At 49.6% G+C, this 70,356-nt stretch overlaps 2 protein-coding genes and 1 non-coding gene across 10 annotated transcripts; 1 reads left to right on the forward strand and 2 right to left on the reverse strand.

The window, feature by feature from the left end:
* The first annotated feature begins 9,481 nt into the window (after positions 1 to 9,481).
* On the forward strand, positions 9,482 to 12,434 carry FAM217A (family with sequence similarity 217 member A). Its single transcript, XM_040983973.1, has 3 exons — positions 9,482 to 9,928; positions 10,017 to 10,084; positions 10,919 to 12,434. Exons 1-3 carry the CDS (start codon positions 9,884 to 9,886, stop codon positions 12,129 to 12,131), a joined length of 1,326 nt encoding a protein of 441 aa, XP_040839907.1. The 5' UTR covers positions 9,482 to 9,883; the 3' UTR covers positions 12,132 to 12,434.
* A 3,023-nt stretch (positions 12,435 to 15,457) lies between these two features.
* LOC121159105 lies at positions 15,458 to 15,561 on the reverse strand. The gene has a single exon (XR_005884309.1). It is a non-coding gene; the product is annotated as a U6 spliceosomal RNA (small nuclear RNA).
* A 1,677-nt stretch (positions 15,562 to 17,238) lies between these two features.
* On the reverse strand, positions 17,239 to 52,483 carry PRPF4B (pre-mRNA processing factor 4B). 8 transcript variants are annotated; one of them, XR_005884303.1, is made up of 20 exons: positions 52,380 to 52,483; positions 43,685 to 44,884; positions 40,738 to 40,911; positions 38,296 to 38,451; positions 33,466 to 33,547; positions 32,257 to 32,467; positions 31,517 to 31,590; positions 30,037 to 30,127; positions 29,281 to 29,428; positions 27,612 to 27,749; positions 26,695 to 26,848; positions 24,117 to 24,231; positions 23,496 to 23,647; positions 22,852 to 22,938; positions 20,750 to 21,445; positions 20,198 to 20,243; positions 19,598 to 19,684; positions 19,255 to 19,327; positions 18,787 to 18,832; positions 17,239 to 17,398 (listed from the first exon to the last, which is right to left on the reverse strand). XR_005884303.1 is itself a non-coding variant. In XM_040984039.1 (15 exons), exons 1-15 carry the CDS (start codon positions 52,418 to 52,420, stop codon positions 21,242 to 21,244), a joined length of 3,027 nt encoding a protein of 1,008 aa, XP_040839973.1. In that variant the 5' UTR covers positions 52,421 to 52,483; the 3' UTR covers positions 19,994 to 21,241. The 8 variants fall into 8 exon arrangements, 1 of the variants encoding a protein (XP_040839973.1); XR_005884298.1 differs by lacking the exon at positions 19,255 to 19,327; XR_005884302.1 differs by lacking the exon at positions 19,255 to 19,327 and having other exon boundaries at positions 19,502 to 19,684.
* Positions 52,484 to 70,356: the final 17,873 nt, after the last annotated feature.

Below are 70,356 nucleotides of genomic sequence, written 5' to 3' on the forward strand. Positions count from 1 at the left end.
ACTGGTTGCCCTATGCAGTAAATGTTGGTATGTGTGCAGCTGTCTGAAGCTTGCTGATGGTTGGCATCAAAAGTGAGTCCCAAATATTCATTTTGCTCCTTAATTATCAAATGAATGCAGATGTATGCACGCATGCATCAAGCACATCTTTAGTCTCTCTCACTCCCCTGCACAAAAGTGTGATGGAAACAACACTGCTGGGGAGGGCAGCGAATGGTCCCTCGCAAAGGCTGCCAGCCGAGTGCTGGGCTGCTGCCTGCCTGTGCGAACCTGGGCGCATCCAGCTGGCACTGAGCCTCTGTCACCCACGGTGCCTTCTCCTTACGCATCGCTTTGCACCCCTCTCATTTCTAGCTCTACTCTTTAGTGACCAACATAGGCTGTGTACTTCAAAATCTCCGTAAGAGCTCATTTTGGAGTTAAAAAAAAAAAAGTGCAGTCCATGCTTATGAAGAGATATCTTCAAAAATGTTCATAGAAAACATGGGTTGTGGCGCAGCAAGATTAAACTGCCAGCATCCCATAGGAGCACCAGCTGGAATCTGCACTTAGCCGCTTCGGATGCAGCATCCTGCCAGGGTGCCCGAGAAAGCAGCGGGACGTGATCCAAGTCTTAGGTCCTTGTCACACACGGGGACCCAGATGCAGTTCCTAACCTTGTCCTGGCCCAGCCCTGGGGCTGTTGTGGCTACGGGAGAGTGAGCCAGCAGACAGAAGATCCACACACCCCCCCCCCCCATCTCTCTGCAATCTTTTCTAATAAATAAATCTCTAAATATAAAAGACTATGCATAGATTTCCAAACCTTTGGACAACAAAAAACTAAAGTTGCTGTAAGTCGGTTTCCCATAAACGTTTTGGAGTAGCCTCCAGTTTACTTGTTAAGTGCTTGCTCCCGGCAGCTAGGCCAGCCCTGCCTCTCCATGGGTGATGCGAGTCAGTCGCTAAGGGAGGCCGGCAGGGCGCTGGCAAGCCTGCCGTTAACTAAATTGATCCCGCAGCGCCAGTCTCACCGGCCAGGCTGTTTGACTCACCGCGCCGTTAGGTAAACAGCCATCTCCTTCCCCGTTCCACAGAGGGCGGCCGCGTCTCCGAAGCTCGATCCTCACGCTCCCCGCCGCAGGAGATGCCACTGGACCGGCCGGCTCCGAGAAGGCAAAGTGGTCTGCAACATTCAGAGAGAGAGGATCCTTTCCAAGTTCCTGAAGGAAGCCGTGTTCCAGAGTGTGCCCCGCTGCCAGCACATGAGGTGGAAGGCTCTGGGCTGCCGCAAACTTCGCCGCGCCAGAAAGTGAGTGTGAAATGGGGACGTGGGCGCCCTGGCGGAAAGGGGAGACCGACCCCCGGCTAGCTCACCCAGCTCGGGAGAAGGAACGGCAAGGGCGGGAGGACCCGGGGCTGGACGCGGAGAGCGCCACACGCAGTGCTCGCTGCAAGTTTCCACCGTCTTTTTGGAAAGATGTTCATAGACATAACTATCGCGTTCCTTCTAGATATCACGTGGTGGGTTTTGTTTTGTTCTTTACCTTTTTTTGTGACAGAATGTTGGCCTCTCAGATATGATACTGCCAAAGGAGCAAAGCATCAAAGGTTCATTTTTTTAAAGCAAAACTTCAGAGTAGAAACTGTTTCGTGTGTTTCCTTAGAAGGGGACTATGTGACCACAAATGAATTCAAGACGCATGATTAGAGAAATGCAGTCTGAAATTGGGTTGAGTGTAATAGCAGCTTCTAGAAAGAAAAGAAGAAAAAATAATGGGATATTAGAGACATTGTCATTTGCTAATTACAAATTGCTGATAATGCTTCATATTGATAACAAGAAAGCATATTTCTATTAGTTATAAAATACTGTGCTGAGTTCTATTGGACTTAATGACAACCAGGCAGAATTCTGGCATACCAGGTAAACAGCCACGATCTTGGCAACACTCAAGTAAAAAGAAAGAGGAAGTGGAGCCCAGGACAGAGGTGATATTAAAACGCGGGCTGGGTTGGGAAGCCCGTGTCTTCCCATCCCATCTCTGATCCCAGTTGGCACTTCCCGCTCAAGTGCACCGTAGGTCCCCACCACCCAAGTGTAAGATCCAGGCTGAGTTCCCCGGCTCCCGACTGTGGCCTGGTCCAGGTCCAGCTCTTACGGACATCTGGTGGAGTGAACCAGAAGATCAGATCTCTCACTCTGCCTCCAAAATAATATTTTAAGAAATTAGAAACTAAAAAATTTTGCTACTGATATTTTGCTTGTATAATCCAGGTCAACGGGAAAGAAGGTGCTTTCTAAATATCTGTAGGTCAACGTTGTCACCTTTCTGTCATAGGGGGGGAAGACTGAGGTGGGCAGCAGGACATGCTCAATGGGACTGCTGAGTGGCCAGGCCAAGACGTGCCTCCCTGCCCTTGATGTCCTATCATTGCCATCCGTGGAAGGGTTTACTCCGTGTTGTGGAAGGGACAGCAACTGCTTCATCCTTGCCCATGTACGAGAGCATGCTTTCGCTCCAGACGAGGTAAAAGAACATGAGTTTAAAGTAAGGCAAGGTGGAGTTTATCTTGTGAGAGCTCTATGCTGGACAGAGCTCTGGGATGGCCCGAAAGGGGCGTACCTCCTCTGGGGCCAAGCACTGGCTGAGCCACCGCCCGCTTCCCAGGACTGCCCGAGAGCCAGGTCAGAGCCTGCTACTCCAAGTCAGCACAATGTTGGCTGTCCGTGTTAGGGGAGCAGCAGCCAGGACTTGGTCCCTCTGTCGAAGCGTCAAGAAGTCTCCCGAAAGTGGAAGGACAGTGGAGTGGGGCAAGCAGAGTGAAGGGAGGTCTCCGGGTTCTGTCGAGGAAACAGGATCCCAGAAGATGCATGTGGGGATGAATGGCGCAACTCAGAGGGACAGGTGTCAGTCACGGGTGCTGAGCTACAAACAGATGGGAGGTGTAAATGCCAGACAGGTGAGATCTGCACACTTGTACACACACACACACACACTTCTAGACAGAATGATACAATGAGTTGGAAATACAAGCACTCCCATGGTTACCTCGATTCACTATTTTTCGTGTAAACTCTTGGCTTCGGGGGGGTGGGGGGTTGGGTTATTCAGCTAATTACAAATTTCTAAGGATTTCTAAGAATCCGATTATTCATGTATAAAATAGGAGTAGTTACAAATAACCCTGCTTCCCCGGGTTGCTGGCAGTCTGAAATTGGCTAATGTGCAGTGAAATGGATTCAACGATAAGCCATCCCACACACAGCAGCACGTATTGGTTTTGCAAGATTTTAACTTAATCCAAACATGTATTGAGTGCCTACTCTATGCCAGGCACTTTGCTAGACAGAAAAAGGGTAGGCATTAAGCTTCGAGGTATTAAGAAGGTGCTGACGGAGGTATTGTACATGAGTAATTGCGTAATCAGGAAGTGTGAATAAATCGCTAATACGACCGTGGTGGTTAATGTGCCACGTGGTATGTCCCTATCTCATACAACAGAGGCTCCCACCTCAAGTCCCGGCTGTAATACCATGTTAGCTTCCTGGTCATTTCCATTCTGGGAGGCACGACTACGAGCATACGGGTACAAAAGAGAGAGGAGGCATGGCAGAAGGGTTGCAGTGATGGGTACGCCTAAAGCATCTGACAGGTGTGACACCTAACGGGCATGGAGGGCAGCTGGTGAGCAGTCGCTTCAAGGCTGGCCGCAGAATTCGCATTGTCTCCTTTGGGCATTAGCAGAGCTTCTGAGCAGGTTTTAACCGTTACAAGGGCGAATATGAGGACGATACGGGGAGCGGCTGGAGGAGGGCAGGGCCCAGAAGGGGCCCGCCAAGAGGACAGCAGATCTCATGTTCACCTGTGTCGCTTGTGTGCCTGTACTGTGCCAGGAGTCTTTAAACTCTTTTTTAAAATATCGTTATTTATTTGTATTTATACAAAGAGAAGAGATACTGTCCATTGGTTGGTTCATTCGCCAAATGCCTAAAATAACTAGGTTTGGGTCAGGCCAAAGCCAGGAGCCTCTTTTTTTTTAAGGTTTTTTCTTTCTTTCTTTTTTTTTTTTAATTGAAAAGTCAAATCCAAAGAATGAAGAAGAGACAGAGAAGGAGGTCTTCCATCTGCTGGTTCTTTTCCCCCAAGCAGCCACAATGGCCCGAGCTGTGCTGATCTGAAACCAGGAGCCAGGGGTCTCCTTCGGGTCTCCCACGTGGGAGAGTCCCAAGGCCTTGGGCCATCCTCAACTGCCTTCCCAGGCCACAAGCAGGAAGCTGGATGGGAAGCGGAGCAGCCAGGACAGGAACCAGCATCCATATGGGATTTTAGCACTTGCAGGTGGAGGATTAGCCTGTTGAGCCAGTGTGTCTACCCTCAGGCTCAGAGACTCTTGATATGGGATGCAGGTATCCCAAGTGGGGTTTTAACTGCCATGCCACCTGCACCTACACCGGCTAGCACAATTTCACAGTGATGATAAGTTTCAGTAATGAGCTGGCCAAGCAAAGGGCCTATCCTCATGGAGTTTTATGGGGGAGAGACACACAATTAAAAAGCAAACAAGCCAACGGGATAACACAGTTTAGGAAAGGACGAGCAGTTGGCCAGGCATTTAAACGTAAGCTTGGGAGGCTCACATATCCCATGTGACAATACCTGGGTTCTGGCCTGCCTCTTGATGGGGAGCCCCAAGCGATGCTTCCAGCAGCCAGGGTCTTAACACCCAAAGGGAATCCCCAGTTGAGTTCCAGGCTCTCGGTTTTGGTCTGACCCAACCCCAGCTATGATGGGCATTTGGGTACTCAATTAATAGGTCGAAAATCAGTCCTTCTAGGTCTCTTTCCAAAAAAAAAAAAATCTATCTTAAAGAAGATTATGCGGGGATGTAAAGAAGTAAATAAAAAAACAGGATGTGTTGGGGCCCGGCGCGGTGGCGCAAGTGGTTAAGTCCTCGCCTTGCACGCCCGGGATCCCATATGGGCGCCGGTTCTAATCCCGGCAGCCCCGCTTCCCTTCCAGCTCCCTGCCTGTGGCCTGGGAAAGCAGTCGAGGATGGCCCAAAGCTTTGGGACCCTGCACCCGCGTGGGAGACCCTGAAGAGGCTCCTGGCTTCGGATCGACCCGTTGCGGCTCACTTGGGGAGTGAATCATCGGATGGAAGATCTTCCTCTCTGTATCTCCTCTCTGTATATCTGCCTTTCCAATGAAAAAATAATAAAAATAAATCTTTAAAAAAAAAGCAGGATGTGACGAAACAGAGTAAGGCGGCTGCGGAGGGAGACAGGTAGATCCGGGATGGGGAGTGGGGTGGGGATGAAAGATCCGAGAAAGCCTAGCATGGTGTCTGGCCCCTCAGATCCTCGGCCACGTCGTGAGACACCTAAGAGTGTGGAGCCGCTCAAAGGGCTGCAAATACACCGTCCCTTCATGTGGCAACCATTTATCACAAAGACTGTGACCGGTGGTGTTAGTATCTATTTACTCGCATACATCGTCGGCTTCCATTTTTCTATCCAACTCTTGTGGGAGACGCTACAGAATTTTCTTCAGCCTTCCTCCCCTCCATTGTCACGGCGCTGTAACAGGAGGTACAGAACTGGGCGTACACAACTGGACCTGCACAATCTACATGTATTCTCACCAACGGCTGCCAATGGGAAACTGACCGCCTTTCCGTCCCAAATGATTAGTAACGTTGTCATGATGTCGACATGAGCGGACCTTTACCTTTTCGGCCACAAACAACGCCTCTTCAGCTTAGTCTGCTCAAACCGAGGGCCACGGACAGGCGCGCTGGAGGAGAGGCCTGCCGCCAGGCCCGGCACCTAGGCCCATCGCCCGGCCTCGCGGGACCAGCCCGACGCTCGGGGCCCCGGGGACCCCGGAAGGCCCGACGAGGTCGGGGGGCGGGACGCGTCCGAGGAGGCTCGGGGTCCCTCGGGGGGTGCCCCCTGCCCGCCCCCCGGGGGCCCGGCGGCCATGGCGCAGTGGGCCGAGCTGCCCCTCAGGGAGCCGAGGCCCGGCGCCTGCCCCTGGCGGCAACGCGCGTCCCGCGGGGGGCCCGGCGGCCCGGGGAGCCCGGAGAGGCTCCGTGGCTGGGCGGCCCCCGAATACCGGTGGAATGCGGGGCCGCCGCGGGCGCTCCCGCTGCACGGTCGTTGCCGGGAGACGTGCCCGGTGCCACAGGCCGCGGAGCCGCCGCTGCGCCCTCGGCTGGCTTCCGTGGGCCCGGCCTGGCTCCCGGGCCCGACCGCGGCGGCCGCGCCGGCCCGTGGGCCTCGCCGGCCGGCCACCGCGCAGGGCCCGCTGCCCTTCCTTCCCTCCCGCTCCAGGAAGGCCGAGGCGCAGGCGGCGCCCGGCAGGCCGTTCGTCCAGCACGCGGAGGCGCCGGGGCCTCGGGGCGGCGGCGCCCCGGGAGAGGACGCCGGGGAGGACGCGTGGGCCTGCGGCGTGGCGGGGTAAGGCCGGAGCCCGGGACGGCGAGGGCGGCCTCGGGCCTCGCTCCAGATGCCCACTGACCCGCCTCAGCCCCGCGAGCTGGCATCTTTGGTGCCGGAGGACCCTCCTTCGGGGCACACTCCTGGATGTCACCCCTTAGCAGCTTCGCTCTCCCGCGCGTCTGCTGTCCCAGGACCTGGCACGGTTGGAGCGGCTGCAGCTGTGGGTATTGCTGCAGAACCCACCGAAACTAGGATACGCCTTTTCTCTTAGCAATTAGGACCATTCAGCGAAACAAAGCCAGTAGGGCAGTTGGTTTTAATTTAATTATTTTTTAAGGTTTATCTATTTTTATTGGAAAGTCAGAGTTACAGAGTGAAGGAGAGACAGAGAGGAAGATCTTCTGCCCAATGAATGATTCACTCCCCAAGTGACTGTAATGGCCAGGGCTGAGCAGATAGGAAGCCAGGAGCCAGGAGCTTCTTCCCGTCTCCCACGCGGGAGCAGGGTCCCAAGGTTTTGTTCCGACCTTTCCGACTGCTTTCCCAGGCCACAAGCAGGGAGCTGGATGGGAAGGAAGGGACATGGAGCAGCTGGGATATGAAACAGCACTCATATGGGATCCCAGTGTGCAAAGTGAGGACTTTAGCTACTAGGCTTCCGTGGCGAGTCCTCTCTCTCTTTCTCTCTCTCTCTTTGTCTTTTGCCTCAGGACACCATACCTTAAATACAGTGACTGCTTTACATGGACCCTCATATACTTTAAAGCAGATTCATGCCTTTTTTTTTTTTTTTACAAGTTCTACATAATTCACCCTAGTACCCACCACCACAACACAAAGCACCAAATTCACATTTCAGCTTTGAGAGGTTCTCTGGGAATCTCCTTTCTCACCCTAAGCTTCTGTCAGATGTCCCAGTCTGGTGTGGCTCGCCTCTTGTTTCGGGCTGACTCCAGCTGATTCCTGTACCTGTCTGCACGAGCATGTTGCCACCTCCTGGTGGGAAGTCCAGGCCTTTGCTGTAACTTTGATGTAAAATGCTGAGCCTTTCTCATTCTGTGTCTGTCCCCCAACCCTACAGGGTCGTAAGGAAACAAAGGAACAGCCACAACAAACGGGGAAGGAGAAATGGTGCCAACGGTAGCCCCGGCCAGTGGATGTCCAGCATCCCTCAGGAGGTACAGTGGATGCTGTTGAACTTGGGCCCTGTGCAGCCTCTCCCATGGCCAAGAGTCGCCTGCCATTGGGTCTCAGAGCAAATGGAAACCATTGGTGTCTTTTAGCAGAGGGGAACTTAGCCAGCTTGTCTCTGAATCTCAAAATACATGTGATGGCAGGTGGGTTCCACTAAGGCCACTGGCCCCCCTTGTGATCCAGTGGCTCGTGTCCTCGTGTCCTCCTTTGTACCGTATGAGAACTGTGGCCGTGTTGGATGGGCTGTCAGGAAGTCGCCTAGCCTTGGAGAAACGCGTCAATTAGCTGACTCCTGTGGCGGCGACTGGGCCTTCCCAGCAGAGAGGTTTGGTTGGGCTCCTTTCGCTGTACGCCTCCGGTCAGCTGCCCCGATGGCTTTTCTGGAAGGGTATTCCTCTCACCAGCTATTTCACATGTTTTTGAATACAAATGGCCAGGTCCGATTCTTCATCCCACACAGTTGGAACCTCCAATTCTTCATTTCCCACAGCTCCCCTGCTGCTGCTCCGGTGACAGTTAGACCTCACACACCTTTCAGCCAGCAGTTACTTTGTACAGTCTTTGTAACCTTCCAGAAGAAGCTAATGTGTGGCTTCCTTGTCAACGCTCAACCGTCCCCTTTGAGCAGGATGTGCCACTTTGTGGGTCCCGTGAATCCTCAGGCCACATTGGAGCCCAGTTCTCCCAGTGCTCCCAGTGCTCCCAGTGCGGGGGATGGGACCTGGCAGCATCTGCCCTCTCTTGGAGAAACGCGTTTTATTTTACACAAGTTATCTTGTGTAACACAGTGAACAACTGACTTCATTCCCCAAACATTTGTTTTCTTGAAAGCTAATCACATCTTCACTTGCAAACTCACAGAGTTAGAACCTTCCTCTTTCCGTTCATTTCCAGTACCATCACCCAGTCCCCTGGACTATTCCCTAAGTCCTTCCTTAACTGCTGGAATCATGGTAAACAATACAAATTTTAGAGATTTCCTTTGGATGGTTTTATAAGTGTTCTGATCGGGTGCTCTTGATGTGTATGCCAGCCTGTACCAGGAACACACCGAGCAGGACACTTTCCTGTATTTTGAAAATGAGTTTTGAAGGCCTGCAAATGACTGTTTGGAACAAGGGCTACAGACTGTTGTGAAATTCCTGGATAGGTGTTAGCAAGCTGCTAAGGCTTGGATAAGAGGAGCCTGCATGTTCCTGGGGAATCTTGATCGCATTATCTAAGAGGGAGAAGGGAAATTCACAAAGTTGTATGCCTTTTTCCTTTTCCCAAAAAGCATGTAAAACGATGCACTTGATGTTTTAGAATCTTGCTGTTAAGTTGATCCTAAAACAAATATGTTTTAGAACTTCTCTCATTGGAACTTGGACTCAGAAGTACCTGTTCCTGAAAATAAAAACTTCCAACCCAGAAGGGATGGTGCTGCAGGTGGTAAGAAACCCGGATGTTTAATTTATATCGGAATACTTATGCGAAAGGGAGGTTGATTGGAATATAGTCAGTCTTATGTAATTCTTAACTCTTGTTTTTCTTTCCCCTCATACACATTCTTCCAGGCAGAGTTAAGGTAAGGATAAATGTCCGAACAACGTATGAAACATTGCATTAATATTTACTTGTATGTTCTGTAAAAAAAAAAGTTTTTCCTCAAAGTTTATTTCTGCAGAGTTCGTCAAATAAGTTGAAGTTTTGATATCTTACAGGGATGCAAACCATTGGTCATGAAACAATGTAATGAAGTTTGTTTTTTCAGTGTAACAACGCAGTGAGAGGGAATGGACTCCCGCTGTCTCTCAGTCCTTGCTAAAAAGGAAGCGAAATAGTCTCAGGCCTGAAGGCTTCCTAAGGCAGTATGAAAAAACCTGATTTTTCATTAGCCTTTTTTGATTAAACTGTAATAAGGCAGCTACAGAATAAAGGCAGTCTTGATGATATTCAGGACCCATTAGTTAATCCAAGCTGGCATTTGTAGGTTACACTAATTCCTACTGAAGTCGATAAAAACAACAACAACAGCACGGGACTGTGTGTAAGAGGACTTCTCCGACAGCAGTCTCGCCTACACCTCTGACTTTCCCCGGAAATCCGAGGCAGCGCATACTCCTGCGTGTGCAAGCGGAGACGATTATCTGGATTTTACCAAATATTCCTTGCTTAGAATAAAAACTGTACATTGCTAATCCAGAATAAGCAACCGAAGCATATGGTGTGTAAACGTCTTCTGATGTTTCATAGAATCACTTGGAGTTTCCGGTAGAGCAGCTTATGCTGGAACTGAATTTGTCAGAGCCTGCTCAGAGACGAACACAGGTCCGCACCCACCCATCACGCTCTTTAATGGCCGTCCTTAAAAGGTGTGCAGTTAATAAACTGTTGTCCATACTTATTCCGTTCTCAGACTTGCAAACAAGGAGTGTTTCAGTGGTGGAGTGACGCTCTTAATGAAGGAAGCACCATGGAGAACAGGTATTCTTGTGCAACTCTTCATTGCCTAACTAAAGTTAAACACAGATGAGTTAACACAAACCGGCAGAGGAGAGAGACCTGTGCGTGAGCAGCAGGCGGTAGCTGCAGATACCACAAGACAGTTCCTGTGTAAGACAGTGGCTGCGGCCTTCAGCCGAGGTTTAACTGGATGGAAGCCTTTCCCCGAGGGAGGCATGGGCACCTCAGGTCTCTGCTGCGTTACTCAGGGACCGAAGGGGTTGCCAACGTGACTCGAGTCATGCTAACAAGGACAGTAACTTAAAGGTCACGTATGTAATAACTGGTTGAATTTGGTATGCCAAAATAGCTGTTTGGGCTTTTTGCCACTACGAGGTATCACTTCTCTTTTCTGTGTTATAATTCTTTTTCTTTTTTGCATTCCAACCAGCTAGAATACTTCTGGAAAACACAGACCACAGAGCGAGCCTTTGGCCTGGCAGTGAAGCCGCTCACACCCCGTAGCCGAGTGTGTGCGGGCCCTTCCAGTGCTCTGATCCCAGTCCTCGCCCTGGCACACCCTGGGGGGGCACTAATGGTGCTTCCTGCTCCCGCCAGGGAGACCCAGCTGCAGCCCCTCCAGGCTCTCCGAGGAGTGAACCAGTGAATTTGGTTCTCCGCTGGAGGGCAAGGGTTTGGAGCAGAGGCCTTCTCCCTCCTGAATCCATTTTATTTCCCTCGTGTTATAAACAGCTAGTTTCACATGCCATTTGGAGCTAAATACTAACCAATCTTTGATAAGGGTTCTTTATATTGTCCTAATAGCATTTCAGTTCTAGTCAACAGACCATTCATCGAATAAATCTTGTTTTAAAGGGAGTTCAGAGCCTCGGCCGTGGAAGCTGGCTTACGTGGAAGCAGTAGTCCCATTTGTCTCTTCCCTTTGAACCACTCCTCACCAAGTGCTTCGGCTGAGAAGCACCTGGATTCTGTCGCTGGCCCCCCGATGCCGTTGGACCTCTGCTGGCCCTACGCAGACGGAGACTTCCTGAAGGACGCACGCGAGCTCCACGGTGGTCCACGCTCGGCTGTGGAGTGCAGGAGTGCGGAGGCTTTACCCGCTCCGCCCTGGACTTTGAGATACGGAAACGGCAGCGTGGAAGAGAACCTAACAGACGAAAGCGACTTGTCAGAAACTGAGAAAACGAATGATACTTTACTCAGCTATTTTAAAAAGATGGACTCAAAACTGAAGCCGGAAACAATAGAAAACATTGAAGAATCGCTCACTGAGGAGCCCGACGAGGCCTTTGCCTACCCCGACTTCCTCCCTGCCCCCTTCCAGGCGCTCGACTTGCACAAGCTGGCCCTCTCCAAGGCGGAAAGCTGGAGAGCAGCAGCGGCGGACCCTGCGGAGAGCTCCGTCGAACCTCTGATCACGCGGTTACTGGAACTCGAGAGACTGCAGCACGCAACCATACAGAAGGAGAAGCTCAGGGTGCAGCCCGCTCTCTGCGCACCGACAGCTCCCGAACAGCCCTCTGCATCCAAGGCTACGCCCAAAGGCAGGCAGCCCAAAGCAGCTGACCCGCTCAGTGCTCAGACGTCTTGTGCAGATAAAAGCCGAGAAAAAAGGAAGAACAACTGTGGCTCTTACAGGCTTGAGCAGAATGCTTCCAAATGGAATTGGAGCAGTTCCGGCAAATGGAAATGGGATTCTAGACCCACCTCCCTGAAAAGCTCATCCACCACGAGACAGCTGACTGCCTGTGATGACCCCAAGAGTCTCAGAGGTTCCCTTTTAAATCCAGGCCAAGGACTCGCCGCTAAACCCACGCTTGCACAAACAACTCACTCGCTGGTTACAATGGTCTCCACAAGGTACCTGCCACCGAGGTCTCCAATCCCTGTGTCACCTGTACCTCTGACTTTCCCCGAAAATCCGAGGGAAGACATCGAGGCACCACGGACTAAAAATCTCCACCGAAAAAACGTAGCATTGAATAGACCATACTATATTCAGAAGCTAAACTGTCTGTCCACGTCATTTATAGCTAAGAACAAGTGCTCACCCATTGACCAAAAATAACCTGTTCCGCCGGCCGCCGGCCCGCGTGTGTGAGCGAGGAGCCCTGCTGAGACACCGCTCACTTCAAGGCGCAGGTTCGAAACTCAAGCAGAGCAGAGCGGAACCGCACAACTGCCGCGTGACGGAGGCGGAGCAGAAGCTGTGAGAAGCCGCGCCGAGATGTCTCCACGCGGGCGTCCGGGCTGACATCTTTCGCCTGTCATGTTTCCAAGAAATGTTTTCCTTGGTAAACTAAATTATTCTGTTCAAAAGATTGTCCTTTTGTTGTGATGGTTCTCCAATATTATTCAATCATCAATAAATAGTACATTTGATTTATTTCTGCCGCGGCTGTTCTTTTCGTTGTATTTTAGTCTTAAGGAAGGGCAGTTATCGTGGGATTTATTTTATAGTTTTCTGCTTTCTTCTCACATCTCTAATCTGTGCGGTGGCTCAGCTGGGTAACCTTTCGCCTTGGAGTGCTGGCATCCAGTGTGGGCACCAGTTTGTGTCCAAGCTGCTCCGCTTGTTATCCAGTTCCCTGATTATGGGCTCGGGTCCTTGGGCACTTGTGCCCATGTAGGAGACCTGAAAGAAGCTCCTAGTTCCTGATTGGCTCAGCTCTGGCTCTTGCAGTCACTTGTGGAGTCAACCGGCAGACAGGAGATCTGTCTCTCAATCTTTCCAATAAAAATAATCTTAAAAAATAAAACAAACAGACAAAACGCCACAGACCTGCACACATTGTCTAGGCATCAGGTGGAGGGGACTGTCTCCATCCTTCATCGGCCTTCGGTGAAATTCCATATTTGGGCTTAAGGGCGGGTGAGTTAAAGGGTAACGCAAATAAGTGTTAAAGAGAGTATGTTTCTTTTCCAACATTAATGAAAGAGTAGGGCTCAAGTAATCTTAGACAGGGATAACAGGGTATGCTTGGCTTGTTTTTTGTTTGTTTTTTCTAGTTGATGTTTGCATGGCCGATCAGGGTGGGAAGGATCTAGCGTTAGGTAGAAGTGGGTGTGATCATCGTTCCCAAGCTTTCTATTTCTTCTTCCCATTTCTGGGGGCAGGGGAGATAGGGGGGTAGGCCATACCCAGCCCCCCAATCACCCCAGTACCTGAGGATGAGGAAGGGCCACCCGCTATCAACCCAGGGTCACAATGGTGCATGTTCCGAAGGTTCGGCCCCAGTAGATGCGATAGTTTTGAAATGCTGTTGATCTTGCCAATATGGATGAGGAATTCTTTCCAATGTCCGTTGGCTGACACCATCGACCTTATAGTCTCCAATCACCCAGATATTTGCTGTCATCATTTGGTTGGGGGTAGTTGCTGTATGTTCTGTTCTCCATTCTCTGCTCTGGTACCAGATGTCCTTTGCAGGCCCAATGAGCTACCATGTCCTCCATGTGCACCATGGTCTGCCGTCTAGCACTCCATCCTCTACACTGAGGACCAATTCTCCCAGGTGGGCTCCTGGACCTGAGCCTGATGACCTGGGCCATGCCGGGTTCCCCCTGCTTGCCCTCAGGCTCACAGGTCCAGCAGCCACCACACAGGCAGGCCCATGGCCCTGGACCATGAGACCCAGACCTGCCAGACTCCCTACCCCCGGGCTCACGGACCTGACTCCCATCACCCCCATCACTGATATGGCTCATCTTCCTCTGCATCCATCAGTGGGTACTTCAGCCTAGTTTGATCCAACCTGCTGTTCTGGTTGATGCTGCAGCCTAGCTTTTCCCAGTCAGCCCCCAGTCCTGCCTTGTCTGTAAACTGGCTGGTGATGTGGCCCAACTCAGCCCCTCCTGCACCCCATCCTGGTCCTCAGATCTGCCACTGGATGTTATGAACTGGCCTGGCGTGCCCCCTGACATGACCCACATCTATGCTGGTGGGTACTGGAACCTGGGCTGGGTTGGGCTGCTCCTTGCCTTGGTTCTTGTACTTACCTGCGGGGACTGCAGTCTGACAAAGGAGTTCACCAAACTCCTCTATCTGGTCTCCTCCCAGTGGCAGATCTTGCACATACCACTGGGTCCCTGACCCAGGTTGGCTTTGTCCATCTGTTGTCCTGGCATTAACAGTGTCCTTGTCCAGTCACCACATACCCTTTCTAGTTCTTACCATTAGGTATTGCAGCCCATCCATACCTGGTCCATACTCAGACACAGCTCTCACATGGTTGAGTGGGAGCCAAGACCTAGCCCAGCCCATTCTACACCCACCCTGACTCTCATGAGAACCAGTGGGTGCTGGAGTCAAGCCCAGTCCAGCCCTCAACCCAGGCGACACCCGTGCCAATGATTGCAACCATGTTCAGTCCAGGACAATGCACCAATCCTGGCACTCACAATCACCAATGGAAATTCCAGCCCAGCCTGGGTGTCCCCTTAACCTTGCAACCAGGCCTATTCCCAGTCACGGTTCTTGTGTGTGCCAATGGAGATTGCTGTTCCACATGGGTGAGCCCGCACATTGCTCTGTAGATTCTATCCCAGACCTGATTTGCTCACATATGTTGGCTACATGACCCAGCTCACAGAACCTTCCTTTTCCTGATGCTTTCTGGTGGGTTCCATGTTGTAGCCTTTCCAGAAGAGTGGCCTTATCCATGGAAGTCTCACTGAAGTCATTCCTCACCTGGACTTGACCCTAAGGTTCTTGCCGATCCCCACTTGCTCCATCTCTGATTTCCTGTTAGGCCCACACCCCCAAGATCCCAGAGCACATTGCCTGCCCGGGTTCCCCCAGCGCAGCCAGGTGGTTGGGAGGGTTGAGCACCTGAGCTCCTCCCACCAAAACGGTGGTGGTGGGCTGAGCAAGGGTCCTGTGTCGGCCCAGATCTACCTGCGATCTGCCCAGCTGTGATTACTGTTGAGGGACAAGCTCAGGATTTGCCCACTGCCTTGCAGTAGTGGCCTGAGCTAGGATCCGAAGCACTGAGCCTGGCTCAGCCTGTGTTCCTCCAGTGAGCCGTGTGGCTGGGTCGAGCCCTTGTGCCTCCAGCTTCAGACTCACTTCTGTGCCTGTTTTTTTTTTTTTTTAATTTTTCACATTTTATTATTATTGCTATCATTTTACGATACAGTTCCATATTCCCTTATCCACTCCCCAATTCCCTCCCCCCCCCAGTTCCTTTATATCATTACTAACATATAGTTCTTCATACTCAGTCATATGTTCATCATTGCAGGCATGGACAATGTGTGCCTGGTTTTTAAGTTAAGTAATTTCAGAGAATTTTCTGGGGCATACCAACAAAATAGAATAGTGTTTTCCTGAGTACATTGCATTTTTACTTGTGTCTCAATGGGATTCTTTTTTTAAAATTTATTTTTATTTTGAAAAATATGGAACGCTTCACAAATTTGCGTGCCATCCTTGCACAGGGTCCATGCTAATCTCTGTATCATTCCAATTTTAGTATATGTGCTGCTGAAGCGAGCACCTCAGTGGTAGTATATTGTTCTTATAATAATGTAGAAATATATTTTGCTTCAGTTACAACTCATTTAACTATTTGGTTCCCATTAGCCATTTTTACAATTCCTGTAACTTGAATCCTAAACCCTTTTAAAAATGACCAGTTTTCTGAATTTGTTCTACTGTCTTTATCAAGGTGCATTTTACCCGCTCATCTCTGGAGCGCTAAGGATAGAACTGCATTTGTAAGATCCTGAGGCAGACACACTTGTCTTACCACTGCATCCTGGCACTCCGCTTCCTCGGTCTCTCCCTCCCCTTGCCTGCCCGTTCACGTCTGAGAGGCAGACAGATGGATTACTCTTGAAGCACGTTCAACAGTCAGCCATGGGCCAAGCCCAGGGTGTAGTTAGTAGGAACGCAAGCTCTTGCTTATCATCCGCTACCTCCCAAGGTAGCTCATGAGCAGGGTGCAGGATGCCCAGCCAAGCACTCCCGATGGGCAAGCAGGACTTCCCAGCTGCCTTCCATGCGATAAGGTGAGTGTGAGAAAAAGTGCCTGGCATGTAGCAAATACTAAGATAAAACAGATTAACCAAGGGGACATACCCCAAATGAGCTGCTCTGGCACTAACCATTACTGGAAGAACAATTTGCAGGAGGTTAACGTCCTCCTTGAAAGACAGGTGCTGCTGCAGAAACCTGGCATGCACGGCCTGCAGTTGGCAAACAGACTTCGTGAGGCCTGAAGTGGAAGTGGCCCTGGCTGTTCTGATGGTTACATTAACTTGGCTTGCTCCAAAATTCCAGTTTAGCTCTCCAAGACTGGCATTTCCCCAGAGAGAAATACCTAGAACTCTGGGAAGGCGGCCACCCACAGCCACTGCCACCTGACCCACTGGTTAATCCGTCAGGAGCGCAGCCGAGCAGCGCCTCCTACTGGAGGGTGGCTGCAGCTGGGCTGGCGTGCCCCACCCATTCTGTCTGCTCCCTCCCTCCTACCCAGAGGCCTGCTGCGCCAGCACACAGCTGCCCAATCCATCTTATTCATTTGCTTTAGAAATTGAAAGCATTTCTTCTTAATGTCGATGGCCTTCAGATAACACCCAGCACTTTTTGTCAGGTTTCCAACATGGTAATGATTAAATCATGGAAAAGGCAGTTAGTTGATTGTTTCTTTCCCCCCATTAGAAAAAACAGCAAAACTAAATCTAACAGGAATACTCATAATAATACACTCGTGGAAGCTCCCCTCTATACCTGCCCCTGTCCTGTTGGGTGGAAGTTCCCCTCCATACCTGTCCCTGTCCTGTTGGGTGGAAGTTCCCCTCCATACCTGCCCCTGTCCTGTAGGGTGGAAGTTCCCCTCCATACCTGCCCCTGTCCTGTTGGGTGGAAGTTCCCCTCCATACCTGCCCCTGTCCTGTTGGATGGAAGTTCCCCTCCATGCCTGTCCCTGTCCTGTTGGGTGGAAGTTCCCCTCCATACCTGTCCCTGTCCTGCAGGGCGCAGACGCCCACTCAGCTCTCTGAGAACTAGCTGAGATCCCAACTTTACCCCCCAGCTCCCGTCATACCAAGCACAGGTTACTTTTCCAAATACATCTACTTGTTTGACACTCAGACATCTGAAGAACACCAGTCAAGAACTTGAAACAATGTAAAATACCAAACTCACTCAAAGGAGAACTCAGGAGCCAATGTGACTAGAGGCGTGTTTTATTAAGTTTCTCAAAGGTTTGGGGGAACATGTGTTGTTGAAATTCTAGTTACAGTTCCAATGATACTATGAACACACAGGATACCACGGCAGCGTCCACATCTTGACCACTAAGTGGAAAGGTTCTTCAACAGTCCCTTACCCTAACACAGAAGGAAGAGAAAAATTAAGGATGCCACAGGATCTAGCAATCAAAACTGGAGAATGCTCTTAAGTTAGTGTACATCAGATTGACATGTAAAACACAGATGAGCTTGTGACATTCTTAAGGAAGCCTAGCCATCTAGCAGAATGACAAAGTTCCTGTTCAATAAATGCTGAAACTAGCATACTATCAGGAAAGAGACACACTGATTCAACCCAACTGCTCCCATCAGCAGAGCCTAAGGAGGGGACCATACGCTGACATGTAAGGCTGCCTTCCTAGCCTGGCAGCTGGAAGGGCAGGCCTGAGCTGCTGGGCCTAAATTTGAACACAGAGATGTCCCTCTGCGGCACAGGCAGATCTCTGTCTACAAATGATAAAAGGTAAACAGATGGGGGGGGGGGGAGGGTGAGAAATAAGGAACCAGACATCTGTCTATATCACACACATGAAAGAACAAATATTGTGTACTATAAAAGAGTCAAGTGTTTTGTTAATCACGAAGGATGTTACTGATAAGGCTCTAACGGTGACTACAAAGCAGGAGCTCCCACCTTGCTGAACAACTTCACCATTGCAGGCCCATTTCTGATGCTCCTCAGGAATCCAGCCTACGCCTGCTGGTCCAGATCTCAGGCCTCCCCCAGCCCCAGCGGCCACATCCCCGACAGCTGTGCCTGCACTGTTACTGCAGCAAGCAGTCACGATCACTTGGACTCGTTTTCTGCCACACAGCTAAAACCACAGAGCGTTCTCAAAGAACGCAGTCAGTCACGAAGGCTCACTCAAGGCCTCCGTCTGCTGGAGGGCCCGTGGAACTCCAACTTCCACCTTGGCAAGATGGCAAACCCCAATCAAAAACCCTGCATCTGTGTAAGTCATGATTGCAGGGCTCCTAGAAATGCCCAATTTGGGAATAAAAAAAAAATAGCAACACCTTTCTCCTTTCTATTACAAACAACTGCAAATGGCTCTGAATCTTCTATTTCCAGATCATGACTGCTACACTTGTTAAGGCCAAGGCTGACAGAGTGCTGCACAAGTGACTGACTGCTCTCTCACCACCCAAGCCTCCATCCCTGCCTAAGCCGACCGTCCCTGCCTAAGCCGACCGTGGCTCATCTCCAGGGGCAGACTCGAGGGCAGGTGTCTGTCACGCGGGCTCTCACCAGCCAGGGATGCGCTCACTGCTTGGATTTGTGGGCGAGTGGGGGGAGGCAGAGGTTATGACTGGACAAGCACTGACAGATGGACACAACAGCACTACTACTCTAGTACCAAGCACTCATGAAACCCAAATCACAATGCTGAAAACTCAAAGAATTACACAAGAACTAATGGAGAGATCTCTTTTTTGCTTTTTAAAATCTTTCATAGGACAGAAACCTTAGCTCATGTCTTCTGGTGGTCATCATCTTCCACTGAGCTGCACCTAAAACACAAAGAACAAGTAACAAGCAACTTTGTTTTTTAAAGAATAGGTAACAGTTTTGAAGGTATAAGATGAACTGTCTCTAGTGAAAATTACGTTACTTAAGTAATTCTATAAACTGAAGTTTTAAAAAAAAATTGCCAGAAGCACTAAAATGCTAACTATTTCAGATGGGGGGAAAAAAGACTTTTGACTATGCAGCATACGATCACCAAAATTCTGGTGGGCGATCGCTGTGCGGGTGATGAGGTGGGAGAGCTGCCCCTGTGGCGCCTTCGTCATCAGGCCCTAGTCCACCCGAGACACCGCCTGCGCTTGGCTCTCCACGCCTAAGGCATCAGGAGACAGGGCGCGGGCTCAGAGCTGGCTCATCCTGTCACCTCCGTGGGGTACTTTCATGTCTTTAAAGGAAGCAAACCCACCAGCAGCAAAGTGCTATTCTGATTTTCCATTCTTGAATGCACCAAAATGTGCATACTTCCTGTAATTAGGTTCCTGGGTGAAAAAAAAAATCCCATTTACAATTAAAACAAAAAAAACAAAAAAACAAAAAAAACCAAAAACCACTTATTTTAAGCCCTTAAAATCTGATAGCTTTTCATATTCCTCAGGGAGACAACCATTAATTTTACCCCCAAAACAGAATTACATACACTTTTGAAAATTCACCGTTATGTTAAGAATATAAATTCTTCTGCGTTGCCAAACCAAGCTGATTTACATGACGCTGCTAAGTGTTTATCTACACATGCTGTCAGAAATAACCTTGGTAAGGAGGTGAAGCTGGTGTCTCAGCAAATCAGACCCCTTGCAGAAGGCGTGGGATGGCCTGTGGCCCGTTTTCCTTTTTCTCTTTCCGCACCATCAAAAGGAAAAGTGAGAAAATAGCAGAAACATTAGTTAAATCCTGCATTGCACCCTGGAACCTACAGGAACAACCTCACTACACTGCAAGCTGACAATACTTGTAGGAACTTCTGATGAACTAAGTAGGGCGCCAATTATTAATAAAACGCTAAAGTTTTGGCCAAGTTTGTATCTTTAACAGCTAAAAGTTTCAGTTACTTGCAGGAAATCAAATGAAAGGCTGCTATTAAGTATTTATGGTTTACCTGACTTACCAGCACTGAAGACAAAACCTTTTAAAAATGGCTACAAATGCCTTGTTCACAAAAGACTTTATTACCTAGTGATGCGTACTGAGAACATACAGAAATCTGCATGGTCCATCTGACATGCAGCAAACAATCTTCACTTTACAATAAGTGAGTGTCAACTGTTTTATGCAATAGACAACACCTGAAAGTCACATTCTTAAAGAAAAGCTTCATTTACAAAAGAAAGAAAAGGTAAAGAAGCAATTACCGCTTTTAAAAAGCAGCTGCTTTGTTCAAGAGTGGGAGGGTTACGCCTGTATTGAGAGACAACATGGTCACAAATCATGAAAACAACCAACAAATGAAAAACACTTTTACCATAAAGCAGTCCACTTTCAAAATGACATACAAATAGTTAAAAATTTCATTATGTTGTCTATCTATCCTTTAAATATGAGGACTGTCAGAATTAGGCCTCAACTTTTGTAATTAGTAAATGAAAACTACACATTGTTTTTATGTTGCTAGGAACTCTAACAAAATGTATATAAAGTCTATAGCAAGTTGATTTAAAAAAGTAAAGTTAATAAGAAACAGTACACTGAAGGCGCTCTCTCCATCAAGCGCTACTCGTCCAATTTTTAATGTGATGAACAGAACAGAAACTGTAACTATGCTATAGTTACAATGCCAACAAATAAAAACAAGATCAGCTATCACACATGCAGGGAATTCTGCCACAATGCTAATATTCCTCATTGTCAATTGTCCCAATAAAAGAACAGCTTAAACCCCCAGTGATGTTGATGGGTCAGCTTACCTTCAGTGTACTGACTGACGCACACAACCTGCTCCCTAAGAGGACAGCATCCCTCGGCAGGCTCGGAGGCACAGGCCCCTTCGGCACTGACTACCCCAAGGGCATGCTGCTGTGGCCTGCACACACACCTAGGAAAACGTGAATATAAACAGCATTTACGCTGGCCGCTTTATCTCCAGACCACCCAGCATCACTACTCGTCAGAACAGATGGCTCCGTCTCTATGTGAACTGCAACCATGTACATTAGCACTGGGACTCTGTGCAGTCTTGGCAATAAAACAGTTCTACAGTGAAATTTCACATAAGACACAAAACAGATTAGCTAACATTGCTAAGAGAAATATCACCCTTGGAGTTAATTCAAATATATCATGCTTCCTCAAATTTGCTGGAGAAATATTTATAAGTTTATATACATTAATAAACTGCTGTGAAATTTCTTCAGTCTTTGTATTTAGTTACTCAAACCCGTGGAGTTTCTTCATCTCGTTTAAATCTTCTCCTGGATGAAGGCATGCTGTAGCGCCTGGTTGATGCTAATCCGCTTCGCGGGGTCCAGCATGAGGATCTGATCCAACAAGTCCTTCAGCTGGTGCACCTTCTTACGCTGGTCTTCAGGAAGCCGCTGGCACCCAATCAAATCGGCCAGCAGGTCCTTAGTTGGATTAATGGTACTCATGACAGTAACTTTCTCCTAAAACACAAGTTACCTTTATGTTACTAACTATACCTAACCCCAAATCAGACTTGTAGATTAAAAATATTGTTTGCATAATATATATTCACCCAGGCCATCTCTTCATGAAAATGTTAATGTAATTACTACCATCTTATCAAGAGGCAATGACAACACCAACATAAGGAGAACCGGCTGAGCGACATCCTCCTCACAGCTGTCCCTGTGTGGCGAGTGACCGACACGCAGACAAACCAACAGGAGGCTAAGTGCTCCCCGGGACATCAGCAGACGTTCACAGAAGGGGATGAAACACGAGGCTCTCTTCAGAGCAGCCAACACGGGTGTGTTTCCCTAAAGCTTGTAAAGAGAGGAGCCAGTCCAAGTGACCCAGTAGTTGGGGAGGCCCCGTGGTCAGGTGGGCAATGCCAGGTACAGAGCAGTGAGGAGAGTGGGAATGCTGAAGGCGGAACTGACGTCACAGGGAACCGCACTCTGTCACTCAGAGGAACCCAACCTCAGAGGTAACAGGGAGCCAGGGCGAGTAACAGGATCCAATTTGTCATGAAAAAGATCACTGGGGCAGCAACACAGGAGCAAGACCAGGAAAGTGATGAGAGCCCGAGTCTGACCGACATTAAGACAAGCCCGTTCTTTGAGTGAGATATTTTCAAACCCCTTCATGCACCAGCAACTTCTCCAGCAACACACCCAGAACATTCTTCCCCATCCTGGGACCCAAAGGCAACATGAGACGACCATCTCGGTCCCAGGGTTGCCGATGTAGTGTCACAACACGCTCCCCTTCCTGGAATCACTTCTCTCACCCACCTTGCTTCTCTATCCTAATGGAAGCCCACACAAGTCTTCAACCCCTTCACCCTTATAGTAACTATTAAATTAAAAAAAGCATTAAAAAAATCCCCTAGGGCCCGGTGTGGTAGCCTGGCGGCTGGAGTCTTCCTTGCTTTGGGCACACAGGGATCCCATGTGGGCGCCAGTTCTAGTCTTGGCAGCATCGCTTCCCATCCAGCTCCCTGCTTGTGGCCTGGGAGAGCAGTCAGGGATGGCCCGGGGCCCTGGGACCCTGCACCTGTGTGGGAGACCCGGGGGAGGCTCTGGGCTCCTGGCTTCGGATTGGCTTAGCTCTGGCTGCTGTGGCCGCTTGGGGGGGTTAGTCATGGACGGAAGATCTTCCTCTGTATATGTGCCTTTCCAATAAAAAGAAATAAATCTTTAAAGAAAGATTTCCCTCATCTTTTCCATAATGTAATGTGTTTTTTATTCAGGAACTGGCCAACAACAAAAACATCCTTCTGACATTTTACTTCCAGCAAAAAATTCACAGCATCTAGAGTACCACTCAGCACCCCACTCATTAGCAACGAGCTAGTCATTAACGCAGCGTGTTTAAGCAGACTCACCCTCTCTGTAACTTTATCCACTTCTATGTACATGAAGTTGAGATTCTGATCGAAATGCTGATCTTTGAATACTCCTTTCCGTATCATCTATGGAACAAAACAGAAGAAAACCTTGGGCTTTGAGCCACTGAGAAAGGCTGGCTTAACTAAGCACGGGCAAGCCACTCAGGCTTTCTCAGATTTTCCTACTTGTTGGATTAATTAACAGAAAAGTCAACAGCAAGGCTGCTAAGTTGCTAAGCACCACGCAATCACACCCTTCCCAGGCAGTGCCTTATGCTAATCACAATATCAGGTTGTGCCTGCAATTTTCAAAATGGGAACCAACCAAAGTATTTGCTCTCAGAAAAAAACAAAAACAAACATTATTCAACCAAGGCTTAGCAACTGGGAATCTTAATTTCCCACAGTCTATTCCTACAGCCCCAAGATGACAGAACGTAGGCTCCATCAAAGCACACACACACAATATTTTGTCGGAAACAGATTTGGAACGGCATCTGAAAACAGTAACAGCCTGATGCCGAGGGAAGCTCCTCACACAGAACTGCAGTGTACCTGACACGCCACGTGGCTCTTCCTGCCCAGTGACCCGGTGCTGCACCCAGCGGCCCGGCTCACACAGAAACTGGGAACCGTCTTACCTTATTCGGCATCTTTCCTTTAAGATCCATAGCAAGCTTCAGCATATGATTATTGGTTTTGCCAGGAAATAAAATTTTTCCAGTATAGAGTTCGTACAAGGTACATCCTACAGACCACATGTCTATACCATAGTCATAGCTTTTACCTATAACTGGAAAAGAAAATGAAAATCTTAACGAGGACAAGAATGATTGGCTACTACTAATTTTGATTCCCACTAGTTTAGGACTAACCTAGCTTGGATTATTACAATACCTTAATGCGGCCATCCGTTGGACGTTCTTTGCCACTAACACTTAACAGAAACTCTTAAATTTAAATCCCTTCCAAAAGCAAACAAAAAGCAAAGTATCTTTTTCCTCCTCTCCTTTCACCTTGGCTGGAGGTGCTACTCATTCCCCAGTGCGACAGGAGGGAAAATCCACAGGGGCACACATCCTACCCGCTGAGTCAGCAGCAGTGTGCCGCTGTGCAGGGGCCCACAGCTCCCCACAGCTCAGCGGGGAGGACGAGCTGGCCATGGCTCCCTTCCTCCAGTGTGAACACAGTGCTGGGACACCACATAGCCTGCTCCCACTGCAGAGGATGGCCCAGGCCCAAGGACATGTTAAAGAACTTACTGATTTCAGGAGCACGATAAAATCTACTGACAAGGTAAGGCGTTATGTCATTATCCGCAACATGGGAAGCCGACCCAAAATCACAAAGCTTTAAAATTGTTTTTGATTCATTAACCTGCAAAACATTTTCCCAAGGATATTTAATTCAAGTCAGGAATAATCAAAATAATAAACTGACTTTAATAAGTTATAGAAGGCCAAGTACAGTTAATTGTAATAAACATTTTTAACCAGGTGGGGTCATGAGAGAAAAAAAATATTTCATGAACCAAAGCATCTTCTAAACCCCCGCCCCCCAAAAAACCAAAAAAAAAGAAAAATCAAAACCCTAAACAAGTACCTATATGAAGTCTTTATTTACGCGAATAAAGACAGTCCTACGTAAGGACTCCAGTTACTTCCAATGCCAGAACACTGGGGTGGCGGGGGCAGCGTGATGCGGAGAACTGCATTCTCTCAGGCAGCTAAGCAGCCCACATTTAGCAATCACTTCACACACTGAAAACACCAAATCCCTTAACCACAAGAGATTAGTCCCCCAACTGTCAAACGTAACCGGCCAGTCGGATATACATGGGCGCGCTCTTTGCTCCTTGTAAATCCTTGCTCACACACAGTGACACCTGCCGAGGAAGGCTGGGGCTGCCCTGACTGCCACGCTGGACTCAGAGCATGTCTGGGATTAACAAGTGAAGATAATTCACACTCCAGAATCCCTTCCCCGCTTCAAGAGAGATGCACATGAATTTTGAGTTGGAATTTGAACTTGGCCTGCTGTTCCCACCCCAACTAACTGAACGCTTTAACCAGCACTGGGCACGCTTTATGAGGACACATTCAAGTCTGGTCAACGTTACAGACTGAATAGAAAATGCCCAAAACTAAAGTAACAGAAATGACTACTTTTAACTGCCACATCCATCAGCCTTCTCTTCACGGGAGAGCCAAGAAAACAGGCATCTCCAAAGGGCAGTTCTCCGGCACAAGCCAGCCAGCCTCGCCTACGCGGGAGCCTGGGCTCAATCCAACTCTCGACGAGCACACAGGGAGGGCGTGCAAGCTGGACCCCGTCTGTGCATTCCTGCCCCGCTGGACCGAGCGCCTCACTCCTGGCTCCAGGAGGCCCTTTGGGGAGTGACCCAGCGGGTGGAAGCTCTCTCTGCAACTGCTTTCTTTCCAAATAAGTGAATCTTCAAAAAGCAAGCAGACAAAAAGTGTAAGCTGAATTGCCAGAGAAACTGTCGGGGCCGGCTGCGACCCTCTAAAGCAGGGCTCCCACGCCCATGTGCGCCTTGGCCAGCCGCACAGCTGTCCTGGGGGATGCGGTGCTTCACCACCGAGGGCTCCAGTCCCGGCCTTAAAGGGCGAGTTTCACTAACAATTACCAGCCCCTTATGCTCTCTGAAACTTCTTCCACAGAAGGGAGAACATTCTGCTTCTGAAATTCATACAAAAATCTATACTACTTTAGCGAGAAAGCAAAGAAAAAAATGAAGTGTTGTAAAAAGAACACGTGTGGCTGTGTTGCCCTTTAACTCACACAGCGGTTCACTGCACTTTCTACACATCACAATCTTTAAAACTATGGAAGTCTGTAACTTATCTGCTACCTCACTGTGATCACTCAACTCCCCAACACTGAGTTATATTAGATATATCATAATAGAAACTAAATATGAAAACAAAGAGGCTTCACTGTGGTAGGATAGCAGAAAGTATCTTAAGAGCAAATTTGAACTAATGAGTTTACTCACTAGTAAAAGTCCTTAATTTCCCCCTCCTAGCCACAGGTTTATTAATCTGAAAGTGATCATCCATCTGTGAGATGACTCCCCCAACGGCCACCACAGCCAGGAAGGGCCAGAGCAGACCGGGCCAGGACATTCTGGTCTCCGGCGGGTGGGAGGAGCCCAAGGACCTGCTGCCTTCCCACACTCCTCAGCAGGAAGCTAGACCAGAGTAGCTGCGATTCAGACCAGCACTCCAATGCGAAATGTTACTGTTGCAAACAGCAGCTTGTAGTTCTTACAGCTTGAGTCACCAGCGCAGAGACCAAGGCTCCAATCGGGTAGGGAAGGCCGCCCTATGCACTCCCACCCACCTGAGCTTTACTGCGCTTGCTCGGGGCCCTGGAGCCCGGGAGGCTAACAGGAAGAGGAAGTCACTCCTAGGTACCTGCTAAACTCCCTAAAATGCCCCAAATTAAATCAGTCGATTTTGAAAACAAAGGAGCAAGATGACACCTTATTTCAAAACAGCAACCCATGTAAACACTACTTAGAAAAAAATACCATAGGAAAGCTGTTAACTATATTATTGCACTCTTGGGGTGTGGCCATGCCCTAAACCAATTCATCAATTTTCTTAGAACTTAGGGATGCGGGAGGGAAGACTGGCCTACTCCCTCTTTCGTTTTACCTCTTTACAAGGTATCATGGTCCATTTCTAAAAACCTAGATCACTTGTCATGCATTAACATAATGAATCATGCTTCAAAGATGTCACTTCTGGAGTAACAGTTATAATCACATAGCTATAAGAGATACAGGTGCACGGAGAGCTGGTTGGTGGGACTCACCAGGATGTTGTCCGGCTTGATGTCAGCATGGAGAATGTTACACCTTTTAAGGAGTTTCAAGGCCAGGAACAACTGCTGACTGTATGATCTTACGGCTTTGATATGAAGACCAACATCTTTACCATATTTTTTCAACACCTCTCGTAAATTCATACTTTTAGGAGAAAAACAAAAACACAAACGAGGTTAAAATGCAAAAATAAAAATGGAAAGGGGAACAGAATTTAAACTAAAATGATGTGCAACGAAATCATGCTGCTGAAGAACCTCTTCTAACAGCTGAGCAGTCACTCCGTGCCCGAACGACACGTCCGACTGCACACACACATGAGCAGTCACCCCACGCCCGAACGACACATCCGACTGCACACACACATGAGCAGTCACTCCACGCCCGAACGACACGTCCGGCTGCACACACATGAGCAGTCACTCCACGCCCGACTGCACACACACATGAGCAGTCACTCCACGCCCGAACGACACGTCCGACTGCACACACATGAGCAGTCACTCCACGCCCGAACGACACGTCCGACTGCACACACAATTTCCACATGTAGATCAAGTTTCACAACAAGTAGAGGAGATGCGAGTGGTGAGGCAATTTTCCCACTACACAACAGGAAAGCTGCACTGCAGAAGAACTGGCTCACTCGCCCCACTGCACTTCCGGGACCCGCTCTGCTGACCTGCTGGCCTCAGAGCAGCGTGTGGGGAAGCGTGCACAGCAAGTTCCTACCTAGGCATTCCTGCCGGTAATGAGCTTCCCCCAAAGCCACTGAAAAACACCACCAAAAACCAAGGGCTGCCCACGGAACCTCCCCCAGCACGCAGCACAGCTGTCCGCAGCCCGGATTCAGCACGCGGCTGGCGGAGGTGGGCGCGCTGGGCTCCAGGAGCAGACCCCACTGTACCTGAGGGGCTCAAACACGAGGCACAGGTGCTGCTTGTGGTAGAAGTGCCGGAAGAGCCGCAGACAGTGAAATTTGTCGTCAGGATCAGCATCATTAAGTTTTTTCAAAAACTCTAGTTCTTTCAAACCAGTCTTCTGCCTGAAAAAAAAAAATTAGGTGAAAACCGAACGCGCACAGAATTTAGTACAAGTTCACTAGACTCAGTCAGCTGTTACCACGGTGACGTGGCGTGTATTAATAAATCTGAGTAAAACGTACACATTAAAGCCAGTTATTTTCCTGACAGAGATAATCTCTAAAAATGAATGAACAAAACAGAGCCAAATCTCTTTGCTAGAAAAGTGAATCTTACACATTTTCCTTTCTTTTTTCTTTTTTCAAGGTTTTATTTTTACTGGAAAGGCAGACATACAGACAGGAGAGACACAGAAAGACCCCCCCACCCGCTAGTTAACTCCCCAAGCAGTCACAATGGCCAGAGGTGAGCTGACCCAAAGGCAGGAGCCAGGAGCTTTCCGAGTCTCCATGCTGGCCCAATCCTGCACACTTCCCCAGGGGCCAGTGCAGGGCATGGCAGGCTAAGCCTTCCGTGGCAGCATCCCATATGGGTGTGAGACCGAGTCCCAGCTGCTCCGCTTCGGATCCAGCTCCCTCCTCAGGCACCTAGGAAAGCAGCAGAGGGTGGCTTGGGGCTTTGCAAGGTCTGGACAGAAGCCCCTGGGTTCTGCTTCCGTTCGGCTCAGCTCTAGCTGCTGCAGCCATTTGGGGATACAAGACCTCTCTGTAAAGTCTGCCTTTTAAACAAAAATATATCAAAACTTAAAAAAAAAAATACGTTATTTCATAATTATTTCTAACATACATGTAACCACAGTTTACTAGCTTTGGTTTCACGAAGAATAATGTATACGTCTTATTACGTGTTAATGTTTGGCTGTCTGATGAAATTCTGGTTGTAATTTGTTAAGATTCTATATTTTACAGTGAAAGTGGATTATAGAGGAAAACAGAGGCTAGGCCAGGGCGGGTGGGGACTAGAAAGGGGCAGGGCAGGGGGTGTAGAAAGATCTTTCATTCACTGGTCTCATCAAACACCAAAGCCAAGAGCTGGGTACCCATCCAGGTACCCACGCAGCTGGCAGAGGCAGAGGCACATAGCCTTCACCTGCTGTGACCTCACGCACGAAGCTGCATGGAGGGGACAGGCAGGAAGGCTGCTTAACCTGCTGCCTGCACGTGGCAAACTGGCATCTCCCAACCGTGCACACTAGGTCAGACTGAGCTGCAGATGCAGTGTGGCCGAGGCAATCACCTGTCCTTGAACAGACAACAGATACACAGCAGATGCAAACCATCTCCATCACTACCCAACACATCACTTTGCTACCTCGGCAGGCCATTCTAACAACAACTCAATGAGTATCCTTTTTTATTTCTCACCTCTTGTCCTTCCCAGTGAAAGCTGGATAAGCAGTAGCAGGTAAGGTCTAACCTGGCATTAAGGTACATAGTAGGTGCTGAAATGCACTGAAATGAATCAAATACAGTCAGCCTGTGGCTCTAAAATACAATGCTTGCTTTATACAGACTGCCACGAATGCTGTGAAATGGCATTTTTACGCAGTTTCTCTTGAACCTAGCCACTAACGGCGTCTGCTTCTGAACTTACATGAGCTCGTTGTTTCTGATGATTTTGACAGCCACTTCCTGGTTGGCTCTTGCATTATCCCGGGCTCGCACCACGTTACTGAACACCCCTTGCCCAGTGTAGCCATACACGTTGTAACGCTTATCCAGCACCTCACCTATGTTCACACCTGGAAAGGCAAAGCAACAATTACAAGCCTGACCGCCCTGCAGGAGAACCGGAAAGGAGGCACACAGTGCCCACACTGCCGCCACAAGCCGACCGTGGCATCTTCAACACGACAGCTTACACACACAGTTCCAAAGCTCTGTCCCTCCTCTGCTCTTTGAGAACGCGGCTAGAAGCTGCACGCCTGCCTCAGCTCTCAAGAAGTTTCTGTTGTCCTAGCAACTGCTGATAATGTTAACATTCAGCAGGAAAGAAATAGGCTCACTTAAGTACCCCTAGTCACACATGACCAGCACCCAAAATTCCGGAGTATTTTTTTTTTCTTTAAATTTTGGTAACCAGTCAAGAAGGCCAAGTTAACATGCCCCGTCTTTATGGAGGACTCGCTCAGGACTAAAAACAACCCAGCAGAGTCAGGCTGCACACACCGTCTCCCCACTCACCTCCACCCAGGAGGCTCTGGGCTGCCTGAGGGAATGTGGGGACGGCTCACGCGGCTGCTGGGGTGCCCCGCTGGTCAGTGACAGCACTGTGGTATCCTCAGCTCTCCCATCACACGGCACTGCAGAGAGAACACGTTCCCACAGAGAAGCTAGGAAGGGGACTTACGGTAATAGCCTTCGGCATCAGTCCAGTTATCGCGAAGGTTGGGATTCTCTTTGAAGTCCTTGCCAATGCCAGCAGCACGAAGACGAGCGCTCTGAAACGAAGGAGGCAGTGTGAACTACCCGTCCACTAGTCAGAAACATAAACAGCTTCCTTGAAAGCCAGTTAAGCGCAAAACCAACAAAAAGCATTTTAGTTTAAATTAAACTCTTATCACCACTTGGGGTCAATGCAACATAGCTGACAAATGTTATCAAATCTCTTGTAGCATTGAATGCTGGAAAAAAATAATAACACAGCAAAAGCTTTCACAAATATGATTAAGGAATTATAAAAGAAAACTCCAAACCAGACCTGATTTTCCATAGCCGCTGATGGGCACATTAGGACAAACACTGAACTGTTACTTAGCTAACCATAGCAGCATCCAACTGCCTCTTCTACCAGCTCCTGACAGCCCTGTCACACAGACAGGAGATCCTCTTCCCACACCTGCGACACGTAGTGTATTCACCAGCCGAGTCCCGGTGGAAAGCACACGCACCTGTACTTGTGCATGCCCCATGCTCTGCCCCAGCTAGGCACACCAGCTGTGCCGCCATCCTGCTGCAGACACGGCCAGGGGCTGGTGCACTCCCAGTGCCCCCCAGCTAGGCACGCCAGCTGTGCCGCCATCCTGCTGCAGACACGGCCAGGGGCTGGTGCACTCCCAGTGCCCCCCAGCTAGGCACACCAGCCGTGCCGCCATCCTGCTGCAGACACGGCCAGGGGCTGGTGCACTCCCAGTGCCCCCCAGCTAGGCACACCAGCCGTGCCGCCATCCTGCTGCAGACACGGCCAGGGGCTGGTGCACTCCCAGTGCCCCCCAGCTAGGCACACCAGCCGTGCCGCCATCCTGCTGCAGACACAGCCAGGGGCCAGTCTTCTTGGAATCTTTAGTCTACACTGGCTGCTCATCATGCTTTCATCTTCTTGATGACGTGTGTCTTCTCCACCTCTACTTCTATCTTTATTTTCAAATAAATTTGTACTGAAAAACTTTTGAGGATGTTTATACAGGTTAGGATTTTTTCAATAAAAGGCAGTGATAAATGACTTAGGAAATAATCACTTAATGTGATTTCTTAATCCATTCCTTAATCTGTGTTTCCAATCCTCCCAGCAAACTCTTCTCATACTCATTGTACATTGCCTATAAAATAGAGGCCCAAAGTAGACTACATTCTAATGAAGGCAAGGGAAAAGGTGAGCACAGCCTTTTCTCGCCTAACCCCATGTGTGTGCGCACATCCAGCCCCGCTCCCCTGCAGGGGTACATGACACACACACCACGGACACGCAGCTGCGTCCCAGGCACGCGACTCTCAGCCTCAGGTTGTTCTGCTGTGCTTGCCTATGTTGCCCTCCATTTTAGAAGTATGATTTACAAAACTCATGTTATTTATACTCTTCCCTACTTAGTAGCTGAAATGAAATTACTTACATCGAAGTACGCAGCAAACATATCATCAGATTCTGTAAACATATCAGGTGCCAAGAGCTTCTTCTGAGACGACCCTTATCAGAATCAGCAGTGTGAAGGAAACACAGGTTACCACACGAGCCCAGCACCCACGTCTCCCCGCCCTCCTGCACCCGACTTCTGTCCACAGCACACTGAGGACCTGTCTTACGCTACACACACCATCACTCCCTACCAACAGCACCCATCTTCAGAAATCAAAACACCAATTAGATAGCACTGTTCTCTAATAACCCAATATCTAAATCTGATTCTGTATAAAAATGTAAGCTCCCGTTTACTCCCGATTTGCACCTTTTATGCAGTTAATAGTCCCACTATTAGCAATCAGTAGCAAGCCCCACAATCTCACAGAAAGCTAAGCCAAGAGAAACACATCAGTTCCTAGAATTAAAGAAAGCACCAATGGCAAGCATGTTAAAAATACAACTGAACACAATGAGATGCTGTCTCGTGCTTATGGCAGGGTAACACTGGTGTACCACCCCTACCCCCCTGACACTCTGCCTTTTAAATAAAAAACAAAAAACAAAACAAAACAAAAACCCACCACCACAACAACAAAACCCTCCATTAAGGTACATTCCTCATCTTTTTCACCTTGCCCTAATCCCAAATCCCCACCCACAAAAAACCTCTGACTGACAGAATAGACCTAGAACTTCAAAGTCTGAGTCAGAACAAAAACCTATGTCACTCACCATTATTCTGCTCAACAGTCATTAGATTATGCTTGGCCTTCACGGAGGCCTCAAAAGTATCCACGTTCTCCCGCTCATACTCCTTGACATCGGCCGCGACTCGCTCAAGGATGTCATCAGGAGACGGGGACCGCGACCGAGTACTGCTCTGGGGGCTGCTTGGCTCAGACGGGACGGACATGTTGCTGTCTTCGGCAAGGTACTTGTATTTCTATTGCAACAAACACAGAGTTTCTATAAGATCGGATGCTAAGAACTGCTGTACTAAAGAGTTTCAGATAATGCAAAACCACAACAAAGCTATTAATGCTGCATCTTAAATTCACAAACTCCCATCAGACGGCAAACCTGGACTGAGCAGGTGGAACGCTGCCAATCTTGCACTATCCTTGCACTGTGACAGTGCGACTGGCTGGAGACAGCTCGCTGTGCTGGACACTAGGGTCTGCTCGACTCCACTGACAGTGCTACTATAGACAGACTCATTGTACTGCCTTTGAAAAATGTAAGCACTCCTGAGTTCTGAAGCCCATCTAGCCCCAAGGACTGGAGATTAAGAAGCCATCGACCCAGAGAAGAACAGGAAGAGACTCAACCGCGTCTCTTCAGAGCTGCCAGTCTAACAGTCCAGGCATGAATGCTTCCTCTGGCACAGCAGTTTTGCTGACCCAGCCAGTTCCCTGGTGCCCGCGGGGCCACATCAGTTCACACGAGCTCCAAGGACTGCTCCTCCCTCACCTCCCCTCGCACAGCAGCCCGCCTAGCGCCGGTGAGCGAAGCACTTCACAGGGATCGGGTCTCTGGAGGCAGTCAGTGCTGGGGCTTGGCCTCATCGCTCAATGACTTGCTAAGTATAAAACAACCGCTTCTGTTGTCATTAACTACCATAAACTATCTTTTACTGTCATTATTTTGTTAGTAAAATTCTTCCACAGTAACAAGCAGTTTTCTGCTAAATGAAATTATCTCTACTCATTCTACATTCTTTCATCAGATTTTTCCGTATCAGTGCAGAATTTCTATCAGTATATCACAATCCTATATCTAACGGAGACACCTGTCCAACCTCAGAGCTAACTGTATACACACAGTCCTCGTAAAGGGCTGGTCAACTGTCACAATACAATCACTTCGCTGATAAAGCAAAACATTATTCTTACTAAGACAGTGACACTGAGGCCTGACGGAAGTCATGCTGACGTCACCAACCTGAACGATGGCCTGCCTCTGTATCCTTCGCTGCTCGATCAGCGCTTCTTCATCTTCTTCTTCCACGTCAAAATCTTCTAGGCTTAAAAACAAAAATTTAAGCATCCTTAGGAATTCTTAAAAAAAAAAAAAGACAAAACAAAACAAACAAACAAAAAAACTGCGAGCAATTCTTAACCCTTTAAAGCCCAATGCTCCAATGCTGGGCATTCAGTTGGACAGAAGTCCCAGGGACAGCTGTTGTGGGCAGCAAGCTAAGCAGCCTCGTGCAGCACCTCACACAGCAGGTGACAGCCAAGCACTCAGCTCCGCACTCACGGGGAGACTCAGACAGGGCTGTGCGGCTTTGGTCTGGCTGAGCCCCATCTATTGTGGCCATTTGGGGGTGACCCATCATACAGAAGACCAACGACACGACACCCCACAAAAATGCGTATTTCTTGTGTCAGTTAAGAATTTATAAAACTGCAGGAAAAAAGTATCAATGCAAGGGCCAGTCAAGACAGGCTGCCGTCAGTGAGCTCAAAGACCCAAGCCTTGCACTGCTCCACTCTGGTGCCAGCCGTGGGATTTGCTGCACCAGCTTCCTTAGTCGTCACCAAAACTGGGCTCAGAAAAAATTCCCACTGGCTGACCCCCAACTGCAGCCCAGTCGCTGGACCTCACTGGCCTCAGGGCCCTTGTCCATAAAGCCAGGGCTGCCCCCGGTGAGGGACCTGAGAGACCCCGGATCCTGGCCTGCTCCAGCCATGAGGAGAGTGAAACAGCAAGATCACAGGGAAAGTTCACAAAAGTTAAGATTCTTTCCCTATCCAAACTGCACACAGCTGCATATCAACTTGAGGGGAAGGGGGTTTGATGTCCAAACACTGCCCGATTCTTCTCGACCTTGTCCTCCGAAACCCTTACCCATCATCCTGCAATTCTTTCGGATGCAGCTTTTTTATGAACCTCTACTCAGTGTCCATAAAAGCAAAGTGCACTCTAACTACTGCATAACCTACCTGAACACTGTCCCTCCATCCAATGTTCTTCATCTAGTCTACTCTGAGCTCCTCAGCATCAGCACCACTCACTTTCTGACCTGGGCGGTTCTCTCCTGTGTGATCCAAGACACAGCACCTGCAGTGACTCAAGAACCAAGCCTGCCTGCGCACTGGCCACTGCCCCACCGCCTGGATGACTGTGTTCACACTTAAAAAAATCCCACCAATATTTCATTAGAAATGCTTCTCTAACTGCTGACAGGCAGATACGGCATCAGATAGCAAAGACAGCCTCAAGCGCAAACTCACTGCAAATCTAACCTTTTATTAAAAAATATATATATATTTCTATTGGAATATATCTATATTTCTATATATATTCTCTCTATATATATTCTATAAATATATATATTCTATATATATATATTCTATAAATATATACATATATATATATTTCTATTGGAAAGTCATATATGTAGAGAGGAGGAGAGACAGAGAGAAGATCTTCCATCCAATGATTCACTCTCGAAGTGACCACAACGGTTGGAGCTGAGCTGACCCTGGAGCCAGAAGCCAGGATCCTCCTCCCAGTTTCCCATGTGGGTGCAGGGTCCCAAGGCCTTGGGCTGTCTGTACTGTTCTGCTCTCCCAGGCCACAAGCAGGGAGCTGGATGGGAAACGCAGTTGCTGGGATGTGAACTGTCACCCATTTGAGATCCTGGCACATTCTGTGCCGGGTCCAAGTCTAACTTTTATAGAAATTCCCCCTAAAAACAAGTAACTCAGACTGGGAAGATTAACTAACACATCTGTTTGTAGGAGGACATTGTGAGCCTGGAAGGTCAGCGAGCACAGGTTTGCAGTTCATTGGACAGTATTTGCATGACAACAACCAAATGGCTACCTTTGGTATAAACAGCATGTAAATGAGAACACCTGGTGTAATATACAAAACAAAAGGAATTCCAATCAAGAGAGGGAAACAGTACGGACTCTCAGTGTATAAGGTCTGATGCCCCTAATAAACTTCGGCTTTGACCACCAGTCAGGGTCCACGCGTGTTATTATCGGCTCCGTCCCCCACAGAAAGTGGTGAGTGGGACAATGGGCCAGAACCAGTGTAGGGCACAGTCTTTTATCTCTCTTATGCAGAATTTTTTAGTGAAAAGTGGAGCAAAGATAACTAGGCAGCAATTGCGTTCTTATTTAGAGCTTATTGGTGAATATAATCATTGGTTTCCAGATGAATGGACACTAGAAACTGGATTTAAGAATTTTACTCAGAAAAATGCTGAAAAGGCCAGAAGGATAGAAGATATTCAAGTTAGTTTTTGGATTATATCAGCTTTAATTAGAGCTATTATCATAATTTTAGAAGGGGAATCTGCAAGAAACTCCTTTAAGAGGAGACACCCCCAAAATGTAGCTAAAAAAGAAGTGTTTCATAATATGGACAAGGAAGAAAGAGAAAGAGGACTCTTAAGAGGTCCACCTAACAGGAAAGGCTACTGTAATAGTTCTAAAAAAGAAGCGCCTCATAGTACAGATGAGGAGGATGGCAAAGAGCAGCCTGTGAGAGATTTCCCTAACGGGAGACGCCACCTTAACGTGGCTAGGAAAGAAATGGCTTATACTACAGATGAAGAAGATGAAAAAGAATGTGTTAGAGACCCTCCTGTGAGGATATGCCACTGTAATGCAGCTAAAAGAGAAAGGCCTTATGCTGCAGATGTGGAAATTAGGAAAAGAAAACTCAGGAGAGATTCTCCTAATGAAAGACGTTACCATAATGTGACTGAAAATGAAATGAGAACTAAGAAAAAGAAGAAAATTTGTAGTGTTAAACCACAGGATTTCTCTAGTGAGGTAAACAAGGATAGGACAATGGAAGAGTTAAATACCAGCCCATGCCATCTCACTCTTAAATCTGATCAAAGACTTTTCCAAATGTCTGTTCCCCGGAGACCTCATGAATTCCGATTGCTTTTTCCAATCATACTTAGTCAAGAAAACCATCAACCTACGTATGCAAGCTTAGATGTTAATGCCATCACAGCTTTTAAAAAGGCTTGCGTGTCCTACGGACCTACTTCTTCATATGTGTGGGAATATTTAAATGGCTGGAGCCAGGGAGCAAACTGGATTCCTTATGATTTTGAAGTAATAGCAAAAATAGGACTTTCTCCTTCTCAATATTTACAATGGAAAATGTGGAGAAGCGATATGGCTAAGGAAAAATTGCGATCGTTAGGACCATCAGGTCGCCAACTCCCTGGAGGGGGGCAATTGACTTATGATATGTTAGTCGGAGATGGACAGTGGGTTACTACAGAGCAGCAGATACTGCTACCTCAAGCTGCGTTCATTCATATACGAGACGTAGCATTGTGGGCATGGGAGAAAATTGAAGCTGGGTCTGAATTTGCAGGCAGTTATACAAAAGTCTTTCAAGGAGCCAGAGAATCTTATGCTGATTTTATAAGATGTTTGACAGACTCCATAGAAAAACAAGTTAGAGGAGAAGGCACTAGGAAATTGTTATTAAAGCAACTGGCTTTTGAGAATGCAAACGAGGACTGCCAGACTGTTATTCGTCCTATAAAAGAAAAGGAAGATATTTTTGGTTACCTCAAAGCCTGTCGCAACATAGGCACATTTAAACACCGCGCCCACCTAGCAGCACTTGAAACTTTTGCTATTCAAAAACAAATGAATGCTAAATGTTTTAACTGTGGCAAGCGAGGACACCTGAGAAAAAATTGCCGGATGCTTCCTACAACTCAAAGATACCACACTGATACTTCTAACAGTCACTCCCCAGGAACATGTCCTAAGTGCCAAAGAGGCCGGCACTGGAATAAAGAATGTAAATCTAAATTTGATCGTGGTGGCAGATGTTTGTGGCCAGAAGGCTTCTGGAGAAGCCAGCCCCAGGTCCCAAACATTCAGGAGTTTACAAAACAGGAACATCCTATTCAATTTGTGCCTGCAGAGAAGCTTCAAACTTAAAACAGCCAGCAAGTAAATCCTGGAGGCTGAAATTCCAATCAATTGTGGTGAATGCATGTTATTCATATAGCACTTTTTCTATACAGCATTGCTTAATCATGTATGCCAATTTTTAAGTACAAGTTTTTATATTAAGTTATGTTCTCTGTCTCATTAAGTCCTTATTGTTTAAAATTAACAAAGTGATGTTCTTGCTTTAAGGAGTATTTGGGCGACGGCATTATATCATTATAAGATGAAAGTTTGCTGTTTTTGTGTTAATGTACCCAGGTTGTAACTGCATGTCTTTTGGAATATTTTATAATGCTGAGGACACTGGAATACAAGAAAACTGGGATACAGGCCTTCAGTTTAACTGCTAGATTTCACAATATTGACCAATTTCAAGGTCTACGCAGTTCAGAAAATTATCTCTGGGGCCCAGCACAGTAGCCTAATGGTTGAAGTCCTCACCTTGCAATCACAGGATCCCATATGGGCGCTGGTTGGTATCCCAGCTGTTCCAGCTCCCTGCCTCTGGCCTGGGAAAGCAGTCGAGGACGGCCCTAAGCCTTCCCTACACCCACATGGGAGACCTGGAAGAAGCTCCTGGTTCCGGATCAGCTCAGCTCTAGCCATCAGGGCCACCTGGGGAGGGAACCAATGGACAGAACTCTCTTCTCTTTTTCTCTGTATATCTGGCTTTCTAATAAAAATAAAGAAAGAAGGAAGGAAAGAAAATGACCTCTGCCACACAACTTAAGCTACTTAGTACAAAATGTGGACTTTGAGTCAAGGACAAGATGAGCGGACTAACGTGCAGTAGTCAGGTGGCAGCACCAGCAAGTTCCCTTACTTGTCATCAGATGACGACTCCTGCTCAGCTTTCATTCCTTCGGAAAGGCTTCCTTTAAATTTATCTTCCTTCACTTTGCTTCGGCTCCTCCGCCTGCGGCCACCACGTGACCGGGACCTCCTTCTCAGGCGTGACCTGCTCCTCCGGCCTCTGTCCCTGTTGAAGACAAAGATGGTACTTCTATGAAGCTCTCAACAGACCCAGTTTCACTCAAAAACATTTTCTAAGAGGGTAATGAGCTAATCCTCCGCCCTGCGGCACTGGGTTCGTGTCCCAGCTGCCTGCTTCCCGTCCAGCTCCCTGCCTGTGGCCCAGGAAAGCAGTCAAGGACGGCCCACAGACTTGGGACCCGGCACCCATGTGGGAGACCCGGAGGAGGCTCCTGGCTTCGGACCAGCGCAGCTCTGCCTGGTGCACCCATTTGGAGAGTGAATTAGTGAAGAGAAGAACTTTCTGTCTCACCTCTCTGTGCATTTGCCTTTCAAACAAAAATAAAACTTAAAAAATTTACCTAAAAAATATTGTTATTTTAGAGGCAGAAGGAAATAGGGAATGAGAGTTCCCATGAATGGACTCAGTGCATGGGGGACTCAGGGAGGGGAGGGCAGTGAAGCTGGGAACCAGAAGCAACGTGTGTCTCCCATGTGAACGGCAGAAAACCTGCTCCCCAAGCCATCACTGCTGTCTGCTTAAGGCAGAGCTGGACTCAAGAACCAAGGACCACAGCGGGCATCCCACCTGTCAGGTCAAACACCTGCCCTGATGTCAATCACACACCTCACTCCTGAACACACAGCAACAAAGGACCCTGCCCCTGGATGAAGAAAGTCTTTAAACAAAACAACTCTAGAAAAGTTAAAGGAAGATAAAATTACAGAAAGACAAACTGCATCAGCTAAGAAATCATGCTATTTATGTGACTGGAATAAAAAAGTCCACAATGTCCTAGAAATGAAGCCTAAGTGCGAACATCGGTGAGCAACGCCAGCAGAACAAGACGCTCAGGGGAAGGAGGGCAGGACCAGGATGCCCTAGACCGAAAGCACACCGAGCGGCAACAAGATGGACGAGGTAACTGAAGTGGAACACCACAGAAGCCCCAATTAGACAATACAGGGACCAGGAGCCAGCACTGTGGTCTGGTCGGGAAAACCGCCGCCTGTAATCCAGCAACGCACACGGGTACCAGCTTGTGTCCCGCAAGCTCCGCCGCAGATGCAACTGGCTGCCGGTGGCCTGGGACAGCAGCCAGCATGGCCCAAGGGCTTAACTGCTACCAGTACGGCACCTCCCTGCCATGGCCGGGCCCAGTTCCAACTGCTGCACCTAACCAAGGAGCGAACCAGGAGATGGACGATTTCTGTCTCTCCTCTCTCTATAGCTTTGCCTTTCAAATAAACAATCTTAAAGCAAAAACAGAAAAATGGGGAAAAAATCAAAGAGACAGATGGACAACACTGCAGGACAGGTGGTCATAATCCCTGCCAGAGAGTATTCAGTGACCCACAGAACACCCAGGACACCGTGACTCCAAGGCACACGGCAGCAGTGTCCCAGCGGGGGCCTTTACGACAGCCAAGGAATCCCAGAGCTCTCCGCTGCGGGAATGGGACAGCAGAGCTGGAACAAGGACCGGTGCACCTTCTCAGAGCTTCTGAGGACTGTTACCCAAGCAGGGTGAAACAGGAGGACTCCACACATCACACCAACAAGAGACCTCCAGGAGGACACGGCCACCAACGCGCTCCAGAGAAAATGGCTTGTTTTAGCTTCTTACTTGGTGAAAGAGGTTGAGGCCAGGCAAGAATCAACAGCTGTGCCATCCAATCAGTGGCCCACTGCCTGGATGGCAGCAGCAGTTGGGTGGCCGGACCAAAGCAGGGAGACAGGAAGGCCATCTGGGTCCCCCACACTGGTGGCAGCAACCTAAGTACTTGAGTTGTCACTGCTTACTCCTGGCTGTACATTAGCAGGAGCTGGAACTCCAATCCAGGCCCTTCACAATGGGACGCGCTGATCCTGAGAGAGGCAGAACATCTACCAGTCACCCAGATAAGTTTCCATGCCAGCTCAAATAGGGCTTTGCCTGAAAGCCATCAGGAAAAAATCGACAAACACAACTACAGCCATCATCTGCTTTACTAGGTTAACGGATAAAACAAGCTTACATACTTAATATTCATTTCTCTTGAACAGAGAAACAAATGCCCTACAGATGAACTGAGTTTCAATGAGCAACAACATGTTTCAATTTGAAGGGAAATGACAGGACAGAAAAATCTGTGCTCCTAAAACATCACACAGGCCAAAGCCGACCACGGGACCCGAGTCAGGATTTTCAGATAAAAATGACACCTGTAGGAAAACCGTGGACTTCACAAATCTTCAGTGCCATAAAGCAAAAGGCTACCAATCAACATTCTAGAACACACATGTGCTTACCTTCTCCGTGGGGACCTGCTTCTTCTTCTTGGAGACCTACTGCGCCGCAGTGGGGAGCGAGACCGCCTTCTGATGGGAGACCTGCTTCTCCTTCGCGTCGGGGACCATCTGTTGATGGGGCTGACATCCTTGGATCTCTCCCGTCTACTGAGGACATCATCTCGTGGGCGTGTCCTTAACGGGATCCAACGCAAGTTAATACAAAAATAAATGAGACCACTCTACACGTAAGGAACACCTCAGGTGGTACTCACTGGCCACGTCTGTATCACAACTTAAGACTCCATGACATTTTGCTGCTCTCTTGGGGCCAGAACGGAAGGCCTATCCCCTTGATCTCACAGTCTGAGTAACTATGAAAAGCCACCTATTCTCATTTCAGTGATTACAAAGCTGCCCAATACTATTCCTTCAGTCTCAAGTTCTCTTCTCTACACCTTGAAATGTCTACAAGTGCGTGTTCCAACCTCTCCTGTTCACCGCCACCGTACACAGTTCCCACGGGGTTTCATGCTTCCTTAATGTGCTTTTTATCACTTGATTTTTAAGAACAGGTCTTCAACATTTCTTACTTTCTAATTGGTACAGGACACACAATCTCAACAGGTCAAATAAATGACAGGATGTTATAATCCCTGTCCCACACACTGAAAGCGTAAAAACAGAATCTGCTTTACAACTTGGATGTGGCCTAGGAAAAGCACAGCACCCCTCTGACACGGCTGATTAACTCACACTGAGAAGCACTTCCTGGGAGGGTCTCCTGAGGAAATTCCTCTCAGTACACCATGTGAGCCTTCTCAAAGGCCACAGAACGCCGTACCGTGATGGAATAAAGGACTGTCCAGAGCATGGAGTGTCACTGCAGGATAAAGGCCCCAGTTCTTAGTGAGGCAGTGACAATCCCGCCCAAGAGCTCAGCCCTTTTTTCTTCCAAGAGCTCCTTTCTCATATTTGCTTAGATGGGACAATGGCTGTGTGTGACACTAGCAGCCCATTCCTTCCATCTAACCTTGATTTGTACTCATGATTCAATCTTGTTTTATCCCATGCCACACTTCTCTCAGCCTCCAATACTGATTATTCTATGTTTAAATACACACACAGAGGCCCCACATCTAAGGCTAACATCCTGACAATGTCTACCAGCTCCAAGCATTTCTGCTGCCAAAGATAGGGCCTCTTTACAGCCAAAGAGCCGTGTGTGTGTGTGTATTTGTGCGCGCGCATATATATCTCATTTTCCTCATCTATTCACCCAGTGAGGGACACCAGGGCTCGGGCATCTCAGCTGTCCTGAGTAGTGTTACAACAGCCATGGTAAAGAATGTGCTGTTTTGCTACAACGATTCCATGTGTTTTGGATACATACACAAACAGGGAAGCTGCCAGCCACACAGCAGTTCCGGCTGAAGCTTTTAAAGGACTCTTCACTCTAGTTTTTCCAAGGGACTGCATTCATCTCTCCCTTTCACCAGCATTTTGTCCTTGGGATAACAGTCATTCCAACAGCAGTGAGGTGGCTTTGATTTCCATTTCCTTAATGGCTGGAAGAGCACTTTTTAATGTATTTGCTGGCTATTAGTACTTATTTTTGTTTCCCTAAAAAGGGTGACAAAATAGTATTGCATGGATCTAGCTGATAATGGTCTGGCAGCCAGCTTCTGCCATGTGAATGTTTATCCTACAGACTTGGCCAGTCCGCTTCTTGAATCTAGAAGGAACCACACACAGCTTGGGACATTTGTGAATTTCAATGTAAAGAACTGAAATGCAAAAGACTTACATTTGCATCAATTTCAAAACAGGAATGGTTAATTATGTTACATCTATTACGTTTCAATATCATGTTGCTTTTATAAAGAATGAAAAAGAATCTATATGTACTGCCATGAGTATTTTATGAAAAAAGCAAGCTACTTACTAACATGAGTTAATCAGACTCAGTAAGAAAACAGTGTGTATTACTTGGATTTCCTTTTGTACCGTTGCCGGAATTAAAAATAAATTGCATCAAATACCGAACTCTAGTCCTTAATAAACTCTTCAGAATTTTCTCTCCCAACTCCAAGTCTGCTAGATAATTAAGAAATATGTTGGAATATCTCCTAAGACAGCCCTTTGAAAACAACATGTTTGAATTTTCTGATAAGATGTAGATTTCAAGGTCAACTTATATTTTGACCTTTACACTGAAATTATGAACATGAATACACTAAATGGCTAGGACTTTGTAACATCTTACTATTGTATAAATCAACATCATCAAAATTAGGCTGATAATTTTATAGGAGATATTCCCCAAAGTAATGTGCACTGGTGTAAGGGACACTCGGCTGCAGTCCCAGGATTCTGGTCAACCGTGGCTTCGGACTCCCGCACCTACACTCAGAGCCGAAGCCCAGCAACGCACGAGTCACGCTAGCCCCATGAAGATACAGCAGAAGCGACACTCCGCCTGCTACGAAGTACCATCACCACTGATGAAAACCAAGCCATTTCTCACGCTAGCCTCCCTCAATGGTGGGATGCTGCGCTTCCCATTAATGAGATAATCCTGAGAACTGGGAACTAAAAGGTTTTAATATGGGTACCGGTTCCAATTCATAGTGTTTTGATCCAAAATCACACCAAAACAAGAGAAAGGCCAGATCATCTTTAAACACCTCATTTTCTTCCTTGTGAATCTGTTTTCACCTATATTGTTAAATGAGTAATTCATGGGATTGTGTGGCCTGAAAGGATCGACCCAGCAAATCAGACACTAAATCAAGAACTGTCATCAAGTTCAGCAGCTGTAAACTACTCTCAATGCTATAAATAATAGCTGGCAAACTAGGTTATGTTTAAAACTATAAATTCATTTCCACCTCATTGTGAGTTCCAGTTTCCCCTTTGAACTGTGGCGCACTGGTAAAGAAGCAAGACCACTGGGGAGCCAGGTTACCTGGGAGAAGACAGCCGCCTCCGGTCGGGTTCTCTCCGCTTCCTGTCCAGGGACCGGCTGCGCGCTCTCCTCCCGGGGGACAGGGTGCGCGAGGGGGACTTGCTGTGCTTGGACCCCCTGTCGGCGGTGAGCGGAGACCTGCTTCTCCTCGATCTATCCCGCAGTCTCGGGGACAAACTCCTTCTTTTGGGACTGCGACCAGGCCTCCTGCCGGGTGACCTGTTCTCCTTGCCGGAAGAGGCGTCCTTAGAGGGCGATTTGATTGGCTTCTTCTCTTTGTCCGTCTCAGAACGCCTTGCTTTTCTCTCTTTGGACCTTGACCTTCTGTCTTTGGATTTATCTCGGAAGTCAACTGGGGACCGGGACCTTTTACCCCGATCACGACTCCTCTCATTTAACACTGGGGATTTTTTCCTGTCTTTTGATTTGTTTCTGTCTTCAAGTTTCAGCTTCTCTTCGGGAGGCGATCTGGCCTTGCCACTTTTCTCCTGAGACCGCCTTCGCAGGGGGGGAGAGCGCGACTTCCTGGCCAGGTCCTGAGCCTTGCCCCCTCTGCAAGGACTTTTGGACTTTTTCCTTTCTTTTGACTTGCTCCTTGCCGCTTTGTCCTTAACCACTTCCATCCCTGTCTTACTTTTCTTTTTGTCCGACCTGTGTCTAGTCCGTTCTTTGGATCTGCTTTTACTTCGTTTTTTTGTACTGTTTTTATTGTCCCCAAGTTCAAGTTTCCCCTTTGTACTTGAAGATCTGGTACTAGACCTGTTCCCGTTCCTCACCTTTTCGTGAATCTCGCCCTCCTCTTCGGAGCCAGACTCATAGCCCTGCAGGATGAGCCCCATCCCCGACTGCACCTTCCCCTCCAGCAACTCGTTATCCAGCTCGGCTTTGATCAAGGCCCGCTGCTTCTCCAGGTCTTCCAGCAGAGCCAGGTCGTCCAGCTTGGTTCGCTTGGCCGGAGACAGGCCCTCCCTGTCCGAGGCGTCGGCCGCCTCCCTCCGCTTGTGCTTCTTGTGCTTGCGCCTGTGCCGGTGCTTTCTGTCCTTGTTGTCGTCCTCCGAGCAGTGTTTATGCTTCTTGTGTTTACTTCTGTGTTTATGCTTCTTTTTTTTATGCCGACTGTGTTTATTTTGGGATTGGTCTTCTGATACTTCTCCATTTTCTTCATTTACACTCTTTTCAGAATTATCAGCATCCTCCATCCTATAAATAAGCAACTCATTTTAAAATCACATTTATCAAATTCTCAGAACAGTAATGATAAATACAATTATATGCAACACATGAAATGACTAAAAAGGAATCCAAATTGAGCATAGTTAAAACAATCAGAATTTGATTTCCCATCCTTAATAACAAATGCTCCCCAAAGGGAAGACGAAATCATCCACTTGAAATTTAAAAATCTGATCTATCTGGGTCATTTGTCAAGAGCAAATTTTTTTCACATTAGAAAAAATCTAGGGCCCGGTGCAGGGGCCTAGTGCCTAGGGTCCTCGCCTCGCAGGCGGGAGGATTTCAGAGGGTGTCGGTTTGTAGCCCAGCCGTCCACCTCCCACCCAGCTCCCTGCCTCCGGCCTGGCTATGGACTGCCTCAGCACCAGCAGCTGAAGCACTTGGGGAGTGAAACAGTGGATGGAAGATCTCTTTCCCCTTCTCTGTATAAATCTTACTTTCCAATTTTAAAAAATGAAATAGTAATAATAAATCTTAAAAAAAAAAATCCTGTAGAGACTGGTGTAATAGCTCATCAAACTAATCCTCCACCTCCAAGTACCAGCATCCCCTATGAGCACAGGTTCATGTCCCGGCTGCACGCTTCCCATCCAGCTCACTGCCTGTGGCCTGGGAAAGCAGTGGAGGACGGCCCAAGGCCTTGGACCTGGATGCATGTGGGAGACCTGGAGGGCAAGCTCCTGTTTCCTGACTTGCTCAGTCCCAGCTGCTGCAGCCATTTGGAGAGTGAACCAGAGGATGGAAAATCTTTCTGTGTCTGTCCTTCTCGCTGTGAATCTGCCTTTCCATAGAAATAAACCTTCAAAACAAAGATACTCCTCTAAAATCAACACTGACCCACACACCAAGGGGTAAAACTGCAAGGAGTTCAAAGAAGGCTTGCAAGTGACACCAAGCAACCACATGACGTCAGCTTGCACCAAACAGAAGGACTTTCTCTAGGTCAATTAACAGCCTAGCATCAGCCATTTCATTAGTTCAGCCCAATAACTGTTCAGTAAATTATTTAATCCCTCTGAATTTCAAATGAGAAATTAGCTTCCAAAAATGTGTAGTTAGTAGGTACTATGCTGAAACGATTAAGGGCTGGGGAGCTTGTTCTGCTCAGTTCATGAGTTATCAAGTAATTCAATACAGGCAACTGCAGGTCCAATCACATTTCAGATACGCCTCGATCTGTGGTGGGGTTTCACAACAAAAGACCTGCATGAAGCTGGAAGAGGTTGAAACACTGTGCCAGGCACTCAGCTCAGCCTCCTGAGCATCACCGCTCAGCAACGCAGTATCTAACTTCTCCCTTTAACTGTTTCAGAATCAATCAGCACATCTTAGAATATGAAATCAAAGTTTTAATTAACTGGATTCAGGCCATAAATCACACTGAGAGAAAAACATGGTCTATTTCATTAGTGCTTCAAATTACACACTCCACTACTGCTTAGTGAATGTGCTATTCCTGCCATCAGCTTCAGTCCCTGGCAAGGTAAGAATTCCTGAGCCTGTATTTGCCAAACTGTTGAATTTCAGAGTTTTTTAAAGACACCTACTACATGTGGACATTAAGTCAAGTGGCAGGAAAGTGCATGTGTCCTAGGCCAATTCCCTCTTCCTCCAAGGAAACTGCGGTCCGGCAGAAAGAAAACTACAAAATGACTAAAACACGGGAGAAACACAGGACAAGATTTTGGAGTGATCAGGAAAGGGGTTGTGCAGATCACAGAAGAAAAATCCAGCTTACTCGTTAAACTCAACTTTTCTGCGGGGAGAGCGAACGACAGGAGGGTTAATATTAACGTAACACTGCACTGGAGAACAGGACACTGACAGGAGGAAGCGGGTGCCCCAGGTCAGAGTTTGAGACAGCCAACTCCAAGCAGAGGAATGCCACCAGAGTACCAAGCTGTGGGATAAATTAACGGAGGGCAAGATTCCAAATGGATCGATTCTAACAGATGACAAAACACGGAAGCAGCTCTGGGAGGGACAATCTGAGGTCCCTTGGAGTCACAGCAGCCCAGGAGCAGCAAGGCTGGACTGTAATGACACCTGTGTTCTAAGGCTCTTGCCAGCTGTCAGGCTCCAATAACCTTGACAAAACCCATGAGAAATGACAGGATAAACATGGGAATGCAGAGAACACCCAGCTACAGGGCAGCCTGCCCACCCTGACCTGGAACTACAGACCAGCGAAAAGGACCACAAGGGCAGTGTGGAGAAAGCTGTGCCTGGTCAAAGCTGGGCCTCCATGAGGAGCAGGAGAAGACACACAAAACAGCTGTGTCTTCTAGGATCACCATTTCTTTTAAAACAGATGAAAAATGGTAATATTTCTGCATTTAAAAAACTGGGGGGTGCAGGGGCGCTGTTGTGTAGTGTGTTAATCCTCCACCAGTGGCTCCAGCACCCCATCTGGGCACACCTCAACCGCTCCACTTCCGATCCAGCTGCTTCCTTGTGGCCTGGGCAAACCGTGGAGGACAGTCCAAGTCCCTGGTCCCCTGCACCCACATGGCAGACCTACAGGAAGCTCCTGGCTTCTGATCAGACTGGCTCCGCTCTGGCCATGGTGGCCAGTGGGGAGTGAACCAGTGAAGATCTGCCCCTCCTTCTCGAACTCTTTCAAGAAAAACAAATCAAAAAAAAAAAAAAGGCAGGCAATGTGCAGGAGGCGAGGTCACTGCATGTCAGAGCGGCATCTCAGGGCGCCAGTTCAAGTCCTGCCCACCATGCTTCCGCTGTAGCTTCCTGCTCCCCGGCCAGCAGGCAGCAGATGATGGCAAGCACTCGGCCCCTGCTACCCAGGGAGGCAGGCCGGGGGCTCTTGGTTTCGGCCTGGCTTGCACATGGTGCGTGTGGCCATTTGGAACTGAACCAGTGAGGAGCACAAACCTCCACACATCCCTCTTTCTGTCATTCTGCCTTCCAAATCAAGACATCTTAAAAACAAAACAAACCCACAGATAGAAGACAAAGACACCTCAACTTCACTGGTAAACTTTGCTCACACAAGTAATTACCCCCTTCCCTGAAATCCAGAAGATAGTGCATGTCCCATTTCCCTCTAGCCCTCGGCTTCCAGTCAATTCAGGCCAACAGAAGACGGGCAGAGGGAACCTGGTAAAATATCGAACATGAATCTTAGTCATGTAAAAACCTCAGTGCCCAAAATACAACATCATACTCACGCAGCTAAACCCAAGCAAGCCCCTACGTGCTGAGTGCCCAAGCTGTCCCCAGAAGCACCTGTCACCAACGATGTGCTCTTGGCAAGTTCATCTACAAAGAGACTACAGTGACTGCCTGCAAGGTCCTGAGGCTCGCAGCAGCCAACAGCTGTGAAGTGCTTACCAAGAGCTAAGTGATCCCCCAGGAAGCGGGTTTGTGGTATTCCGTCAAAGCGCACGGCTTCCCCAGCACCCCAGGCAAGCCGTTTCCCTGTGCAAACAGCCCACAGATTTGCTGCGGTGCACATGAGCTCATGGCATACACGGCTGCCACATCAAGGGGTCCAGAAACGTCCACGCGACCCGCGGGTGCTGAAGAACAAGGAGGTGTCAGGGACACATCAAGTCAAGTCAGAATCCAAGCCAGCCAGGAACACTTTCCACCCAAAGATACCATTAAAATGGCCGCCTCTTCATGAAATCTGAGCTTGCGTCCCACCCCAAAGTACAAACACACTGCTTCATGAGCCCCGACTCTCTCCTCGCCATGCCAGCCGCCCAGCACTCGGTTCTGGCAGGAATGCTGCCCTAGGCACACACACTGTGGCTCCTTGCTGCCTACCTCATGTGTCTGCTGTGTGTTGCTTCACAACTCTCACCCACACACAGTCCCTCTCCACGGCAGTGGGCAGCACCTACACAAGCAGTGGCTGTAACAGAAGCACTGCGAGATCAAAAGTCTTATCTGTGTGTTCGTCCACTGCCCCAATCCCAGAGCACAGACGAGCCAGCCTGTAGTGGGTTAAACAACCGTCTAGAGGATCTCCACAAACATTGCACTCATCGAGAGCTCGCAGACCAGCCCCGAGGGGTCTCTGCTCAGCGCCTCAGGGTGCACAGGACTCAGCACATCCCCATTCACAGGGTGTGCAATAACCACAATTTATGTTCAAATCACCTCTTGCTAAAAAAAAATAAAATAAAAATAAAATCTGGTTTTTGAAACCTTAATTTGTCTGACACTTTCTAAGGACAATCTGTAAGTTTTAGAAGTTTCTATTTAAAATATTTAAATTGTTTATAGAGAAAATGATGTCCTTCTGAAGCAATCCCTAGTCCCTAAGAGCTGGGAGCAGGAGTTTCGCCAGGATCCCAGCTCTGCCTGAGCACAGAGGAGGTTAAGGGATAGACTCCACTTCTGATCACTCTGCCTGAGCAGCTCAGAGACAAGCGGGTCAGCCGTAACAGTGCCAGCGCCCCCTCGGCAGGGATAGGCAGGGAGCAAGACTTCCCCTCTCCCCTGCTATCTCTCGAAGCCAATTCATAGAAAGCCACAGCTGACACCTGACCAGGTGAATCAGGAAGACACGAATGGCAGAGCACATTACAACGACCTGCTGGGAAAGGCAGCTACAGTCTTGGTTTATGAAGAACTTTCTAACCTGAATGAATGCAACAGGAGACCACCATGCTGACACAACAAACCACCTTGCCCGGGGCCAGCGGTGCTGTGATGCAGCAGGCAGCGCCAGGGCCTGCAGTGGACACTGGCACAAGTTCAAACCCTGGATCCATCTTAATGGAACAGAAAAAGTAGCAGAAAATGACCCACATGCTGGCCCAGGGAAACCACATGGGCAAGCAGCAACAGCATCTGAGCAGCCCAGCTCTGCTCCCAGGCGTGGGGAGTGCGCCAGGTCAGACAGCTCTCTGTCTCACCCCATCTAACTGTGCCTTTCAAATAAATAAATCAATGTGAAATAAGTGCCCTCCTTTCAAAACTTTCGGAAAAGGTTAAACCTGATGTCCTATTTAGGCGCTTCTATTGACACACAAAGTATATAATTTATATGTGCATAAATCTACTCTTGCAACAGTTGCATCTACAATTTGGCCCTGCGCATTTAGCAGAAAGATGTAGACTCCAGCTCGGTCTACACCAAGTCTGTCCTACAACAAGTATTTATTGAGACTACTAAGTGCTAGGCAGCATCTTGGAATCACTGGGAGCAGAGCTGGACAGGAAGCTTTCAGACAACACCAGACGTGCAACAGAATTGGTGCACTTGCGAAGCATTACCTTTTAGACAGTCAGATTGCGGGGCTTCGACCCTGAAACAGCTGTCAGTGTTGCTTCAGCTTCCCCTTCAGCTATCCTCCCAAAGAACAGCCATGCTGAATCTGACCGGGAAACGCTGGGTTGGAGCACTCACTACCTCCGGTTTGCGTACGAGGCCGGTTACAAGCTATATACAACTCTGACATAACTGAATGGTGAGGATGGCCTTGCTCTGCAAGGGCAGTGGTGAACTGCCTGTGGCAATTACAACACTTTAAACACACAGTTAAAACCAAGGCGGACGGAAGAATGAGTCCAAAATTCATCTTCAAAGAGACCTCCGCTCTGTCCGCATTTTTTCCAAATCAGGTTAGGAAATGACAGCTTCCCTTAAGCAGAAATGTCCTGCACCCCCCTAAAGGCCCTTTCTAGGGCGCCCAATAGGAGAATGGCCTCTACCTTACAGATACTCATTTTGTTTACTTGAGTGGGAGGTAGAGGAAGCTGGGAAACCTCTACCCACCAGTTCACTCTCCACACTGCGACAGCCAAGGCCAGGCTGGGCCAGAGGCTAGGCGCCACGAGGGCAGAAGACGCACAGCCCAGAGCCATCACACCTGCCGCGTGCCAGGGCGTGCCGCCGTGACTCATACCCACCGAGCTGCTGCAGAGCTGCTGCAGGTGTCCGACAGCAGCTGCACCCAATGCAGTAAGTCAGCGGAAACAGACTTGCAGCGGGAGTAGCAACTTTGCCCCAAGTTACTTAGTTTCTATGTCTGAAGTTACTTAATTGCTGTGTTTTTAGTTTCATCAATAACTGAATCTACTTCCGCTAGGCTCATTAAGAGAGCAATAGACGGGAGGGTCAGAGAAAGACTTTTCATAGGCTCCCGCTTCATGCCCCAAATGACCTCCACAGATAAAGCCCGGCCAGAGGGCTCAGCCTTCAGCAACCAGCACAGGCCGAGGGTCTCCCTGGCTCTCCAGCAACGTGCCCGGCTTCACCTACCGCCCACACACAGAACTTTTCCTTCACCTTTACTCTACGAAATTTCTACTTTGCAAAGATTTATATAATTGTGATTCCTCAGTGTCTAGAACTGCCTGGACTATATTCGAGCACTCGTGATGAGCAGCATGCTGTCCATGGCAAGCTCTTTGAATATTTTCAAATGTGCCAAACGGGGGCACCGAGACGGCCAAATACCCGCTTCACACCCACTTGTTTTCCAGGTAAGTCGAACTGTGAAAACACTAGAGCAGCTTTCCAAAACCCTGCGTGAAGAACAGGGCATCACCCTGAATAAAGTGGATCACCGAGCAGCCCAGAGCGGAAGGCACGCGATGAAGTGTCACAGCTATTTGCAGAGAGCTGTCCTCTGGTCGCGACAGCGCAGGTGCAGCAGACCCCGGCTGCACACGCAACTGCCTTCAAAGCCCACTCTGCCGTCCAGCTGCTTTTTTTCAATTCTTCCAGCACAGACATGAAAAGCAGGCAAGAGAACCGTTCTCCGTGAAGCCACGGGGCGAGCCGGGGCAGCCCGAGCCGGTGTTCCACTTGGCCGCGTGGATTCTTCCATCAGCTTTAATTACAGACAGAGTGGTCCGGTTTGGGAGACAGCCTAACAATTCCCACTTGCACATCCCCCGTCCTGCTAAATACAGAACCGCGGCCAGGCTTTGCCAGGCCTTGAAAACTCAGAGAAAAGATTCTAGCTCAACTTTGCCGCAACTTTGCAAGTTGGCAAATAAGCAAGCAACCAATGGGGGGAGGGGGAAAACTAAAAAAAGAAAGAAAGAAAGAAAAAAGGTGGCCAAGCGAGACGGGGCGGGAGAAGAGTACGGAATACCTGGCCCACCACCCGCCCCCCAAGACTCACTCTGCACCCCTTCTCCTTCAGGGCCAAGGCGGATCAGGTCGCGGCCCGGCCGGGGGTGCTCCGCCTGCCGCCCTCGGGGGGTCCCCCGGCACCCCGGGAGCTCCGCCCGTCCGCTCCTCCCCCGCCGCAGGGCCGAATGGCAAGGCGCCTCCGCGGCCGGGGCCACGCGCTCCGCACCGGGGGAGGCCGCTCGCGCCGCCGGCCCCCGGGGCCGCCCCGGCTCCCAGGCCGCCCGCCGGCCCGGAAAGGCAAAGTTTGGCTCTCGCCATCGCGGCCTCAACTTTGCCGCCAGCCCGACCGCCGCAGGTCCCCGCCGCTTCCCGGCCTCGCGGACACACACGCGCCCGCGCGCTACTCACTCGGGCTGGTCCCGCAGCGCCGGAGCCTCCGCGGCCGCCATCTTGAACTTCCTGACTCGGCCGCGGCGCCCCGGACGGCGGAGAGCGAGTCAGGCGGGGGACGACGGGAGCGCGCCGCCGCGCAGGCGCACGCGGCTCGGCGGCGGGCGGGGAAGCGCGGCGAGGCCGGATGCAAAACCCTACATCCGGGGACGCGGCCTCCGGCGCGCCGTGACGCCACTTCTGGAAGGTGGAGCCCGGCGGGCGAGGACCCGGAAGTCCCCGCTGAGGCTTCGCGTTCGATTGCCAACCAGCACGGGCCGACGCGGGGAAGGACACGGCCAAGGTGCCGCTCGGGCTCTGCGGCCCGGAAGGAGGACGGCCCCGCGGAGGTGCCCGCCCCCGGAAGGGGCGGGCTCTGCCGCTCGGGAGGATGCGCACGCGCGGTGTGCGTCCCCGCGCGCTCCGCGGCCGGCTGAGGGCTGAGCGCGCAGGCTGGCGGCCGGCCGACCCCTCGGTAGCTGCGTGTCCCGCGTCTGCCGACTGCAGGGCTGCCCTCCGAGCCGGGAGCTCGCGTGCGTCTGGGGAGACCTCCCCGCCGCGCCCCGGCCCGGACTGTGCCTTTTGTCCCCCCGCTCCCTGGCTCCCTGTGACCCTGCTGGTGCAGCGATGCCAGCGTGCTGTGGAGGGCGCAGCAGGAAGCCGGGCGGGTCGGCAGTCCCGGCCTGCTGCTCCCTAGGGTTACGGTTGGGGGTGCAGCTGACCTGCTGGCCCTGCGTCCGGCGCGGGGCGAGGGGTCTGCACACGGCGGGTGCACCCTCGGAACTTGGGGAGCCGTGCACCGCGCTGTAGGTGCGCGTGCTGGGGCGTGCTCCTCGCGCGTGCGCCTGCCTCTCGCGTCTGCAACTTTATTTCCAGGTTTTTTATGCACTTGCGAGTAAGGGATTTGGTCCACAGCTCTTTACGTGCCTTCATTGCATAAGTAACATACGCATTAGAAACTGTTTTTTTTTTTTTTTTTTGCAACAGAAGATTAAAATTCCCTGTAATCCTACTGCCCGTAAGTAATTGTTTGCCTTTGGAATACCGTTTGTCATCACGTGTCTGTGTGTGTGTAAGTTTATTTGCTTTAGTTGAAAGAATTGCAGAGACCACACTCTTCGGTGGTGCTGGTTCACTCCCCAAATGGCCACAGCGGCTGGAGCTGGGCTGGTCAGGAGCCTTTTCCAGGTTGTCCACGCGGGTGCAGGGTCCCGAGGCCCTCCTCTACCGATGTCCCAGGCCACAAGCAGGGTGCTGCGTGGGAAACGGGGCAGAGGGACTTGAAGGGTGCCCTCACGGGATGCTGGGGTCTCAAGAAGGGGTTGACCTTGCTATGCCCCCGTGTCAGCCCCTTGGCTCATCTTTAAAAGTTGTTATTAGAAATGTGGTTTGATTTTCTTTTCTAGGACAGTAAAGCTAGGATGCGAAGAGCTACTGCAGGCGTGCCTGCTCGGAGGGGTGCAGTGGCCCCTTTAACCGAGTCTGGGTGGGTGCACAGGGAGCTGTCTCCCTCGGCCCACGTGCGGGGTGCTTCTGTCCAGCGGGAGTTCTGGGCAGAGCTGAACTGTCCTCTGCCCTTCGTGTCCTCTCTGAAGGGGCAGGCCTGTCTGTCTAGAGGGGTGGTGGTGGTGTGGCCACACGGGTGCCTTCCTGGTCGTGGATCCTGGCACAGGAGGCCGGCGCTCGCTGACCCCTGCAGGTCACTCGGTCTCGGGGCTGCTTCCCCTTTAATCTGACCAGCTCTGCCTTGGGAGCCGGACCCACGCGGCGGCCGTGCTGTCGGAGCTGCGGCTTTGTCTGCGCCTTCTTGTTTTCTTAGTTCTTTTCTGTCCCTCTGCTGTACCTCTCACATACAGTGGCTGTATTGCAGCATCTCAATTCTTCAGCAGCGACTTTCCCCCGCTTGTTCTCTTAGTGCTTATTCCGGGCTCACCGTGTGGAAGCGGTCTCCAGTACACATTATCTTGTCATTGTGGAACCAGCTTTAGCTTTGCATTAACTTACAGTGAGATGCAGAAACCTTTCAATATGGTGTGATTTAATTTTCTTGCTTTTTTAGTATTATATGTGTCGCTATAAATGTTTCAAAGAATACTTTATTATAATGATTATATCTTTGAAGCATATATTTATCGCTTTTGTCATATAAAACGTGTAGGAGGACATTGTGACCCTAGAAGGTCAGCGAGCACAGGATTACAGCTGATTGGACAATATTTGCATGAGAACAACCGAATGGCTACCTTTTCTATACCTGATTGGATACCATTTGTATAAGAACAGCTGAGTGGACAGTATGTGTGTGAGAACACTTGGCGGGATATACAAGACAAAGGCGTTCCAAACAAAAGCATAGAAACAGTTGATGGGTTTTGTTGATGAGCTCAATACCTCCTCCCTTATCCCATAGGACCCTCTGTGTATAAAATCCGATGGCACTAATAAACTTCGGCTTTGACATCAGTCAGGGTCCACGCATGTTATTATTGGCTCCGTGCACCAAGTCCATCCTTGCTGGACAGCGACAAAAACTCATTTGTCATTATTTCAGGTTCTGTTTCTTTGTTACTTTTGTAGATTTCAGTTACCACTCAGAGTAATTTGTTTAATTCAATAGTTTTACTCCTACTCAGGCTCTTGGTACTGTTGCTAGCAAATGTATTTGTATGTGTTATAGGTTCAACATTTATACAAAGTATTAGATTATATGAAGTGCTTTTTTCTTTTTTTTCTCTCTCTCTCTTTTAAAGATGTATTTACTTATTTGAAAGAGAGACTTCCCATCTGCAGGATGGTCACGATGACCAGCGCTAGGTCCGGTCCGAGCCAGCAGTTTGTGTTGGGTGTCCCGTGTGGGTGCTGGTGTCCAGGCACTCGGGCCGTCCTCCACTGGCTTCCAGGCCTTTGGTAGGGAGCTGGTCACAAATGGAGCAGCCCAGACTTGAACCAGCACCCATGAGGGCAGTCAGTGCTGAACCAGTCCAAAGCCAGGAGTCTCTTCCAGGTCTCCCATGCGGGTGCAGGGTCCCAAGGCTTTGGGCTGTTGTCAGTTGCTTTCCCAGGCCACAAGCAGGGAGCTGGATGGGGAGTGGAGCTGCCAGGATTAGAGCCGGCGCCCATATGGGTTCGTGGGAGCATTCAAGGTGAGGACTTTAGTCGCTAGGCTACCGCGCTGGACCAAGTGTGTGTTGTTAAGACAACTTTATGGGGTATAATTTACATCTCAGCCATTTTAATATGCATCTCAGTGATTCTTAGGGAATTGACACAGCTGTCAGGCGTAGCAGTGTGTCTGCAGCTTTACTGAGACACTGAGGACAGTAACTGGGAGGTTTTGTTTCACACTGTGGATGAGTGTCGAGCTGACCTATGGCCTCTGATGGGGACACTGGGTGTACTCGGACAATCGCCCCCCTGGCCCGCCTGTAATGCACCACCACAAGGCGGCAAAGCCCGAGTTTGCAGAACTTGACTCTTAGAACTGCAAGCTTGTATCCCCTGCACTCAGCCCCACCTCTCAGACCCTGGTAACCAGTGTTTGTTTTGTTTTAAAGAAGTTTTAAAACCTGATTTCTCATTTTGTTTGAGAAGCAGAGACCTCCCCTGCGCGGGTTCATCCGCAGCCTTTGGTTTGTGTGAGCCTCACGCCGTTTAGTGTAATGTCTTCATCCAGGTCAGGCCCACGAAGCTGTCTTCCTGTCTCTTCCTTATGTTGTAGTCTCTAAGCCAGGGACTGGGTTCTCGAACATTTTTGTTGTAGGACCGACCCCTCAGTAGCTTCAGAAATTATTGAAGAGCTTGTATTTGTATGCGTTACACCTGTTGATATTTGTTGTAGAGATTAAAATTGAGCAATTAAACAATATTTTAAAGTATCAGAAGCAGTTGTGAACATGTAGTATGTATTTTAATAAAAGGTTTCCACTGTGCTTGTACAGTCTTGAAATGTGTGGTTGCCTGTCGGAGTTGGATTATGAAGTCAGTTTTCTAAGTGTGTAAGAGTCTTGAAAAATTGCAAATTTGTGGTATATTGTTGCATCCACTCCACCACTAAAACAGTATGTTACATTCACCAGTGACAGTCACAACAAAGCTTTAATTACAACAAGGAGAGGCAAGACAACCGGCCAGCCTCGACCCTTACCTGAGCGCGGCCCCACAGGACCACTGGCAGGCTTTTTATGGGGGCAGTTTACAATAGCTTGTGGGGTGAGGGAGGTCAGGCCGCACGCTCCCTGCTTACCTGGGCTGGGCAGCCCCTGCCTGGCCCTTCTCCGGGCCCTGCTCCAGCCTGGGCGCCACCTGTGGGTTAATTAGGCGGGGGCCTTGATTCATGGGGTTGGGGGCCATCGGCACTAAAGGCCACGTGGGTCATTAGGCTGCGAGCTCACACAGTTTGTTAGCCAGGCAAGCAAAGCAGGAGTGTGGCAGTTAGCAGTGAGCTGTTTGCTCCATTCCGATTTCAGCCCTACAGTACACACGTCTCCATTCTTCACAGCATTCTTGGACAAAATAAAGAATAAAAACCTGTGGAATCATTTCTGCACGTCATCCGTTTTTGGTAGAATCTGCTTTAGAGAACACGTGGACCTCATGAAGGGACGCCTCGTTAACAAGCCGCTGTTACAAAGCACGTGTGAGGAGATGGGTCTGCCCTGGGCTGGGAGGGCTGGGGCAGAGGCCAGGACCTCTGCAGCCCCGGCCTGCTGGGAAGAGGAAGAGGCTTGGTTTTGTGTTTGGTTATTCCGAGTGGGGTGGCGTTGGACCTGAGGGACTGCTGAAGTTGCTGCAGGAGAGGGGGGCTGTGCTGCCCAATGTGGCTGCAAGGCAGCCCTGGGACCCTCCTGAGCGGACGAGGAGGAGTGCCAGTGTAGAATGGGCGCCTTTCCACCTACTGCAGATCTGTCCTTGGAGTGTTTGACCGACCGTGAGTAACATATGTCTTTACATTCGCTGTAGAGTTTGCTGCCTCGCTTTGCTATGGAGTGCCTGCCTGGTGCCAAACTCCGTTCCAGACATGGGAGAACAGAGGAAAGGTCCCGGCTCTGTTGTCACTTATCTCCTAGCTCATAGAAAACAGATGGTTGTAAATGCGGTGAGAAAGATGAAGCAGGGTCCAGCACGGTAGCCTAGTGGCTAAAGTCCTTGTCTTGCATGCAGCAGTATCACCTTTGGGCACCGGTTCATGTCCTGGTTGCTTCACTTCCCATCCGACTCCCTGCCTGTGGCCTGGGAAAGCAGTGGAGGACGGCCCAAAGCCTTGGAACTCTGCACCCACAAGGGAGACCCAGAAGAAGCTCCTGATCCTGGCTTCGAATCGGCTCAGCTTTGGCCATTGTTGCCACTTGGGCAGTGAACCAGCAGATGGAAGATATTTCTGTATCTCCTCTCCATATATATCTGCCTTTCCAATGAAAATAAAATCTTAAGTAAGTGAAACTGCCCCCGAGGAAGTGACATCGAGCTGCGACTTGGGTGTGGCAGGGCCTGGAGAAGTGCATTGCAGGCATCAGCGAGCTGTGGCCACCTGTGCTGGGCATACAGTGGGCGTGTTCCAAAGAGAAGCCACATTGCTGTCAAGTTTGCTGTGCTTTGGGAGCTCATAGTAGTGACTGGAAAGAAGATATGACTTGGTGCATTTAATTGTCCCCTTAGGATCTCTGCTGGCGTGACACAGTAGCCACGCATGCGCTTGGCAGCCTGAGGGAACACAGGTGTGTGGGGTGGAGCGTGTCGGGGCTTGTCTGAGCCCGCTGCCCCCGAAAGCTGGTGCTGAGCCCCCTTGCTCTCTGCTCTTGTCCACGGCCACCATTTTGTCACGTCTGTAGTGACTGTTTGGCACATTGCCCTGCAAACCCCATCAGCATCTCGGCCAGCATTGTGGGCCTCGGGGTCGGCGGCCGCCTGTGACATGTCATTGCCGGCCAGCACTGGTTCACGGCCCACGTCCTGACGGCGCTGCCTGACCCGCCTGGGCTGCTGATGCACCTGGGAGAGCAGAGCTGGAGGGCTTCCCACCCAGAGGCCCCGAGGGAACGCCAGGTCCCTGCAAGCTGGCCCAGCTCCTGGGAGTGGGGGCCAACCAGCAGAGCAAAGATCTGGAACTTTGCCTTTCAAATTATAAACACATCTAAAACGGAATTCCCATTCCTTCTGAATGAACTCCATCTTCCAGAGCTTCCTGGAGCTCCCTTCCTTGCCCCGTTTCATTGAGTGCACCCAGGATTCCTCCTGTTTCCCCTGCAGTCCAAGCTGCGAGCGTGTGGGACTCCTGCAGTGTCGTGTATGATCCGTCTGCCCCCGCCCCTGTCGTACTTAAGCCGTTCTCCACCTGGAAATGGAATACACTTTTACACTTTGGAATTAGATTATGTCCCTGCCCTGCTTGACGCCTCCTGGCGGGACTGCAGTGGCTCAGGTGTAATCCCACTTGACACGGCCTGCGAAGCCTTGGGGATTTCAGCCCAGCTCAGCCCTCGGCCTCACAGGCTCTGTGTTAATCCAGAAACTACCATCCTCTCGCCCACCTGCTGGCGTGCTGCCGGGGCCCCTCCTGGCCTCACCTGCTGGCGTGCTGCCTTCAGCGGCCCTTTCCCAGCGAGCCCTCCAAGCTGGGATCCCTCCAAGCTGGCTGCCCGGCTCTGCTCCTACACTTTAGTAACACACTGTTACCTTTCCTAATAAACCGACGGGTTTGTCAGTTCACATGACTCCTCTGTCTTTGCAGACGCCAAGCTGCATGTGATTGGAGCATGTCTCGCTGATGGTTTGAGACCTTGGCCTGGCTCGCTTCTTCCTCGTGGGAGCGGGGAGAGGGGAGCTCGGACCAGTGTGAGAGCCCTGGAACTAGGCCTGGTGGTTGAGATAAGAGCTGCTCTGGGAAAGGGGAGACCCAGGGCGGTGGTTAGTGAGTGCACGGCAGTAGTTACAGTAGCCACAGTAGCCAGCCAGGAACTGCCTGCCCAGGTTCAAACCTAAAGCAGTGTTCCCAGCTCTTCCAGGGAGCTGATCGGGTCTGCCTCACAGACTAGAAAGACGAAGAAGCTTGAGCCATTCGCTTTGGCTATTTGATTTTCACCTTAAAGGGGGGTGCGGGGTGCAGTGGCATAGCACACTAGTCTGCTACGTGCAGTGCCAGCATCCCAGATGGGTGCCAGTCCCTATCCTGGCTGCTGCTCCACTACTGATCCAGCTCCCTGCTTCTGGCCTGGGAAGGAGGCACAGGGTGGCCCAAGACCTTCGGCCTGTGCAGCCACCTGGGAGACCTAGAGAGCTGCAACTCCTGGCTTCAGGAATGCTCGGCTCTGGCCGTTTGGGGAGGGAACCAGCAGACAGAAAACCTTTGTCTAAGGCAGCAGTGCTTGAGGCAAGGGGATAGCTGGAAGTTTCACATCATAGCTTTTCTTTATCTATTCCTTTGCGGAGAATACATTTGATACATGATAGATTTTTTTTTAAAACAGATTTATGTTTATTGGAAACACAGATGTACAGAGAGGAGAGACAGAGATATCTTTCATCTGCGTGTTCATTCCCTAAGTGATAACCGCAGCCAGAGCTGAGCTGATCCAAAACCAGGAGCGCTTCCGGGTCTCCCACGCAGGTGCAGGGTCCCAAGGCTTTGGGCCGTCCTCCCCTGCTTTCCCAGGGCACAGGCAGGGAGCTGGATGGGAAGTGGAGCAGCCGGGACATAAACCAGCACCCATATGGGACCCAGTTCTTAAAGAAGGCTTGGCCAATTCAGCCATTGCACCAGGCCCTGAGATTTGAAGTAAATATGAATACACATAAATCAGCACACTATAGAGAATGAATTGGAGCATAAATAACCTCTCAAATAAGTCACGAGAAATCAGGCGCTTACCAAAGATTCAGTAGGTGACACTCCAGGAAGATCCATTGGGTGGCTCTTACGTATTAGTCCAGAGGCTCACCTATGGGTGCTTTGCCGCCCTGGGCAGGGGCTGGGGTGGCAGCGCGTGCAGCGCCTCCAGCTTCCAGGAGAGGGCAGCAGAGGAGCGGTGTGACTCCAGGTGCTGTATCCTGGGTTGGGCGCAGTTTGGCTTGGTTTGTGGGCTCCCTGTGAAGTGACCTGCTGTGCCTCCTGCTACAGGCAGGCAGTCTCCCAGGTCAGGTGGGCTGGCTTAAGCCCCGGGACCTGGGGTCCGGAGTCCTCCTGGTTCGAATCCTGGAAACCCGACTTCGTCTGTGCTCTGGACAGACTGCTTCATGTGTCTGCTGTGCAAAGGGCTGGGGTGGGGACAGGAGGAGCACAGCGCTCCCTTCCCGTGGCTTTTACAGACGAAGGAACAGACAGAAAATAGAGCTGGGAAACAACTGCCTGTCTTGGATGTTCAGTATCTGTAGAAGGAAAATGTAAATATCGCTGTCTGACTACTTGGGCTGTGTGCCGGCCGCTTCCCGTGCGGTTTCGGAAGGAACTTCAAAGGCACGAGTGCCTGTGCGTAGCGCAACGCAATGTTTGCCTCTGACGACACTGTGCATACTTGGTCACCCTTGATTGCTTTTCTGAATAAATATTTGAAGCACTGAGTCAGTTTCATCTTTCTGTTCTTACAAGTGTATTGGGATAATTGATGTATTTCTAATTTCTTTTTTTTTTTAAAGATTTATTTATTTATTGGAAAGTCAGATATACAGAGAGGAAGATCTTCCATCCGATGATTCACTCCCCAAGTGAGCACAATGGCCGATGCTATGCTGATCCGAAGCCAGGAACAAGGAACTTCTTCTGGGTCTCCCACACGGGTGCAGGGTGCCAAGGCTTTGGGCTGTCCTCGACTACTTTCCCAGGCCACAAGCAGGGAGCTGGATGTGAAGTGGAGCTGCCGGGATTAGAACCTGCGCCCATATGGGATCCCGGGGCGTTCAAGGCGAGGACTTTAGCCGCTAGGCCATGCTGCCGGGCCCTATTTCTAATTTCTAAGTCTGATGTTTTTCATTTGTTGTCGGTTTCTTTTTTCCTTTTGCCTAGAATATAGATTGTGCTTTCTTAGAGGAGTCTGGCCTGACTACTGTGCCTGCTTTGTTGGATGCCTGTGTCTTGGGAAATCATCTGGAAGTTACAACCCAGTGTTCTCCTGTGGCCTGGGAAGGCAGCAGAGGACGGCCGGGGCCTTGGGACCGCACACGCCCACGGGAGACCCAGAAGTGCCTCCTGGCTCCCGGCTGCTGTGGGCTGCTCTCTGGCCGTTGCGGCCATTTGAGGAGTGACCCCTGGATGGAAGCCCTTGTCTCTATCCCGGCTTCTCTCTGTGTACAATCTGCCTTTCAAATAAAAATAAATCTTTTAGAAAACTTCCAAGATTATGTTGTTATTTTCTGTCTGTTTCGCTTGCACCTTTAGAGTTAAGCCTTGAGTGGTACCCAGAGTTAATGGATCGTCTTTTGCGGGATTCGGTCTCAGCAGTGGTCTGGGCAGGGGCTCAGTGATGGCTTCAACTCTCAGGATGGATTAAGCATCTGTGAGGCTGCCATCCCATCCAGTAACCAAGATGGTGACATTAACCCAGATGTAACCTTGAGGGGCTTCAAACATCGGCATGGCAGCTCCGTGTGTGTGTGCCTGCAGAGGAAGGTCATGGCTGCTGGGTCTATTCCTTAAAATATTTAATATTTTCACTTTTTATTTTTCAAAACATCATATGAGAAAGGGAGGGGATACAGAGAAACACTGAGATGTCTATGCACTGGGTCACCCCCCACATGGACGAATCGAGGAGTGTCTGTGTGAGTGACTGGCCCAGGCACTTGGGTCATGTTCTGACTTCCCTGGCTCGCACAGCAGGGCAGGGTCAGGACTCCATTCTCATCCCGGTGTAGGGTGCTGGTGTTGCCTGCAAGAGGTGCCTCACAGTGCTGGCCCCGTGTTCTGCTTTCTTAAAGAATCGCCCTGCATTTGATCTTGCACGGTTCCTCTGTGTGATTGTACTGTAGTCTATTTTCCATTCCTTTATTGATTAGATATTTGAACTATTCAAGTTAACAGCTTTGGGGTGGCAGCAAGGAGCAGACATTGCTGAAGGCGTTCATTTTATGAGTGTGCTGCTGGAGAGCTTCCATGTGGTGTGGCGTCCCGTGGAGTGCATGCGAGATGGTACCATCAGCATGTTTGCACCTGCCATCTGCTCGTTCACTCCCCAAATGGCCACGGAAGCTGGCAGTGGGTCATCTCAAAGCCAGGAGCCTGGAGCATCATCTGGGTTCCCCTGGGAGGGGTAGAGGCACTGCTTTCCCAGGCACAGCAGCTGGGAGCTGGATGAACCGCTCCATTGCTCCACCATGGATGCTGGTGTCACAGGCAGTGGCGTAAGCCCCTGTACCACAATGCTGATCCCTCATCAGCGTCTCTTCTAATGCTAGATGAGAAGGAGTGTGAGTTTTCTCGGTGTGACCTTCATTTGTGCTTTTGATGGTGTCTAGCATTTCTCCATGTCTTCATCAGCTTTGGTGAAGTGGCTGTGTATGGCTTCTGCCCATTTTTTCTGTCTGTGTTGTGGTTGTATTCTTAGTGCATATGCTTTAAAGATCTATTTAGAAGGCAGGTTGACAGATCTTCCCTCCACTGGTTTATTTGCCAGATGCCCGCAACAGCTGGGGAGTAAGCCAGACTGAAGCCAGGAGCCATGAACTCAGCGAGGCCTCGTGCGTGGGTAGCAGAGGCCTACATACCCTCCCGGGTATGCCAGCAGGCAGTTGGGTCAGAGGGCAGAGTCCTGGGGACTCCCACCAGGCTCACCCAGGCAGGATGTGGGCATCCTGGGCTGCGGCTTAGCCACCGTACCATGTGTCTGTCCCCTTGTTCTCATCAGACGGCTTGGCAGTCCTGCGAGTTGCAAACATTCTGTCCTGTATCTATTCACAAATAGATGCTTTTTTGACTTTTTTATTTTTGATGATGATTAATGGTTGACCAGGGTGGGAAGGACTGAGGGTTGAGAAAATGGGTGGAATCATTGTTTCCAATGTTTCTGTTTCTTCTTGTCTCTGGGGGAAGAGGAGAGAAAAAGAGGGAAGCCACACCCAGCCTCCCCAATGTCCCAGTGCCCAGGGATGGGGGACTGCCACCCAGTACCAACCCAGGGTCCCGCTGTAGCGCACGTTCTGAGGGCTCTGCCCAGGTGGTTTGGATAGTTCTGAAATGTTGATTTCACCAATCCAACGTGAGGCAACTCTCCCAATGTCCATTGGCTGACGCAGTCGACCTCAAGTCTCCATCCAGCCACATTTTTGCTGTCATCGCTTGCGAGGGTAGTTGTCCAATTTGCTCTGTTCTCCTTCCTCTACTACAGTACCAAATAGACTGCCATATTCTCCACGTGCATCAGGGTCTGTGTCCACTACTCCACCTTTTTCACTCGCAGACAGGTGCTAGGTCCACGGCCAGGAGACCTGAGCCCCACTGGATCCCCCGTACCCGGGGCTCACGGAACCAGCGCCTACTTCACAGGTGGGCCCCAGGACCTGGGACCAGTGACTCAAGTCCCCCTGGAACCCTTACACCCAGGGCTCACGAACCCAGCACCCACCTCATACCAGACCCCAGGTCCTGGGTGAAGCAACGTCAACCCCAGAAGATCCTCTGCTGATGTGTTTCATGAACTCGGCTCCCTGTGACCCCAGGCTGGCATGGCTCGCCTCACTTCAGCATCCCCAGTGTGAGCTGGCTGGCATTGCAGCCTGACCTGGCCCCTCCTGCACCCCTGTCCTGGTTCTCACATCTGCCAGTGGATGTTGTGAACTGGCCCAGGCTTGTCTGTCTCCAGACCTGACCCACATGTCGGCTGGTGGTTGCTGTAACCTGGCATGGTCAGGGCTGCCCCTTGACTTGGTTCTTGTGCTCACCTGCATGACTGCGTCCTGATGAAGGAGCTTTCCAGGCTCCATGTTGGGTCTCCTCCCAGTGGCACGCAGCAGTGGGTTCTTGGGCCAGGTCGGTTTTGTTCATCTCCTGTCCTGGCAGGAACAGTGGCCTTGCTCAAGTGGACCTCACCCATTCTGGTTCTTACTGTTGGGTGCTGCACCCTAGCCACACCTGGTCGTGCCCAGACACAGCTTTCATGTGATTCAGCAGGAGTCAAGACCCAGTCCAGCCCAGTGTATACCCGCCCTGGCTCTCATGAGTACCAGCGGGTGCTGGAGTGCAGCCCAGCTTGTCACTCCCCAGTCCCAGTCCACACCGGCACCGAGGGAGACCATGGCCATGTCCAGCCCAGCCTGCTGCTCTCAGTCTGGCTCTTGTGCTCACCATGGGAATCCCAGCCCAGCTGGGGTATCCCCTTAGTTCCCCGGCCAGGCATGCCAGTGGAGACTGCAGTTCCATAGGGGTGAGCCCACTTATCCCCCACAGATTCTGCCACAAGAACTGATTTTCTCACGTATCTTGGCCCATCCTGACTTCACCCTTCCCCTGATCTGACTCAGTGGTGTGTACTGTGGTCTTGCCCTGTCTGGTGGCCCAGTCTTGGCCTTAGTGTGTGTTGGTGAGTGGTACTGGGTGATGGTCGATGCTAACTCCCCCAGCTCAGGTCTCCCACGTGTGCTGGTGCTTCAGACTGACCTTTAAAAGTCTTCCCATTCCCCTCTCCAACCGCTCGGACTCAGCACCCTTGCTGACCTGAAAGTACGTGGGCCTTGTCCGTTGATGTCCTTGGGAAGTCGTTTCTCTCCTGGACATGAACCCTGAGGTCCTGCTCAGCCTCACTGAGCCCACACCCCATGCAAGACTACATAGCCAAGTCCATAGAGCGTGTTGCCACTGGACTACCCTAAGGCTTATCCCAGTGCTGTTGGCACATGGGCTGCCTGGTCTGGAGCCACCTCTGCTGCCGCCAGCTGGGCAGGGACAAAAGGACCTCCAGCAGGGCCCTGCAGCTGCTCACTGCTCCTGAGCAGCATACAGGAGCCAGGGGACTCCAGGAAGGCCCGGTCTGGAGCCACCGCTGCTGAAGCCACCACTGCCATTGCCAGCTAGACAGGGGCTAAAGGCTAAATAGATGTTTTGATCTCTTCAAAATATGTCTTGATAGACAAGAAGACTACTACATTTGATAGTAAAATATATGATTTTTGTGGCTAATGTCTTTATGATATTGTTTAAAATTTTAATATTCTATCTTTCCACCAGGTTTAAAACATTTTCATCTGAACTTTTTAGCAAGCCTTTTTTTTAATTGTTTTAACAGTGTTAGTACTTTTTAAAAAAGAGATTTATTTATTTTTGTTGGAAATGCAGTTTATAGAAAGGAGAGACAGAGAAAGATCACGCATCCACTGGTTTACTCTACAAATGGCTGCAGTGGCCAGAGCTGAGCCAATCATAGCTGGGAGCCAAGAGCTTCCTTTGCGTCTCCTGTGTGAGTGCAGGGGCTCAAGGGCTTGGGCCAGCCTCTGTTGCAATAAAGGAGGAGCTGGATCAGAAGTGGAGCAGCTCCAGCAGGACCCAGCACCTGTTCGGATTCAGGGAGATGCTGAGCCTGCCATGGTACTGGTCCCTCAAGTTTTTAATGGATTTATATTTGGATCTCTCATAGTGACAGAATACCAGCCAGCACAATGATTCAACTGGCTAATCCTACCAAGCACCGGGATCCCATAAGGATGTTGGTTAATGTCCTGGCTGCTCCACTTCCCATCCAGCTCCCTGCTTGTGGCTGTGGAAGAGAGCCGAGGATGGCCCAAGGCTTTGGCACCCTGCACTCACATGTAGACCCAAGCCCCTGGCTCCTGGCTTCGGAGTGGCTCAGCTCCCGCCATTACAGCCATTTGGAATGTGAACCAGTGGATAGAAGATCCTTCCCTCCGTCTCGCCTTCTTTCTGGAAATCTTACTTTCCAAAAAAATAAATAAACATTAAAAAGGGTAGGGGGACATGGCTCTAACTTCATCTTTACTACGTGCACAGTCCTGCTGTTTCTTTGTGCTTATATGCTTTAAGCGGTCTAGTTTCCTTGTTTATGTTTTGTAATTCGGGGGGCATGGCCCAGGTTTCTGGATGCGTGGGTCTGCTGTCGATCCCTGGTGGTGTTTGCTTAATTCCTTGCATGCTGTCTTCATTGTACGGTCTCGCAGAGAATCTGGACTCCTAATAGAGCAAGTTCCACTCCGTTATCTTCAGAAATGTCTGGAGTTTTTAAAAATCTTTGCTCTTTATGCTTCCCCTGTAGAATTGGCTCAACATGACCCACAAAAACATCACTGGGATTTTAGCTGGAGTGATGTGACTGATTCTTGCTGAGAAACGTGGCCTTATCCATTTAGTCATGTCGCCATTGAACGTCTCTCAATGTTCGTTGTTTTCGTCTAGAGATGTTGCACATCTCTTGTTAGTCTTATTCCTAGGTACTTGGTATTCACTGATATTATTCACAATGGCATCTTCCTTTTAATTACAATTTCCCGGGGTTTGTTCTTGGTATAAAGAAACACACTTGAAGGACTTCTGTGGCATAGCAGGTAAAGCGACCACGTGCAGCATTGGCACCCTGTGCTAGAGCCTGTTTGTACTCCCAGCGGTTCACTGCTGACCGAGCTGCTGACTTGCCTAGGAAAAGCAGTCAGAGACGGCCAAGGGCTTGGGCTCCTGCCCCGCGTGTGGGAGACCCGTCTGGAACTCCTGGCTGTTCGCACTGGCCTGGCCTACCTCTGGCTGTTTTAACCCTGTGGGGAATGAATCAGTGAGTGGCTTTTTGTTTGTTGTTGTTCTTCTTTTTTTGTTGTTTGTTTGTAGAAGGCAGAGTTTATGGAAAGGGGATGGGGAGAACTTCTGTGTGCTGATTTACTCCCTAGATGGCGGTAACAAGCAGAGCTGGGCTTGTGGGAAGCAGGAGTTTCATCTTGGGTTCCCATGGGGGTGAAAGGGCCTTGGCTGTCCTCTGCTGCTTCCCGGAGGACTTGAGGTGCCCGTGTGGGGTGCTGGCGTTGCAGGTGTCAGCTGAATGGCTACCATTCGATGCTAGCCCTGTGGCTGGTTCTTTTCTAACCAAATAAAATCACGCGTAGGTAAGAAGCAGTGTTCACATTTTTATGGAAAAATTTATTTGCTTTTTAGACTAGGTCAGAGCGTTACTGGGACATAATTCACGTACTGTGTAATTTACCTTTTTAAAAGGGTTCAGTGGTTTTGGTGTTTCACCAGGTTGCTTGGCCATCACTGCAATCACTTTTAGCACTTGTTTTTAACCCTCCAAAACCTAATTCTGGGCTCATTAGCAGTTGCTTCCCGCATGCCCCACCCCAGGTCCCTCCTCCACCCAGTGCCGGGCACCCGCCAATCAGCCTTCTGACTCGATAAGCTTGCCTGTTCTGGACATCGGTATAAATGGGACCGCACAGAATGTGCTGCTGCTCTTGGACTTACTATGATGTTTTTAGGATTTTATCCATACTGCGTGCAGGTACATCTTTCCTTTTTACTGTCCAGTGACGCTGTCCTGCGTAAGTCCATGTATATACCACGCTTATCTGGCCGTCAGTGACTCACATGTGGCTAATTTCCACCTTGGGGATGTATGAATAAGGCTGTTATGAACCCTGATTTAATGGGGTTTTTTGTGTAGACATGTTTTTATTGCCCTTGAGCACCTAGGAGAAGAATGGCCGTGGGAAGTCATAGCTCTGAATGAATTGCCTGCTTGTTTTCCAAAGGGACTGCGCCATTTTCCGTTCCCGCCAGCAGCGGGTGAGGGTTCCAACTTCTCCACGTTGTGGACGGCAGTTGCGGTCTGCCGAGAGCACACGCAGGTGCTGTGAGCCTGCCGGTTAGCACGGGCTGCTCCCGCCTGGCTGCCGCGTGCGTTACCGGGGCCCCTCGAGGCTGTGTCCGGCACACACTGCAGCACTGGGAGGTGGCCACACCGACTCCAGCCGCCCTGTGGCTGCTGCTGCTTCTGTCTGGCTTCGTCAGGTGCCCCATGAAGACAGCCACAAGAGGACAGCAAGTTAGTGTGCAACAGAGAGCAAATGCCTGCCACGGGCTGTAAGCATGGCAGTCAAGGGGAGCTGGAGGTGAGAAGATCCGGAATTGTCCATAGTTTTAACTGTAAGTGTTTTCCCGAGTTCTCCAAGTTGTCCAATCAGCATCATGGAACATGACGTGGAGGCTGCATTTGTTGTTCGTTGTTTTAGACGTCATCCTGGGCTTACAACGGGCACCTAACTAGGGAGTGTGTTACAAAGCTACACCCTGACTGGTGGGATGTGACACTGAGCCAAGATAGGAAGTGTCTGAACTGAATTACAGGATAAGAGGAAGCTTCAGCCTGATGCTCAGAAGGACCCCTGTGCGTTCCCGTCAGAAGTGTCGTTGAGTTAATAATAACAATAAGAAAATTCTAAAATTATCAGTAGACATTTAGAAAGTGTTGTGAGAGTAAAACAGTTTTGTGTGAGAAAATGCTGTTGCAGTTGATACAGCAGTCACATACTTCCGGGGTGGGTGGTGGCAGCTGCGTGTCCTGCATTCCCTCCAGCTGTGCAGCGGGGTTCCAGTTGGTCCAAATCCTGCTAACACTTGCTACTCCTCTTATTGGTAACTGTCATCCTCCTGCGTGTGAAGTGTGTCTCACTGTCGGATTGATTTACATTTCCCTGGTGGATAGTGGATAATGGGCATCTCTTAAATGGATCCTTAAGTAGTCTGGTTTTTTTGTAGTGCTACTGTAATTCAGATTGCTAATTTTATTTTTTGGCTCCTTCATTGCCGGATATGAAACTGAAATGGATTTTTATATTGGTCTGATAGCCTACAGCCGTGCTGTGTGTGTGTGCTGGCTGCTGTAATTTCTTGTGCATTCCTCGGGATTCTCCTTGCGACAGTTCCGTCATCCGTGGACAGGTGGCCTTCCTCCATGCTCTGCGGTCTCCGTGTTTGCTTTTCGTGCCTGACCGGCAGTGAAGACCTCCCAGTCGTCTTGGATAGCAGTGGGGAGAGCAGGCGGCCTTCCTTCTGCTGTGTGAGACAGCTGTTGAGTTGTTTCATCTCATCTGTTCCCTTTTCTACTCAGCACGTTCCCTGGCCCTTTTCCGTAGATGACCTTTGTCAGACCGAGGAAGTTGCCTTCGGTTCCTCGTTCGTTGGTCATGTGCGAGTGTAGAAGATTTTATCTGCGGACTCCACAGCACTGTTTAGCAAGAATTTCAATGGTCTGAGTCCATGTTAAAAGTATTGGCAGACAGGGCCTGGCATAATGGCTCAGTGCCTAACCCGCCAGGACCCCATATAGGTGGTGGTTCATGTCCTGGCTGTTCCACCTCCCATCCAGCTCCCTGCTTGTGGCCTGGGAAAGCATCAGAGGATGGCTCAAAGCCTTGGGATTCTGTAACCTCATGGGAGATCCAGAAGAAGCTCCTGGTTCCTGGCTTCAGATTGGCTCAGCTCTGGCTGTTTTGGCCACTTGGGGAGTGAACCAGCAGACAGAAGACCTTTCTCTCTGTGTCTCCTTTTCTCTCTCTGTAAATCTGCCTTTCCAATAGACAAACCTTTTTTTAAAAGGAAAAAAAGAAGTACTGGCAGCCATTTGGGACTTTTTTAGTTCTTAAGCCACAGTCATTGAGAGAAAGAAAGATTGGTGCCCATATTAGCAAATGGTGCCTCTGCCTCCAGTTTTGTCTCCGCCTGGAATACTGCATCTGCAGCCTGCCCACCTCTCCCTGCCTGGGTCTCCATGATGGCAGGGGTCTGCATCTCTGCTGTGTACCCCAGGGCCCCGAGGAGTACCTGGTTTAAGGCAGATGCTTCGTGAGTATGTGTGCAATGAATACATTGTAAAACTAAGACACACTCCTGGCATCTTCAAAATATAAAAAAAAAATGCACGACAAATACCTCGTGCCTCTTCTATGCCAGGGATTGGGAAAATGCAGGTGTTCTGGATGGGGCAGTCTCTCAGGGTGGGCTTTTTCCTGGTCCTTTGCTCCGCCCTGGAAGAATTCAGAG

The sequence above is a fragment of the Ochotona curzoniae genome, unplaced genomic scaffold (genome assembly GCF_017591425.1).
Source record: "Ochotona curzoniae isolate NIBS_2020 unplaced genomic scaffold, NIBS_Ocur_1.0 contig_4064, whole genome shotgun sequence".
In the NCBI taxonomy this organism is placed as follows: domain Eukaryota; kingdom Metazoa; phylum Chordata; class Mammalia; order Lagomorpha; family Ochotonidae; genus Ochotona; species Ochotona curzoniae.

Coding starts and splice junctions, on each gene's coding strand:
- FAM217A (XM_040983973.1), top strand. CDS start 9,884: ATGCTGGAACTGAATTTGTCAGAGCCTGCTCAGAGACGAACACAG. Junction 9,929..10,016: donor CTGCTCAGAGACGAACACAG/GTCCGCACCCAC, acceptor TTCCGTTCTCAG/ACTTGCAAACAAGGAGTGTT. Junction 10,085..10,918: donor GGAAGCACCATGGAGAACAG/GTATTCTTGTGC, acceptor CTTGTTTTAAAG/GGAGTTCAGAGCCTCGGCCG.
- PRPF4B (XM_040984039.1), bottom strand. CDS start 52,420: ATGGCGGCCGCGGAGGCTCCGGCGCTGCGGGACCAGCCCGA. Junction 31,591..32,256: donor GACTGTTGAGCAGAATAATG/GTGAGTGACATA, acceptor GATTCTGATAAG/GGTCGTCTCAGAAGAAGCTC. Junction 23,648..24,116: donor TTATCGTGCTCCTGAAATCA/GTAAGTTCTTTA, acceptor TTTCTTTTCCAG/TTATAGGTAAAAGCTATGAC.